This window comes from Chaetodon auriga, chromosome 15 (assembly GCF_051107435.1).
Source record: "Chaetodon auriga isolate fChaAug3 chromosome 15, fChaAug3.hap1, whole genome shotgun sequence".
Taxonomy (NCBI): Eukaryota; Metazoa; Chordata; class Actinopteri; order Chaetodontiformes; family Chaetodontidae; genus Chaetodon; species Chaetodon auriga.
In genome coordinates, this window is record NC_135088.1 from 13984532 (window position 1) to 14053272 (window position 68741).

At 42.1% G+C, this 68741-nt stretch overlaps 8 protein-coding genes across 12 annotated transcripts; 4 read left to right on the forward strand and 4 right to left on the reverse strand.

The window, feature by feature from the left end:
- Positions 1-2216: 2216 nt before the first annotated feature.
- Positions 2217-8139, forward strand: LOC143332951 (palmitoyltransferase ZDHHC23-A-like). 2 transcript variants are annotated; one of them, XM_076750833.1, is made up of 6 exons: positions 2217-2881; positions 4279-4364; positions 4492-4639; positions 5499-6134; positions 6849-7016; positions 7454-8139. In XM_076750833.1, the coding sequence occupies exons 3-6, from the start codon at positions 4521-4523 to the stop codon at positions 7725-7727; spliced, it is 1197 nt and encodes a 398-aa protein (XP_076606948.1). In that variant the 5' UTR covers positions 2217-2881; positions 4279-4364; positions 4492-4520; the 3' UTR covers positions 7728-8139. The 2 variants fall into 2 exon arrangements, with proteins under 2 accessions (XP_076606948.1, XP_076606949.1); XM_076750834.1 differs by having other exon boundaries at positions 2744-2881; positions 4279-4368; positions 7454-7876.
- A 3460-nt stretch (positions 8140-11599) lies between these two features.
- LOC143332853 (lipocalin-like) lies at positions 11600-13431 on the forward strand. Its single transcript, XM_076750667.1, has 6 exons — positions 11600-11754; positions 12333-12472; positions 12562-12641; positions 12751-12864; positions 12974-13075; positions 13170-13431. Exons 1-6 carry the CDS (start codon positions 11662-11664, stop codon positions 13187-13189), a joined length of 549 nt encoding a protein of 182 aa, XP_076606782.1. The 5' UTR covers positions 11600-11661; the 3' UTR covers positions 13190-13431.
- A 2345-nt stretch (positions 13432-15776) lies between these two features.
- Positions 15777-18431, forward strand: LOC143332940 (lipocalin-like). Its single transcript, XM_076750816.1, has 6 exons — positions 15777-15907; positions 17467-17606; positions 17696-17775; positions 17885-17998; positions 18108-18209; positions 18304-18431. The coding sequence occupies exons 1-6, from the start codon at positions 15815-15817 to the stop codon at positions 18321-18323; spliced, it is 549 nt and encodes a 182-aa protein (XP_076606931.1). The 5' UTR covers positions 15777-15814; the 3' UTR covers positions 18324-18431.
- A 639-nt stretch (positions 18432-19070) lies between these two features.
- LOC143332593 (zinc finger Y-chromosomal protein) lies at positions 19071-30820 on the reverse strand. Of its 4 annotated transcripts, XM_076750210.1 has the most exons (9): positions 30445-30820; positions 27790-27886; positions 27388-27453; positions 27139-27267; positions 25566-25715; positions 25128-25256; positions 24904-25038; positions 24614-24757; positions 19071-23145 (listed from the first exon to the last, which is right to left on the reverse strand). In XM_076750210.1, the coding sequence occupies exons 2-9, from the start codon at positions 27854-27856 to the stop codon at positions 21845-21847; spliced, it is 2121 nt and encodes a 706-aa protein (XP_076606325.1). In that variant the 5' UTR covers positions 27857-27886; positions 30445-30820; the 3' UTR covers positions 19071-21844. The 4 variants fall into 4 exon arrangements, with proteins under 4 accessions (XP_076606325.1, XP_076606327.1, XP_076606324.1 ...); XM_076750212.1 differs by lacking the exon at positions 27388-27453; XM_076750209.1 differs by having other exon boundaries at positions 27139-27453; positions 30445-30819.
- A 1319-nt stretch (positions 30821-32139) lies between these two features.
- On the reverse strand, positions 32140-33182 carry LOC143332905 (diamine acetyltransferase 1-like). The gene is made up of 6 exons (XM_076750751.1): positions 33117-33182; positions 32975-33026; positions 32807-32887; positions 32597-32698; positions 32413-32453; positions 32140-32307 (listed from the first exon to the last, which is right to left on the reverse strand). The coding sequence occupies exons 1-6, from the start codon at positions 33180-33182 to the stop codon at positions 32140-32142; spliced, it is 510 nt and encodes a 169-aa protein (XP_076606866.1).
- Positions 33183-34127: 945 nt separating this feature from the next.
- prdx4 (peroxiredoxin 4) lies at positions 34128-38022 on the reverse strand. The gene is made up of 7 exons (XM_076751208.1): positions 37715-38022; positions 36596-36713; positions 36382-36498; positions 36053-36175; positions 35608-35738; positions 34802-34836; positions 34128-34253 (listed from the first exon to the last, which is right to left on the reverse strand). The coding sequence occupies exons 1-7, from the start codon at positions 37923-37925 to the stop codon at positions 34203-34205; spliced, it is 786 nt and encodes a 261-aa protein (XP_076607323.1). The 5' UTR covers positions 37926-38022; the 3' UTR covers positions 34128-34202.
- Positions 38023-40251: 2229 nt separating this feature from the next.
- Positions 40252-48929, forward strand: kif20a (kinesin family member 20A). Its single transcript, XM_076750836.1, has 19 exons — positions 40252-40392; positions 41709-41879; positions 41987-42112; positions 42248-42367; positions 42680-42818; positions 42941-43116; positions 43648-43747; positions 44112-44321; positions 44669-44780; positions 44894-44968; positions 45064-45207; positions 45622-45790; positions 45913-46065; positions 46266-46405; positions 46651-46753; positions 46924-47119; positions 47215-47306; positions 47400-47537; positions 48226-48929. The coding sequence occupies exons 2-19, from the start codon at positions 41715-41717 to the stop codon at positions 48598-48600; spliced, it is 2733 nt and encodes a 910-aa protein (XP_076606951.1). The 5' UTR covers positions 40252-40392; positions 41709-41714; the 3' UTR covers positions 48601-48929.
- Positions 48930-49317: 388 nt separating this feature from the next.
- On the reverse strand, positions 49318-54980 carry cdc23 (CDC23 (cell division cycle 23, yeast, homolog)). Its single transcript, XM_076750583.1, has 16 exons — positions 54833-54980; positions 54287-54359; positions 53011-53148; positions 52846-52888; positions 52643-52748; positions 52421-52553; positions 52015-52192; positions 51818-51915; positions 51556-51637; positions 51171-51324; positions 50942-51061; positions 50729-50804; positions 50571-50632; positions 50320-50398; positions 50072-50191; positions 49318-49967 (listed from the first exon to the last, which is right to left on the reverse strand). The coding sequence occupies exons 1-16, from the start codon at positions 54943-54945 to the stop codon at positions 49815-49817; spliced, it is 1728 nt and encodes a 575-aa protein (XP_076606698.1). The 5' UTR covers positions 54946-54980; the 3' UTR covers positions 49318-49814.
- Positions 54981-68741: the final 13761 nt, after the last annotated feature.

Sequence of the window (68741 nt, forward strand, 5' to 3'; positions counted from 1 at the left end):
AATTTTTCCCACAAATGTAATTTTTAGTAGCTTTGAGGAAGTTCAGGAAAATCAGTTTACACACTACACTGAACACTGTAGGCCACCCTAGTATGTTGTTACTTAGACTAAGTGAGCCTGAAACACACGAAAAGTTTTCTCATGCCTGCACTGACACATCAAATGCAAATATTCTAAACATCATGTTTGTCATTTTATACTTAATTTCCTAAAATTCAACCTGACAAATTCTTAAAATAGCAGCCCAATAACCAGATCCAGCCCTTGAGACTCCCCTCATTTTTACAATTTATGGTTAAATCAGGCCCATAAGTTTTACAGTAATTTAATAATATAACCATTAAGTGTTTTAGAAGGCGCTATTTGAGTAGAAAAATTAGCTTTTTCGCATTTAACAAGCTGTGCCTATCTTCAAACTTGCAAACATACACAAAGCTCCTGATTGATGAACATTCAATATTCTTTGCTAAATGCACAACAATCAATTGAATACAACAATTTTATTACTTATGAAGCATTAAACACTCAAAACCTCAGCTCATCTGCTTCATCAGGACTGTTTTGATTGGTACACAGAAGTCACCCTTTTCCAACGGGTCCTGCCCACTTCAAATCAAACAGACAAACAAATCCAAATCCAAAAAAATATTCCAAAATATCATATGCAGCTACCCAATCTGTTTGAACTTTGTGCAGAAAGCTGGGTGTTCATATAAGACTTAATTACTAATAGTGAGAAGCTAATTGAGAGAATAAAGTGGATTTAAAGGGATGTGGAGGAATATGAAGCTTACAGGGAAGAGGAGAGGACAGCCAGTTTGATCAAGTTTCCCCCATTAACTACATCCAGGAAATGAAACTGGCACCTGCCAATATAGAGTAAATGTTGTGTGTGGACAGTCGCCTGCCACCACAGCAGATGGATTTTTCTTATATTGGTAAATGTTGATTTAAAAAGAAAATTCTTCAGAATAGTCAGGACAGAACAGTCACTGTGTTTATAAGTGTTGTACATAGATTTCAGAATTGGCTGAAATGTTCAGTGACCTGCTTCAGTGGCAGGTGAGGAATTAACCTAATTTCAGATCCCGACTGCGTTCACTCATGGTGCTTTGTTCGTTGCAAATAACAGCGTCGGTTGTAGTTTGCTGATGCGTGGTCTTCAGCATGTCCTGCTGGTCCAGCCCTGCGACTCACAGCATTAATTCCTCTAAAATAGATTAGAGCTGATATCTCAGGTTCCGGGCTCCATCAAGACTAATGGAAGCATAACCCACAGGAGCAAGAGCAGCATCTTTTTCTCTGCATTGATTCAGTCCATCCACACTCACACCGGTGCAGACCTTAAGAGGGTTCAGCGGTCTGAGAATATACCAGCCTAAAGCTTATAATGCTCCTGCCTCTCATTCTCTCATTCTTCGGCTTGTAATGACTGATGGGCAGTGTGTGTGTGTGTATGTGTGTAAAGATGTGAAAGTGGCAGATTCCATCACATCTACGGATATCATTTGTGAGGCCGTTTGCTAAAACTCTCCAGCCGTTCGTCCACTTCAGACAACAGAATAATAACGGACTCTTGTATGTAATCACTGACTATCTTGTCTCTAATGTCAGCAAAGAGATAACTTTTGGAATCGCTGCATGTCTCTAACTACTTCATGAATTTCAGGGTATTTGCTACCTGCTCATCCGTTCCCAGTTCTCTGAATGGTCACTTCTGATGGATAATGTTTAAAAAGCTGCATTTTACCTCTAGAGTCGCACGGTAACTGGCACAATTCTTCCATTTTGTGTCCATACTCACCTATCTGACATAGTGTAGCAGCAGGTTAAAGACTGGATTCAAGCTCTCATGTTGGAAAGCAAGCTCTCTGCTGTTTGTGAGCAGCTGAATCTGAATGCAAATTCCAAACACGTGCAGGAGCAGCTGATTTGTATTTGACCCTGTGCTGTAAAACCCTCTGCAAGGGGGCAAGAGAAAAGAAAACTTCCCTGCGAGGGTCACATTGTCACTGTTTGTATCCAGTGTTGTCCCAAACATCATATGTACATATGTAGAGTTTAAGTGGCTCATATTAAAAGCAACACAGACACACACACACACACACACACACTCTTCCAGAGTTTTCCAGGTTGCTTGTGGGAGGAAATATGATTCCAGAGGGTGGGGCTGCCCCGTGGATCATCGCTCACTCTCTCATCTATGAGTGCCTGTCATGCTTCTCATACAGCACGCGCTCTGTCCAGCTCAGAGTGGATTGTCGGGGCCGCCGGTGAACACCTCAACACGGCCTGTCAGCTGTGGATGGAGGCATGAAAGGCTCTTGGCTCCCTGGCTCCCTCGCACACTCGAGGTAGCGCCTCTATTTACCAAGCATGCCAGCATTAAAACTCGAAATGGTCACTGACAGAAGCCGTGAGGCAGAAGTAGGCTATGCAAGAGAACGACTTGTGAACTATTTAATGACATGTGAGGAAGATAGTCTTGGGGAAAGTGAGCAGGCAGATGCAACACAATATCAAACCACTTGTCAGGAGGAATTCCCAGTTGCCTTCTGTTGGGACACTTCCACCGTGGGAATCCAAGAACTGAAAACCATCTCGCTGCACTGATACAGTGTCGCCGCAGCACCGCCCGAGCAGAAACATGCCAATTTCCTTTTTCAACACAAATGACTGATGAGAAAGTAGGCTGCTGTTTTCATTTTTATCCCCCCCTCAGTCATCCACAGAAGAAGCTTGGTGACAAGGGGTCATCTTCTTAATCATTTTCCTCTTCATCAGTCACTGAAGATCGCATAACTTTTACCTGGACAGGCTCCATCTGGCATTTCAGACCACGTGTGTTGATGGCTTTGTATTTTTGCTTTGGCGACAAAAGGTAAGTTGACCATCAGTAGATAATGCAGTCTAATGTTAAAACTGTTACATTAGGAGGCAATTACAAGACTGAAATCTATATTCTATCTTATTTTCATTATTTCTTTTGAGGCTGTAACCCAAGTTTTAAATCAGACTAAAGTAATAAGTTACACTGACAATAACTCAAGTACATCTCTGAGTGTGGAGGACTTGGGCTTGCTGGCCCAGATAGTTTGTCCCCGTGGACACAGTGGCCTTGTTTCAACAAATTACATGAGGAGCTCTTGGGGACTGACAATCCTCTGATTTTGGAAATGATTAACTTTTCTAACAAACAGATCTTGTAGTGAGTTACAGTCCAGTATAAGTTGCTGTGACCTGTCTAACACTGCATTGTTATTCTGTGGCTTTGTAAATCTCAAGTGCTTGGTTTTTAGAGGATTAAAGAGGTTTTTACATCAGCAGTGAAAGTAGAAGCAGCTTTATCGCTGTCGACTGTTTCCATGTCTTGTTTATCTCAGACTCACCACTGCAATCATACTTGTGTGTTTCTGCCGTGTGAGTCAGGTCGCCTGTAATCATCCTCATTGTTCCTGTGCGCCCTCTTACAAACGTAGATCTGAACCTAGATTTACAGCAGGTTCTGGATTTCATGTTTGTCGTCATTATCATCGCTTCTCAAATATGGAAAAACAACTAAAAACAATTAACAATTAAAAAAATTAATGTACACAAGTATAATCAGGAAAATGCACTTCAAGTATTCAAAGTGCTCAATGTCAAAAATGTCTCCTGTGACTGCCGTACCATTATATATCATTAGATTATTATGAGTCATACATTAATGCAAAAGCAGGATTTTACTGTTGTAGTTTGCTGAGATGGAGCTGATTATTAACTATTCTGTGTAGGACTGCAGTTAATGATTATTCTCAATATGGATGAATCTCTGTCAATCAAGTGACACCTTCACATTGTGTGTTTTGTCCAACCAACACTCCAAACCTCAAAATGATTTTTTTTTTTGCATGAATAATTACTGAAATGTTTGCCAAAATGGTTACCAATTAACTTTATGTCAATAGGATAATTGATTAATAAAGTGTTTCAGCTGTACTCGTATATACTGTTGGGTACTTTATAACAAAGCATCACATTTTATAAGCTCTTCATGTGTTTTCTTTGTAAAATCTTCATAGCTAGAAACTATAGTATAAAAAATACAATATCTCACTGTGAAATGTAGCAGAGCAAATGTAGAAAATGTCAAGGAAAGACTTAAGTTAAGTGGAAGTATCTCACATTCGTACATGAGTAGAAGATGAGTAGTTTAAGGAAACTAGTTAACATAATACATATGTTGTGTGTGTGTGTGTGTGTGTGTGTGTTTGTGTGTGTGTGTGTGCTTGCATACAGGGAGTGCATGTTTAGATGCAATATTGCCTGGCGGCGTCCATGTAAGAAGACATAGAAATGACTTTAAAGGACTGTTGTTGGTTGTGGTAGGTAATACCTTTTTATGTCACGTTAAGTCACATATTGAACATTTTCCCCAACACCAATGTGCTGTAACTGTTCATGGTTGAGTGCAGCGTTTTAAACTGATGGCCTTTTGTGTTGAACTGACAGCTTGTAAACGACATCTTCAGCGAGTCATTATGAAATGGGAGAAGTTAAAGCCTCCAGAGCCTGATGATCCTATGTGTTGCTGTGAGTGTGATATCTACCAGTACGGATGTTGCTGTGACTGTGAAGATCTGGATGAGGCCTTTAACAGGTATGAAGGGCTTGAGGAGGAAGGTCAGTACTCAGTGCCATACTCAACTTCTGTACTGGAAATGTTATTCACATAGAAGTAGCATAGCATAAAGTAGTATTTGGTAATACTGTAGGCAGCACAAAAGCACAACATAAACTATAATGACCAGAGGAGAATACTTATTCACCTTCTGCTGGAAAGTTACTGACACCACTCTCACATCTATCTGTGAAATATGAAGCTACAGCCAGCAGCTGGCTAGCTAGCACCGCATAAAGACTGAAAACAGAGGGAAACAACTAGCCTGACCTCTCGGCTGGGAGCAGTAACACCTTGGGATCTCAGCTATAAAGTGGTATAAATCCTCTTGTCTTAAACTTTCAGAAAAAAAGCAATTATGCTAGTATCCCCATCTACAACCTTGAAGTCCTTGCAGAAGGTCAAATCTTGTTTTCAGGTCTTTATTTTTTCAGTTTTTGTTGCGCTTACATGTTGCGTATTCCTTAATAAATGTATGCTTTATCCAGTTACTGAAAAATAAGTACTAATTATGAGGTAATATATACATAAAGCACAGAGAGAAAGGAGGAGCTGCACAGATAGTTTTCCCCTTAAAGGACTGTTCCAGCCCTCTTTATAAGGAGAATTTTCCTAAAACTTCCTTATTATGCCGTTACAGCATCAAGCTACACTGTAAATCCTGAATATTGTAAAGCAGAGCACTTAATTAAAACTCTACTTATGTTAAAGCAGCATCACTGATTTTAGAGTGAGTTGAAAAATGTACGCCACACAAGCACATGACAAACAAATGACTTTGCACTCATGAAAAGAGCTGTGGTAGTCATATGGAAGGATGACTCACTGTTCTCTGCAGGTGGCTGAAAGACAGACCACCTAAAAGTGGATGTCAGTCTGCTGTGTTTGGGGCCATGATTGACAACCTGGAAATCTCCATGATCCCGGCCCTGGTGCTGCTGCCTCTCCTGCTCCGGGTCGCTGCGCTGCACTGCCTGCTGGGAATCATCATCCTGACCGCTCTGCCCTGCCTGGTGCTGTGGTACTACTACGCCACGCACCGAAAGAAGAGACGCACCCTCTTCTTCCTCACTCTTTCGCTCTATTCCCTGTTCTACATGTATTACCTGTTCATCACGGAGATTTTACCACGTGGGGATGTCAGCCAGCTGCAGGTGTGCACTGTGACCACTGGCATGATTCTCACCATCATCTTTCTTATTCACACCAAGAGGGGCCCAGGATTTGTGACCACCTCCCCCCATGAAGCCCACAGTCCCAGTCAGGAAGCCAACAAGGACTCCACACACCTTAATGCACCGATCCAATCAGCAGCCTCCTCCTCGGGGACTGCAGCCAAGTTGCAAACAACAAAAGAGGCCCTGACAGCAAAATGGAGCAGGTGTCCCGTGTGCAAAATAACGCGACCCCCGCGGGCCGGACACTGTCGAACCTGTGGATGCTGTGTCCAGCGTCTGGACCACCACTGCATCTGGTGGGTTGGATTCATATATTCCTTGTGTGGCCTGTGGATCACTTGTAAGTCTGGAAACAGAGGGAAACAACTAGCCTGGCTTCTTGGCTTTTTCTGTGTTGTCTAACACCAGGTCTAAACCTGTCGGTGGTCCTTAATGACTTGAATTTGTCTGAGCTTGAAATCGACAAACAGGCAGAAATATTAATATTGGTTAATAAAAAGCAAATTTCTCGTCATATTTGACATGTATCAGCCTTTTTTTTTTTGTTTCGTTTTGTTTTTGAAGTATCTGCTGCTGAGATTTCTGCTGCCACCTGGACTCAATCTAGATTAACTGAATTTAGCATGTGGCGCCCACAGCATTGTTCCAGTCAGTGAGGATAATCCACAGATCTTACTGTGAACAGTTTTAACAATTTGGGAACTATTTTCTTCCAAAGGTGACAAAAAAAACTACCTCAAATGTAAGCAGATGTAGCAGCATCCAAACACAGTGTGCAACCTCGAGTCTGCACTAAAACTGTTAGAAGAATACACAATATTATCATGAGCAGATGGACATGCGGTTATAAGTAATATAAGCAGGATTATACAAAATGCATTCATATGTAAACTCACATAACTGCCTTTAAATCTTGCTATTGCAATGGTACGAGACGGTGTGACGCTGCTTTGACCTGGTCTGACTGCCACGTTGTATGTGTCATGTCTGCATGTGTTGAGCGGCCGTAGGATAAACAGCTGTGTCGGACAGGCGAACCATCGCAGTTTCCTGCTGACCCTCTCTGTGTTCGTGCTGACCTCTCTGTATGGGATCAGTCTGGTGCTTAGCAGCCTCTGTCCTCGACAGTATCTAATGACGGCTCTCCTCTACTGCCCCGCCGTCTACAGCCAGTCAAGGTATGGCACTGTGTGTACTCTCTCCACCACAGGCTGCGGGTGACTATCAAACTAAATGTGAGAGCAGGGGGAAGTCAAATTTTTTCAGTGCTTCTGTGAAACAATTTAAAGATGATTTTATTTGGAATTTGTAATCTGGTTGCTCATTTGTTCTGGCATTATTCTGCTCAACACACAGTTGCATACAAATTTTAAGACTTGCAAATTTCCCTCTTTTTTTTGCCTTGCATTGTGTTCCTATAAATAAACACTGGTTATTTGATCGACTTAATCCATGGTCAAAGGTTTACAGTTACATGGTTGAAGTATTCCAAACACAGATAAAGTTATAAAGTTGCTGGGGGGAACTAAAAGGCCTTGTGTAATCTCTTAACAATGTTTGTGTCTAGCAATGAGCCATTAAAAGCCATTAAAATGCTGATCTCTTCCATTCACAGCACAGCGCTTTGCTTCACCTGTGCATGGTACAGCTGCATTGTCACGGCTGGATTGCTTTACCTGTTGGTGGTACAAGTCCTGAACATCAGCTTCAATGTGACAGAGCGGGAGTCTCAGCTGGCTCTGAGGAACAAAACGGGCCAGAGCCGCCTGTGGGGACTCGTCATCGACACGGGAGAGTATTCACGTGGCTTCTGTCAGAACTGGGTTGAGTTCCTCACCATGGCAGATGCCTCGGCGTCTCCGCGCTCCAGCCTCACTGACTTGGTCTAGTTTCACTTTAGACTCTGCAGTAACATCAGGATTAACAGACTGTTAATACAGCATGTGTGAAGAACTCCATCTCATGCATTTCTTAGGATATATCAGCTGATGACGTCCAGTGCTTATTGCATTTCGGCCTCTTAATATAATACATTAAAAGCTCTAAATTGCAGGGGAATATCAAGGTTCTATGTTGACTGATTAATAAACACACTGATTGTTTTGGGGTTGGAATTTGTTGCACATTTGTCTGTTCAAAGAAATAACCTACAAGGTGTTACGCTGCAAGCACTGCCATGTTACTGCGCACATTTTCTCTACCTGCAGAAGTGAACATTATTTAAGCCGTGTGACTGAAGTCAAAATATTTTTGACTGCATGTCAATTTAAAATGAAATAAAAGCTAAGCTAATGAAACTAATGAGGGGTGACTCTGTGGTGTTCATGTAAAGAAAGAGCAGCCACTCTGTAAGCTCTGCTAATGGTCATTACACACCTAGAAAACAAAACTAGAAGAGTCTTTCAGGAACACTTTTCTGTTCATGAATGGTAGGATGGAGCCAGCTGAGGTCGTCAAACTGGGAGAAATTCCAGGGACATGCAGGGGAGATTATATATCAAATGCTAGCACTTCTATAAAACCTCATTTTAGAGTGTTCAGTCAGCATTAGATATAACAAAGCAGGCATAAAACTGGCACAGACATCTGCCTGTGACCCCTGTGAGTCAGTGCTGGGTGTACAGTCAGAACTTCCGGCAGCAGCTTCAGTCATCTTTACTGTTATGACTGATGCAATCTTGTTTTTCCTGTATTTACTTCATATTCTTGTCTGCAGTGCTCCATTATTGATTTTGTAATCTAATGGTTTTTGTCCATTGCTGTCTCATAATGCCAGCAGTGCTCCTTTTACACTGTCCAGACCTTCACATTGTAAAACATGCAGGGAGCATTTCTGAAAAGACTCAATTACTGATATTATTTATTTATATGACGCTGAAGGCCACAGCCCTGTCCACCACTGTAATGTATAACATTTAATGTGTGTGTGTAAATCTATTCACCCCTATGCAGCATAAACAGTGAACAGTGCATGTACTCTCCTGTAATGTCTCACTCCATACACTTTCCATTATTCCCTATTATCAATTCTCATAATGCACATCTTGAGTGGAGCCATCGATGAAGCTGTTTAAATCAATACATTTCCTCTCTTTAAATTACTCTGTGCATCAGCTGATGGAACTGAACTGGTTTATTTGGCCTCTCTGTCCAGCTCATCTCCATGTCAGTGGCTCTGGAGCTGTTCAGCTGGTATGAATAGTCTTTCCTCTGATGCCACCCTCAGGCCAATCTGTGCATTACAGCCACATGTTATCAGTACACTGACAGCTTCAACCAGGCCTGAACACTCAATAATCAGATTTTGCAGCAGTTAAAAATAAGCTTCTCCATATATTTTTTCACACGACCATGTCTCATTTAACATTTATATCTCTTGGCCAACACATCTGTAAATGACAAGGTGTCTTGAAACCTACGGACAGATTTACTTTTCATTTGCTGCTGAATATTCATGTTTTTACTCTCTTATCCAGAAACATCATGATGAAATTTGACATATTCCTGCTGCTTCAGATTAGGCCCAGAGTCAAACTCTTTTCATTTTGGTCACTTGCACAAGCTTCCCTCTAGTGCCACCCTGAGGCCAAACTATGTTTGCAGTTTGAAAAATGAATGAATGTATCTGTTGTTGATTCTATCTGTCACTTTAATGTTTTAGTGTGTAATGAATTTGGGTGTTTGTGTGCCCTTGCATTACTTACATTGTGGGACATAAATCTGTTTACACAGTCACATTGTGGGGGCTTGCTCATCAAATTTTAGGCTGAAGACTAGGGTTAGGGTTAAGGTAAGGTTAGGTTTAGGTTAAGGTTGGGGTTAGGATGTGGAATTTTTATTCTGCTGTTCTGGTTGGGGTTAGGGTTAGGGTTAGGCAAATAGTGGTTGTGGTTATGGTGAGGGTAAGTCTCCAGGAAATGAATGTAAGTTTATGTAATGTCCCCAAAAGTGATGAACACCTAACACGTGTGTGTGAGTGTGTGAGTGTGCGTGCGTGCATGCGTGTGTGCCTTGGAGCTCATTGGCACAGTCAGCACAGAGGCTGTGAACAAAGTATCAGTCATATTTTCTCTGTAGTGATTTATAATCTCATTAAGAGTCAGAGCAGTTAAATGGGAGGTTTCAGTTATTCATCAAACTTTAGAAGTCAGATGAAGTCGAGCAGTTCATCGTGTCCTCTCCTTCAGTTTTCTGGGTGCCGTGCCAAAGTCACACTTTGGGAGATTAATGCTGCATTCAGATGATATCATTCAGACGGTAACTAAGAACAGGCAAATGGGAGAAAGTGTGTGGTGAAGCTGGGTGAAAAAAAACGACCAGAGCTGCCACAGACCGCTGGGAAAATGTCAACAAGCAACCATCGCAGGCAGTTACACTGAAAATAAATCCGACATTAACTGTAGCTCAACCAATTAAGTTCACCAAGAAAGTGTTACAAACACAGCTTGTCACTGCCTGGTTTGTACACTAGTGTAGTGGTACTGTAATACTGCCACATGCTACACACACAACCTCTGCACCAACAAAGTAACAAACACCTTGAAACAAAAGATCTAGATTTGTGATATAAAGATATTTAGCTCCTAGTTAATATGCAATAAGCAGTGGTTTTCACATCCACAGCTCTTGTATACGTTGCAGATAGTATGGAGATAATGGAGGCAACATTTAAACAACCCTCTTTGTTTTGAGAATAGAGTTGTTGCTCAGGGAGATCATCTGATAAATGTCTCATCTTTTAAATGTTCAATGTCTGAGGAAATGGGGCCTGTGAGGTGTGCAGGTCTTTGATATGTGGGGGAAGACTTACATTCTTGTGGTTGTGTCTTTGTCGTTTGGAGGTTTCTGCAGTGTCAAACACAGTGAGAGCAGTGGCAGGTGAGCGCAATCTTAATCTGCAGCAGCTGTTTTGGTGCTTTCAGCCAAGTTTGCCCTGCTGAGGAGAACTTGTTCATTAATAGTCGTTTTAAAAGAGCATCCTCGACTTTGGAAACAGCAGTTGATGAAGCAATCTCACCTCAGTGTCTGTTCAGTCAAATGATCTTTATCAGCAGTGGAAGTTAAATCATGCTCCATTTTCACTTCCTTTCTTCCAGACGGCAGACTGAGTGAGTTAATTATACTGCATCTGCTGATGAGGGTCGTGTGACATGATCACAGATTGCGAGATTGTTGACCTTGGAAACAGCAGGTCAACAAGCGTTTCAATTCACCAAATGTTGATGCACGCACGGGCAGTCCAATCTGCAAGGGCATTTGTGTTGTCTCTGTGTTTTCCTACAGCAACTGCTGACGGATGAATTTTATTCTGTGGTCTCTGCCACGGAAAGCACTGGAGGGCAGCCACGGCTTTGTTTACCACTCTTGGTTCCTGTGTTTTTACAGCTCATACTCTCGAATAGGAGGCTGCAACATGAAATTGCATTATCAAATCCTGTGCTTTCCAACTCTAGCTGTGTGACAGACAGGATATAATCCCCACCCATTTGTTATCATTTCAGGTTTTGTTTCTTGGCACGTTTTTCCCTGCGCCTGCTGTCCACTGCCATGCATTCACCTGTCACACGGTTGACTGCGTTCTGCCCTGACAGGGATGAAAGCTTCCCTTGTAGCTGTGGAACTGTATGTTTGTCTGCAGCTTCACGTGTTTGAACCCATCCCAGCTCTGGGGTTTGTGTGGGCATTGGTGTATGTGTGGGTGTGTGCTGGTGGGGGAGGGAAATCTCTCTCCACTATATAAAGGGTTGTCAGGCAAAACCTCAACAACAGATCTCCTGATCTTCATCCACGCTCTTCTCCATCATTGTCTCTGTGCCTGTAGCTATGACTTTGCCGCTGAGGGTGCTGGGAGCCTTGCTCTGCTCCTTGGTGGTTTCTGCTGAAGTCGTACCACCGGCAGATTTCAATGTAGAGGCGGTAAGACTCTGGGTGAACTGTCATCAATTTTACTTTGGGAACAATATTGATTCATGAGTCCTGTTTGCATTTTGTTAATCCCTCCTCACTACAGCGGCAGCCTTTGGTATGAGAGAGGATTTGCTGTGTGATGGCATGTGTAAAATTTGCTAAAATAAGAAAGACAAGGAGTATGTGGATTTGAGCGTTCATTAAAATGCATTTAAATGGCCATGCACTTTAATTCACTGTGTATTCGCCATATTTTTGCAAGTATTAAGGAGGCATTTTGGGGAAAAATAAGTGAGGAATCAACTTTTCTAAACCTACAGTCACGTTCTTTTACACTAATGGACAGCTGTGTGCCAAAATCGTATGGATGACCTCACTTCAGTGTCCCACCACACAGAAATATGAAGACTGAGTTGACTACACATTACATGCCTTGCAGTGTAGTTAAGGTCTCTTTCTTCCACAGTGCTTGCACCTGGTTATGTCTTAAAACTGTTTCAATGCAGGCCACAGACAGGCAGGCCACTGTAAGTATGTGCTGTGTTTTTGCTTTACCTCTGCTATGTCTGCCTTGCGTGTGTCCACAGATGGCAGGCAAGTGGTACCTGATTGGATTTGCCACCAATGCGCAGTGGTTTGTCAGCCGCAGAGCCAGCATGAAAGTGGGCACAGCCATGTTGACCCCAACTGCAGATGGGGACCTGGACCTCTCATACTCCAGCCTGAAGTGAGCGTGAGAGGACAGAAAGGGAGAGATGAGCTTTTTTAAAGATCCATGGAGACGTTATTGATCATCTTTCCTTGGTTTCTTTGCAGCTCTGATGGCTCCTGTTGGAGAATGAACAACCTGGCCAAGAAGACTGACATGCCTGGGAAGTTCACCTACACAAGCGAGCGTGAGTGCTTGCACACACACATAAATACACACAGAGGCATTCGACATTCACAATGAATCCATCAACAGCATTTCTGCTGTGACATGATCCGCTCTTGTCCCTTCATCAGGCTGGGGGAATGAGAACGACATGCGCGTGGTTGATGTGAAGTATGACGAATACGCCCTGATTCACACCATCAAGACCAAGGGGGGTGTCCCCACCGTTGTCAACAAGCTATACGGTAACATCATCATTAGCCATGCTGTGTTCTGTCCTGTGAAGCTGAATGTGTTCAGCAGCTCTGTAGAGTCTCGCACACTGTAGCAGGTTACTCTCCTGTGGTTCGACAGGCCGAGGCATGGACCTCAGCGCCGATCTGCGGGAGAAGTTCAGGCAGTTCTCCTTGGAGAGTGGTGTGCAGCCTGACAACATTGCTTTCCTCCCCAAAAATGGTACTTTTTATATCAATGGAGAGGTTTTATCTAACAATAATATGAATGATGTTATGCACTAATCACCTCGTTCTTTTCTGTTTTCCTTCTTCAGAGGAGTGCCCTGCTCCCTAGATTTCCAGTCATCATGTCAGTGATGGCGTCTGAAGACCTTAACTTTTGTTGCAAATATTCTACATCCATCGAGGTCACTGCCACGAGCCAAGACACTAAAAAAAAAGATTGTTTTTTTCTGCTCTGCTCTTTCAGATGTTGCATTAACAACAGCTCCTAACGCAACTAAACATGGCCTGGTCTTTGAGGATCCCCTTCAGACGTGTCCTGAGACATATAAAATGCTCTGCTTTCAACAATAATGTGTCTCATGTGGTCTTTCCATTAAGTTCAATTACCATGTTTGAAATTCTCTGGAGGAACATGATTGGCTTCTTCATACTCCTCTTCAAAGTTCCCTGTTAAGTTTTGAGACCTCTAGTTGTGCTATGGCTATATGACACACATGCACGTCAGTGTGGGTAACACAATACATACTTCAGCCATTGGATTCACACTCAACTTGTCTACAGATGGTGGTAACACACCAGGAAATGCAGTAAAATTAATCAACAAGGCAGAGAAGACTGCAAGCTGGAGAACATGCATGTAAACAATGCAGATTTCAAACGTAATGCAGGTAAGAAATGTGGTTTTTGAGGAAAGAATTGACATGTTTGTCAGCCTCAGGACACAATGTGTTTTGATGAGTAACACTGAAGGTAAAAAATGTTTTACAAAAACATTCTGCAGGACACCTTTAAACTCAGATTCAAGTTGAGCGCAGAGAAACCTTACCTCCGGAGCAGACGAATGTGGAAACAAACTGCACATGCATCATTTCTGCAGAGTAAATAGAACTAGACAATTTCCCCTGGGGAAATTTTGAAAGGGCCACGGGGTCTACTGCCCGACTGTGTACATATACATTACATTATATGCCCATATGTCTGTTTGTGTGTGTGGGAGCGTGAGAGAGGAGTGCTCACAGAGGTACTGAGCCTCAGAGGTTCCCACGGCAACTTGAGGGGCCCTCCCAATCATGCTCTGTGAGACACAGCTGCGCACACACACACACACACACACACACACACGCCCACTCTCAGCACTTCAGGCACACATGCACTCAGAGAGAGAAAAAGAGCCATTTTCTGCCTCTGCGCTGGTCTCACGTTCGGGCTTCTGCTGACCAAACCGTAGCTCTTATCAGAATAACACACACACCGTGAGCGCCTTGAGGACTTTCTGAACGCTTCGGTGTAATTTTTATGTTTCTACAGCAAATATTGTGGACACAGTCGTGAGTTGAAAACAGGGCTCCTTTCTGCTTCTGTCAGAAAACTATTTGTATTGGAGTCAATGGGGAGCAGAGACAGACATGGCCGTGCTTAGAGGCTGCTAATTCAAATTCTGTAAGTCTCACAGATTTTTTGAGCAAATTGTGAGAGAGGGGAAGAGTTTGTCTACAACTGTGGAAAAAATCTTGCCTGTAGAGTATAAACTGAGGCCGGGAGGAGCGTGGAAAGAGCAAAAATCTAGACGTTTTTATCGGCTCTCTCCCCACTCTAGCGGTGATGTCACCCACTCTAGCCTCTAACAGTCCACGCAATACACACCCATTGAAATCTGAGAATTTCTCCAAAAACGCTCATGGTCATTGATGAGGGATTACTCAAAAACTACATGAGTTATCAAAACGTGGCTTAATACATCAATAGACAAGACTTGTGTCTACAATTTAAAGTTTAAATGGAGTCTTTAGGTGAAAGTATGCCGGAGCAGTAGCCAGTAGAAAAAGTTCAATAATTTTTTAGTTTTTCGACCTCCTCCCATTCATTTCTTATGGGAAATTAATACGCGTTTTCGCGACGTAAGTATTCTGTAGTGAAAAATAATAGCATAGCGATCCCGAACAAGATGCACGTTTTGATATATCATTTGCGTGGGTGCTCCCAAAACTGTAGGAGGAATAGCGAATCGAAATTTGACACGGAAGAGGAAGAATAATCATAAGAAGAAGAAGAAGAAAAAACACGCAGGATAACAATAGTGCTCCCTCGAGGCTTGCCCCGTGGTCCTAACAAGAAGAACAAGCAAAACGGAGCAGAAATAGACTTCAACAATGAGGGCAAATGAAAGACAAATGGCTAAAATACTTCGCTTTTATTACCTTTTTTTTTTTAACTAATACGATGAAGTACATCCATAACAACACAGTTCAGATTTTCTTTTTATCAAGTGTTTACATCTACACGCTTTGTACAGATTGTATACAAAACAATAATTTACGTCCCATAGAAGTCTAGTTACACTTAACTATACAACCACTTGTAAATGAAATAAATATAAAAACAGAAATAATCACAGGTGATAACAAAAATGCAGGTTTTGTTTCTTGGCACGTTTATCCCGGCGCCTGCTGTCCACTGCCATGCATTCACCTGTCACACGGTTGACTGCGTTCTGCCCTGACAGGGATGAAAGCTTCCCTTGTAGCTATGGAACTGTATGTTTGTCTGCAGCTTCACGTGTTTGAACCCATCCCAGCCCTTGGGTTTGTGTGGGCATTGGTGTATGTGTGGGTATGTTCTGGCCGGGAGGGAAATCTCTCTCCACTATATAAAGGGTTGTCAGGCAAAACCTCAACAACAGATCTCCTGATCTTCATCCACGCTCTTCTCCATCATTGTCTCTGCGCCTGTAGCTATGACTTTGCCGCTGAGAGTGCTGGGAGCCTTGCTCTGCTCCTTGGTGGTTTCTGCTGAAGTCGTACCACCGGCAGACTTCAATGTAGAGGCGGTAAGACTCTGGGTGAACTGTCATCAATTTTACTTTGGGAACAACCTTACAAAAAGAAGTTTATTTAAGTATACTATTAGCATACTGCTTTTAAACTAAAAATAAGAGAGCATACTTTCAGTTTACTTTTGATGTACTTATCAGAGATATACTTAACAAAGTTATACTTAAGTGTACTTGTCTTATACTGAAAAGTATACAGAAAAGTCTAAGTATATTTGGCTTATACTTGTACTTGAACTTTTGATCGAGATAGGAAAAGTAAAATAATGTTCAAGTATATTTGGATCACAGTTGTGATTATTCTTTTGATAGTAACCTATTAAAATATTTTTCCCATACATATTAGCTTCTTTGAAGTACACTGAAGTATGTTTTACATACTATCTCATGAACTTACATATTCCACAAGCAAATTTGCAATAACAAGTCAGCTTTGGGGTGGAGTAGTACATGGGTGGAACTGAACTTCATCTTTTATGTAGTGTTATTAACCCACACAGAAACAGATAAACATTTGTCTGATTTTATTTGAGAAAAAAAACTGACATTTCTTCCAAGGTCTCAGTATTGTGACAGACTTGATACATACTGGCTGCTATTATGAGCCATTAGATATTAAGTATAACTAAATTGTAAACTACTTGCGTACTCAAAGTTTACTACTCTTAACCTAAAAAAATACTTGAAGTATACTTTTATAAACTAAAAAGTGTGCTAGAAATATATAACTAGTAAACTACGAGTATATCTGGAAGTTTACTTGTAGTATACGTGCAGTCCAAAATAAAACTTAAATGTAAACTAATTGTGTTCTCAAAGTTTACTTCTCTTAAACTTAAAGTATACTTTTTCTAAACTAAAATTGGACCAATTTAGTCCCAAGAAGTATTGAAAAAGTACACTTAGAAGTATACTACAAGTACATTGATATTAGTATACTTGCTGCATAAAGTATAGTTGGAAAAATATACTTAAGCTTTACTTAAGTATACTTAATAAAATGAACTTGAAGTATACTTCTTTTTCGTAAGGGCAATATTGACTCATGGCTCCTGTTTGCATTTTGTTAATCCCTCCTCACTACAGCGGCAGCCTTTAGCTAAAATTTGCTAAAATAAGAAAGACAAGGAGTATTTGGATTTGAGCGTTCATTAAAATGCATTTAAATGGCCATGCACTTTAATTCACTGTGTGTTTGCCATATTTTTGCAAGTATTAAGGAGGCATTTTGGGGAAAAATATGTGAGGAATCAACTTTTCTAAACCTACAGTCACGTTCTTTTACACTAATGGACAACTGTGTGCAAAAATCGTATGGATGACCTCACTTCAGTGTCCCACCACACAGAAATATGAAGGCTGAGTTGACTGTTTAAAGTCCATTGACTACACATTACATGCCTTGCAGTGTAGTTAAGGTCTCTTTCTTCCACAGTGCTTGCACCTGGTTATGTCTTAAAACTGTTTCAATGCAGGCCACAGACAGGCAGGCCACTGTAAGTATGTGCTGTGTTTTTGCTTTACCTCTGCTATGTCTGCCTTGCGTGTGTCCACAGATGGCAGGCAAGTGGTACCTGATTGGATTTGCCACCAATGCGCAGTGGTTTGTCATCAGCAAGGCCACCATGAAAGTGGGCACAGCCGCGATGACCCCAACTGCAGACGGGGACCTGGACCTCGCATTCGCCACCCTGAGGTGAGCGTGAGAGGACAGAAAGGGAGAGATGAGCTTTTTTAAAGATCCGTGGAGACGTTGTTGATCATCTTTCCTTGGTTTCTTTGCAGTTCTGATGGCTCCTGTGATAGAAGGGACAACCTGGCCAAGAAGACTGACATGCCTGGGAAGTTCACCTACATAAGCAAGCGTGAGTGCTTGCACACACACATAAATACACACAGAGGCATTCGACATTCACAATGAATCCATCAACAGCATTTCTGCTGTGACATGATCCGCTCTTGTCCCTTCATCAGGCTGGGGGGATGAGAACGACGTGCGTGTGTTCGATGTGAAGTATGACGAATACGCCATGTTTCAAACCGTCAAAACCAAGGGGGGTGTCCCCACCGTTGTCAACACGCTATACGGTAACATCATCATTAGCCATGCTGTGTTCTGTCCTGTGAATCTGAATGTGTTGAGCAGCTCTGTAGAGTCTCGGATGCTGTAGCAGGTTACTCTCCTGTGGTTTGACAGCCCGAGGCATGGACCTCAGCGCCGATCTGCAGCAGAAGTTCAGGCAGTTCTCCTTGGAGAGTGGTGTGCAGCCTGACAACATTGCTTTCCTCCCCAAAAATGGTACTTTTTACATCTATGGAGAGGTTTTATCTAAAAATAATACGAGTGATGTTACGCACTAATCACCTTGTTCCTTTCTGTTTTCCTTCTCCAGAGGAGTGCCCTGCTCCCTAGATTTCCAGTCATCATGTCAGTGATAGCGATGATCTGCTCTTTCAGATGTTGTATTAACAACATCTCCTAACGCAACTAAACATGGCCTGGTCTTTGAGGATCTCCTTCAGACGTGTCCTGAGACATATAAAATGCTCTGCTTTCAACAATAATGTGTCTCATGTGGTCTTTCCATTAAGTTCAATTACCGTGTTTGAAATTCTCTGGAGGAACATGATTGGCTTCTTCATACTCCTCTTCAAAGTTCCCTGTTAAGTTTTGAGACCTCTAGTTGTGCTATGGCTATATGACACACATGCACGTCAGTGTGGGTAACACAATACATACTTCAGCCATTGCATTCACACTCGACTTATCTACAGATGGTGGTAACACACCAGGAAATGCAGTAAAATTAATCAACAAGGCAGAGAAGACTGAAAGCTGGAGAACATGCATGTAAACAATGCAGATTTCAAACTTAATGCAGGTAAGAAATGTGGTTTTTGAGGAAAGAATTGACATGTTTGTCAGCCTCAGGACACAATGTGTTTCGATGAGTAACACTGAAGGTAAAAAACGTTTTACAAAAACATTCTGCAGGACACCTTTAAACTCAGATTCAAGGTGAGCGCAGAGAAACCTTACCTCCAGAGCAGACGAATGTGGAAACAAACTGCACATGCATTATTTCTGCAGAGTGAGTAGAACAAGCAAAACGGAGCAGAAATAGACTTCAACAATGAGGGCAAATAACACACAAACGGCTAAAATACTTCGCTTTTATTACCTTTTTTAACAAATACGCTGAAGTACATCCATAACAACACAGTTCAGATTTTCTTTTTATCAAGTGTTTACATCTACACGCTTTGTACAGATTGTATACAAAACAATAATTTACGTCCCATAGAAGTCTAGTTACACTTAACTATACAACAACTTGTAAATGAAATAAATATAAAAACAGAAATAATCACAGGTGATAACAAAAATGTAAAAAGCCATAGTACAAGTACACCACCAGCACCTGTCTTCTGAAGTTGCATTAAAAAGATATACATCTTCCCTTTCTACTGGTAAAAGTACATCTGTGTGGGGGGGGCAAAACAAAACAAAGAGTTCAGTCCATAGATTCATACCAGCAGCACCAGATACACTGATGGGATTTCATTCTTTAAAAAGGTGCAACATGTAAGGATTGGCCATTTCTCAAAGGTCACTCCACACAAACAGGGCACACAAATCAGTAACTGTAAACTGCTGCTCATGTTACCGCAGCGATGATTGGCTGTCGTGAACTAGTTAGCTCAGTTAGCCGCACAGCTAACGACCCCATCAAGTCTGCTCAGACTGGGAGCTCGGAGCAACGGGGCGTTCTTGGTGTTTACACTGTGGGCAATGGAACTGGCACAGGCTTCGACTCCGTCCAGAACTCTGACCCTGGGGACAACGAAGACAAGGCAGGGGTGGACAGGAGAGGCTTGAGAGTGAAAGAGTGCTCTGGCAACAGCAGCGTGTAAAGCCAGAATGTTCTCACATCTAACTTGGTAAATTTAAGGTTATTTTTTGACATTGGGTTGATAATTTTGTAATGTTTTTACACCAAAATCCTTACATATTGCACCTTTAACCCAGCCTAATATCGGTACCACACTGATACTTGTAAATTATGCATCTTCAATGATTTAACAGATATCAGGTCAATTCATATGAAAAACAAACCATCTGTACGAACAGCTCGCCATCAGTTGTAATGTTGAACACGTACATTTTCCTCTTCACAAAAATGAGCTTTTTCAAATTGTTGGGATTCCACTACCCAGCTAGCATCAACGGACTGAAAATACTGTCCGTCAGGGCTTCATCTCTCCTGTTTTGGGACTGGTTCTGAACAACTTACAGTACACTTACTGACTTGAAACTGAAATATCGGACAGGTGTGTGTGATAATCAAGTGATGGGGTAATGATCGCATGATGATATAGGTGCATATGTGAACTCTTATTCACTACCATGACACATCCACTATTTCACTGTGTATTCTGTGTTAACTCTATGATCGCAGACCCCTGTGTACAAAGCTAAGAATGATTAGCCGCATTTCCACCAGGCAGTCCAGTTCACTCTGTTACACACTAGAACGATTATTTTTGCGTTTCCATTGGCAAAAGATGTGGAAGTGAGCGATAGAATTACTCCATTACCCCTCTTGACATTCCAAGCGAGCTGATCCGATACTAAAAGGAGTTAAAACTGCAGACCACTGACTGGTAAGAGAGAATTGGAGCAGCCAGTCATCTCCCATCTGTACTCTGATGTAGGACTTCCATCTCTCGTTTTGTTTTCCAGCAGTCTCTTGTCTTTTCTCAAAGCTCATCTCCTTGTTGTCGTAAACAACCACATACAGAGAAGAACATGAAACATTCAATGTCCTCCATTGAGTTCTTGTTATCAGAGAAGCGTAGCTCAGTGCGTTATGAATGTGTGTGTGTGTGTGTGTGTGTGTAATGAGCGGCTAAAATGTGGCGGTGAATGCAAGCGGGGCAGAGGAAAAGGTTAACAGGAAGTTGCAGTACAGGTTACAGTGTGTCAGTTCATACAAGCTGCAGCTTCTCAAGACCAACAAAAGTCTTGTCTGTTGTTTCCCAACGGCTGGAAAAGGGAAGGCGGTTAACCCCGAAGCCCCACTGGTCTACATGATACAGTCCTGTCTGCAGTGGAACGCACAACACATCTAGGGTTAAGGTACATGTAGGCACGGGTTAGGTACGGGTTTCAAGGGTACGATACCAAACGTGTTTGGTGGAAACACGGCTATTGTCTCTCTTCTCTGGGTGCTGTACACAGCCAGCCTTGTTTCTGTTAACACAACAAAAAGCACTATGTTACAGGGTGGTGGGTCAGAGCACCAGGAAGCACAACAGATGCTTTTGTTTGTCATTCACTCTTCCCCTATCTCTCTCTCTCTCTCTCACACACACACACACACACACATGCACGCACGCACTCACACGCACACAACTTGCATTACTGCGTTCATTGTGATCTTTACCAGGATGGCAAGTGCTACTGGGAACAGGTTGCTAATCCATACTGCTGTGTTTAGTACATTTTAACAAAATGACGCAAACATTTTGCAAATTACACTTCAGTTTTGAGACAAATAATTAGGACCATTGTGATTGACAACTGATTGCTGCCTGCAAAATTAAAAATGTATATCTACAAAGAGACATCTGCACAATCTGCCATGCACACTGTCACCAGCGAGGGACATGCAGTTAAAAGTGCAAGTCTACAGAGGGGTTCTGTTGCTATCTCTGACAGAGCATTACGTTATGTACATGTGTTTACATTTCTGAACTAACAGTAGGCTGAGGATCGAAAAAGAGCAAAACAACAGAACGGACTAAGTGCAGCACGCGCACACCACGTCATTTCAACGTGAATGGTGTCGTGCTGAGGGCGCAGTGATCTGGGTGCGATGGTTGCTTCAACATTGTTCTTTTGTCGTGGCACAGTATTTGGCTCGGTCAGAGTCACTCTGCCTGCACCACGTCCTTGTGGTGGCGCATGATATGCTGGTTCTTCTCTGAGGGTCGTCGGAAGCCTTTCGAACAGATCTCGCAGCGGTGCGGATAGTCTTTCGTGTGAATGGAAATCACGTGTCGCTTGAAACCCGAAGCGTCTCCGGTGCTGTAGTCACAGTACTGGCACTGGTAAATTCTCCTTTCTTTTTGTCCTTTGCCAATAACTACAGTCACACTGCTGGCTAAGCTGGCAGCACTGACTCTGCCGGGCGGGCCAGAGCTGCTGGACCCGCTAGGCGCAGACTTTTTAGGTGTCGCAACAGGAGTGTGTGTCTCTGTCCTCTTGGCCTCACTCTTTTCAGGAGAGGCCTGTTGGTCCTTTGTGTGGACAGACAAGATATGACGACTGAGAACAAAAGGGTCTGCAATTTTAAAATTGCAGTGCCGGCACTGATGGAGTTTCTTGGTGCGGTGGGATACCGAATGCTTCTTCAGTTCAGATGGCCGGTGGAAGCCTTTACCACAGATGGCACATTTGTGTGGGTAGTCCTTGGTGTGAACAGATATGATATGGCGTTTCAGGTCACTGGAGTTGGAACTTTTGTGATCACAGTGGGCACAATGGTGGGTCTTATTCTCTTCGTGCGTTAGTCCGTGCTGCATTAACTCCTCCTCCTCTGCAAAGGTCTGGAAACAGCGCTCGCATTTGTATGGCATCTCTTTGCTATGCTTAGTCTTGATGTGTGTCTTCAGGTTAGAGGAATCGGCTGACTTGTAGTCGCAGTACAGGCAGGAGTAAGGCTTCTCGCCCGTGTGCGTGCGCATGTGTTTCTTCAACTCTGACGGGTGTCGGAAACCTTTTCCGCATTCCACACAGATGTGGGGGAAGCTTTTGCTGTGAACAGCCAACAAGTGCCGATTGAGCAGTCCTTGCTCAGCAGTTTCATAGTCACAGAACTTGCATTTATGCATCTTGGTGGGTGTTGGAGGCGGCTGACTCTTGGGCTCTCTGTGGTGGTGCTGCAGTCTGTGAGAGAACAGCGCCGCCTGCTGGTGGAACTCCTTGCCACACATTTCACACTCAAAGGGGGCCTTGCTGCTCAGAGCGTGCACCTCCATGTGGTTGTGGAGGCTGGCTTTCTTGTTGGTGGTGAAGTCACAGTCTGTACATTGGTACTTCTTCCTCGTCAGTACATCCTGGTGATGATTCTTTGTGTGACGTTTGAGGAAACCTCGTGACTTGAACTTTTTACCACAAAGCATGCAGGGGTAAACTGTGAGAGGCTGACCGTATGGACCAATGATGATGGCTGGAGAGAAAAATGACAAGAGCGAGACGGAGATGACAACATGGCCATAATCTCAGTTAACTTTTTGTCACCTTAGCTTTCATTTTGGTGTTTAAATCCTTCAAACAACCATTTACATATTTAACAAAGCCATGGGTACGATATATTTTTACCGATAACGCCAATAAAAACGATTAATATCACTGACATTTTGTCCTAGGTGTATATATATTGATAAAAATATATGTATCAATAAAGAAAATAAGCAGCCACACATTATCAATTTTCCCCTCATCAATCTACACACAATATTCCAAGATGACTTTCTGCAGTGTTTTGTAAACTGATCATAGATAAACGACTGAAATATCCCGTTTACATAAGTATTCAGACGCTTCACTGAATACTTAAAGCATCTTTGGCAGCAATGACAGTCTCAAGTCTTCTTGGAGATCATACCACAAGTCTGGCACACCTTTTTCAAGTTTCTCCTATTCTTCTTGGCAGAATCGTTCAAGCTCAGCTCAGTTGGATAGGGATTGTGGACACACAGCCATGTTCAGATCTCTCCAGAGATGCTCTAGTGGGCTCAGGCCCAGGCTCTGGCTGGGCCATTCAGGACTTTCACAGAGATTTCCTGAAGTCCCTCCTGTGTTTCCTGCTGGTACGCTTTGGGTTGTTGTCTTGTTGAAATGTAAACATTCACCTCAGCCTGAGATCCTGAGAACTCTGGAAGAGCTTTTCACTCAGGATTGCTCTACATTTACCTGTATCTGTCTTTCCCTCTATTCGGACTTGTTTCCTGTCTATATCACTGAAAACACATCCACAGCATGATGCTGCCACAACCGTGTTGGACTGTAGGGATGGTATTTAAGCTCTTTTGGTACTTTCAATGCTGCAGAAATTTTCTTGTAACCTTCCACAGATCGGTGTCTTACCACAATCCTGTTGCAGGTCTGCAGACACTTCTCTTGGCCTCACCTTACTTTTCACTTAGACTTACACCATCAACTGTGAGACCTTCTATAGACAGGTGTGTGCCTTTCCTAATTATGTCCGATGAATTTAGTTTGGCACAGGTGGACTCCAATCAAGTTGTTGAAGCATCTCAAACACCAGTGATGGAGGAAGGATGCACCACGACTGTCATGAGAAACGCTCTGAATACTTATGTAAATTGAATATTTCAGTCTTTTCCTATTAATAAAATAACAAAACACTCTAAAAAAGCTGTTTTTGCTTTGTCTTTGTGAAGTATTGTGTGTTTATGGATGAGGAAAAAATTAACCTAATCCATTATAATGAGGCAACGCGGATTCAGCTTTCATCCTTAAAGCATCCTTTCTGCAATTACTGAGCACTGCACAGCTCCACTATAGCAGTTATGATCTACAGGCTTTTTTTTTTTAGTGGCGCATTTACCTTTCAGATTCAAAGCTGGCCTATGAAGCAACTTCAGTATCCACAGACTTTGTGTTGCTCTTACCTGTCTGTACCTGGCGAGGCTCTGACCGTCTCTTGCTCTTGTTGCGCTGCCGATTGATTTCATCGACCCCTTCGGATTCATCGATGTGCAGCAGCGCGCTGGCTGCGCCGTTTCGGTTTTCACAACTCTCGCTGTCCTCTGCACCTGTCAAGACCAGGAGATGGTCTTTAACACAAAAATTAACAAAAACGGCTCGGTGTAAAAGCTTAAGCCAAAACACTCAGAGACGTGGTTGATACACAGTCTTCCAGTGTTGTTTTAAAAGCAATTTAATAGACAGGGGTGCTGACCATAAGCAGCTGCCCAGGCCACAGGCATGAAGTCCTTGCTTAGAGACACGCTGTCATACGAGCGGTCGTGAGTTACTGGCTCTTCACCTCCTACCACCACCTCCATATAAACCTCATCAGTCACCTTGGACCCACCTGTAGATGAGCCCAACATGTACAAAACCAAAAAACTAGTGACGTTTAGTTTCATGACAGTCATCCCCACCCTGATCCAAATGACTCACCATGGTTTCCTTGGTTGTGATGAGAATCCCCAACAGACATGTAAACCATCTTCTCTCTGAGTGCCTGGCCTGAAGACTCAGTTAACGCCACGCTCTCCGTGTCTCCATCACTGATGTCAACCGATTCTCCTGCAGAATGAAGACGCCCATTTAATCTTCACATTTTCGCAAATGCGCAATAAACTATCTGTCAATCGGTGGGAATCTGAGCCCGCAACCATCTTTCTCATGACAGCCCACAATCCAGTATAAAAATATTTTAGAACTAACATAACAGTCTTCAGCAAGAGGAAATATTCAAGTTTTTTAACATGACATTTAAGACTTTTCTATACCTTCTCAGGCTTTAATAGACGTTTTGCAGTGATCACTAGCACTCAGGAGTAACGAAGGGTCAAATTACAGCCAAACAGCAGCTGGGGCTTAACTGTGACTCACCCATGTCATCCTCCCCAGAATCAGCCTTGAAGATGTACACCTTTATCACCTCCTGCCCATCCTCATCCTTCTCCACTTCCTGGTCCTCCACAGCTCCTTCCACAGTTACCTCTGTTCCATCCTCAGACACCATTTTACCAGCTTCGTCCACTGGTGAGGAGACACACGCATCACATTTTATTAATGACATGCAAATGTGTAGGCTCTGCCAGACATGAGCTAGTGACAGTGTTAATTTTGACACCATGAATGCTTAATAACTCACCACCATTTATGTATTGGTGAGGATGCAGCTTGGATTTAATTTTAGCACTTCGGGATGCCTATAAAATCTATCAAATTGATAACAGGTAACACCATTGCACAAGCTACTCCAAGTGCTCAATAAATGTTTTGAGATTTAGTACCATTAATTATATTCAAAAAAATTGGTTTCGGAATAATTCTGGTTTATCACCACTACAGCAAATGAAAACTTAGTTTCATTACAGTCTTTTATCTCAAACACTCCATAGCCTTTCATGTGCTGTTAGGAACCCTTCTGTACCTAAAGACAATCTCAAAACATTTACAAAACGTTGTGCGTCCACTACCACACACAGTTCAGATCAAATTCTCACACTACATGTTAATGACTCTGCTTCATACCTTTCTTCAGACTGAGCCAAGTACCACTTTGGGTGGCTTGACAGGCAAAATGAACAGTGGTGCAGTCAGCACTGTGTGATTGCTGCAATTTTTGCAGAATTAAAGGAAATTGGCTGCTTGTGCTAATTATGTGGCTATGTACCACCGAGGTTGAACTTTGACATTTGTTACAGTTCAAAAACTCAGGTGTCAGGAAGTTCGTCTTCTTTAGACTAACAAAAACCATAAGAACAGATAGATACTGAACATTAACCTGGAACGGGAAATGCAGACAAAAACAATCCTTTTGGCTAAATTTGGCACATTTACATGACATTGATTAATGAGGACTGCCCCTGATAAATACAGAATAAACACATGATGTGAATCCTGTATGAAAACAAAAATCACTGTTCTGTATTTTCAGTCAGCCTAAATTCTGTCATGTAAGTAAACACTGTCTAGTTTTATTCAGATTTAAGCATATAAAGGCCCCATCTACACTTAGTGTCTGGTCATTTACATTTAGCCACATATATGCGTCTTTGCTGGCCAGATCACAAGTCTGACTCCAAGCCCTCTTTGTTTTCCTGACTACATGCAAATTAGAGTTGGCTCTCTTCCAGTTCAGAGGGAGGTGGTACAGCACCTGAAGCTGCTTGGTAACTGACAGAAACGGAAAAAAACAGGAAAAAAAAAAAGAAGAACTTCAGCACTGGAGCGACATGCATTTACACCATTTCAATATGTGGCCACCACCTCTGGAGGTGGTTTGGAGCAATTGTATTTCAATCTGTGGATTGACTGGATATATCTAAACAGTTTTTTTAAACATCAAATAGCTCTCCCATCTGCCCCAGACACACAGAGTGAGTAAGTGTAAACGGGGACCATATGCTTTCCAGAGTGAACGATGGCACATTTGAATGCAGAAGTGTACACTTACAGGATATCATCAGATAATCTCCACAGCCATCTTGGTCATCCTCCTGCTGCTCTGGGTCCAGCCCATCTTCAGGGATGTCTCCCATGGCAACACCTTCCTCCTCGCCCTCCAGAGCCATCACACAGGTTTCTACAGCGACATCTTCATCTTCATCGCAGTGCACATACTCAGAAACCACATCCTCAACAGCATCCTGGATGACTAGCTCATCTGGGGCAAACCTGTGCACTGCCATGCCTTCCCCCTCACCTTCTGACACCAACACAGTCTCTTGAAGCTCCACAACAAACTCCTGCCCGCCGGCACCACCCTCATCTGGAAGAAGCAGGATTACCCAGTTAACCAGATAGGTGTCAAGAGCAACGGTTTAATATGTGTGGATGTTTTAAATGGTGCATTCAATGTCGTAACTGATTTCTTACTGAGATCATGCAACCATAATATGAACTTTCAATGAACGGCCATCTCATCTCGATCCAGACAACACTTTTACATAAATCATTCAAATATCTCAGGTTATCTGGCTAACCAGAGTCCTGCTTCTTAAAATATCCCAACACTACCATATCCATCAGAACTCACACACACCCACACTCCATTCTTTACACTTTGTGTAACTAAAAACACACATTAATAAGCATGGCTAATTACCCGATCCGTGTAATATTATTTTAGGCTCTTCAGAATGTATTGCAAGCCTGGTGACATCCTCATCCATTGTCCTCGCACTGCATTTGTTACTGGAGAGCTGAAAGCAAATGACAGAAAACTGGTGAATGATGATGGGAGAAAAATAAATAAATAGAAAGGAAAAAGCCAAACAAACCCCAACAATCTCGACCACTGATAAGGTTAGTTGTTCATTATTAAACTCACCAAAGTAACTTAAATTAGACATCCTCACACATTATTTCATACATGCACAGTAATCATTTTCAGTATGATACATAGCAGACTGGATCAATTCACTGCACGTCACTCAAGCCTATTTTCTCACAAGATGCAATAACAACGTAAGAGAGAATATGTACTGACACCTCTCTTTAAAAATTCCTTGTGCTGTGTGTGCTAAAACTGTAAATCTCAAGCAACTGAATCTACATCCACTCAAGCAATAATCATTCTTGCATTAATGTCATTAATGTGATTTGAAACATTTGAATTATATAACAGAAAACCAGATGATGCAGACCATAAAATGTGATTCTAAGATTGTGTGCCAAACAAAACAGAAGTAATTTCTTTCCCAGATGCACCCACGGAGAGCCACAATGCCCTTGTCACCCTTCGCTTGCTGGATACAAACATGGCGTGTGTGCTTTGTTAATTTGACATTATAATGTGATTCACATGATAGAGAAGTGACTGGCCTGGTGTTGCACAACTGCTGCAGCCTGACCATCGCCCTAACTGCTGATGCATATCTGTCCCTAAAAGACTACTGCAGCAATAAATACTGTATGAGCTGATTTGTGCTGATAACGTTTTGCACACTTGACTTTTTTATTCTTTTTTTTTTTTTTTTTTTAAACCAGAAGTAGGGCTAGGTTTCACTAATTGGTATTTTTTTGGGTGGGTGGGGGTGGGGTGGGGGTCTAAATTGTCTGATACCAGCTTCTTCAATATGATGATTGGCTGATTTCTTCACTCTTTTATGACAGTAAACTGAATATCTTTGGGTTATGGACAAAACAAGACATTTGAGGCTGTCGTCTTGGGCTTTGGGAAACACTGATCAAAGTTTTTCACACTTTCCTGATATTTTATACCCAAAACAACTCGTTGATTGATAACCAACAGATCAATCAACATTGAAAACAGTCGCTAGTCGCAGCCTGACTAAAAAGTGGCATCAAAGGTTTATTAATTTAGAATTAACAGCACTTGTTCATTGAATCAGCAGAAACTTTTCACAGATTACACTGCCTTAAAAAGCCATATTCATGTAATAAATCATTTTTTTTTTTATAACTGTCAGTTATTCTTGAAGCCATACTAGCTGCTCTGTTTTATATCCCCGTGTGCTGCATCCTGCTGAAATGTTTTAATATCTTATTTACAAGCCAACAACAGCATAAAGTCACCTGATACAAAAGACACGGCCTCACTTTTCTTGTTTTCTTTTTTTTTTTTAGGGGGACACTCAATCAATAATCGATTTAATTCCTATTAAGACGACAGGTTTTAGCAGCATCGGCTTGGGTCTGCGACAAATGACAGCAAGTGATGTGACCAGTGATATAATTGCTTTGGCTGCATCACAACTTCAGATACCGATTTTTAACAAATATTTCTGCCCGACTGGCACTTCCTTCCCCGCTGACATGAAGGTGAGACAATATGCGACAAAAACGCCTTCCTGTCACCCACCCACACACACACTCGACCGCGCACACACACACAGACACGGGGGGATGCGGAGATGTAAACAGTGGCGTGGACGATGCAGCCGGGGTGCCGTTTTATCTCCACTCAATGTCCCATCCCCCACCTCCAGGTGGAAAATCATGACAACGGTGTGTGGAGATGTGGTGACCAACACAGCGCATCAGTGTGCTGAAAGATGCCGCCGACACATTAAAACCTACTCGGCTGATCAGACTAACTCAGCTCCTCGCTCATGCGAGCCAAAGACAGAGACCGGAGACGGTTCGCGGTAATATCTTCAGCTGACCACTGGAGTATCGTTAGCACTGATTACACACAAGTCCGACTGTCACGGCCAAAACACATATATTGCAAGACCTGGTTGCAGCGACACACATGCAGTATGATAAAGGCACATAATAAAGGAGGGTGGTTACGTGAGGTCCACACTGGCGCGGCTCTGTAGCAGCCAGCTAGCTGGAGGAGGCTAAACACACACTCATTTTCTAAAACCGATTTCCATCATACTAGCGTCCGCCATTTTGTTAGCTTGGTGTCTGGACAAATGCTAATTTTAACATTAATTGAAAATACCCCCGGCAATGAGAAAATGTTACTTGCGCCTCTGTCGAAGTATATAACATACATTGACTGTTCTAATCGATAACAAACGATATTAGCCAACGACAGCCGGCGACTGCAAAACCCCGCTCCTTTCAGCAGGCTGGCTAGCTAACCGGATAGGCCACAATTGCCAATTACGGCCTCTATAGAGGCCTGGGCCCGAGAAGAAAAGGCCCACCCTTTGCGGCCTCTCAGTGAGAATAAAGAAATAAATTAAAATATCACATGCATGCAAAAACAAAGACACGCGGACACGCACCAAAGCAAACGTAGCTCTACAAACGGGCGCCCCATGAGCAAAAATGACCCGCGTACCAGATTTATGCTGCAGGGATGGCCTCCGTCCGCTCCTCGGCTTCCCAGGCCGCCTGGTTCCCCCAGACTCGGGCAGGATTCAGTCGGGAATTTTGTGTTATTTGGGCGGGCCGGAGAGGAGCAGAGGAGGAGGGGTTAGGGGTTGTTTCTGGAGCTCCGCTGAAAGCAAAGCAGGACGTCTGGAGCCAGATCTTGTCATGCTACAGCCCCCCGCTCCTCCAGCTCCGAGGCCGCCGTCAGCACGACACGTCACAGCCCGAGAGCAGCAGGAAAATGCGGAAGGGTTGTGGTGGAAATCACACCGGCAGGCACCAAACAGGCCAGAGTCTGAGGACCGCCGTGCAAACGGGTCATGTCAAAACGTGCACTGTAGTGTTAATTTTAATTAGTTTATGCCCTCAGGTTGGTGTAGCTAGTAATGGGCTGAGGACTGCTTCAGTTCCGCATACAGCAGACTGGTGTGTGGCGGTGAGGTGGACAATAAAAGGTGATTAAACTATGACCTCCAGACAGAGCATCCGACATTTAAACAAACCGCTGCCTAGTTTCAGACACCCGAACACAGAGTGTCAGCCCCATGATGTGACTCGATTGTTTGGGTCCATCCATTTTTCCAGCTGATCAGAGGCGAGAATTAGATTTTGATATATATTTTAAAGCCAATAAATGACAAGTTAATTACTGGAAAAGAAAACAAATAGGCATATAAAAGTTGTAATGTTAGCAGTAAAACCTTCTTTTTTTTCTGCAGGCAGATGTGGAAAGCAAGAGAATATGTTTACCCATATACATTTACCCATCAGATGTATTTGAAGTACGATTTTAAGCAGTGGTAGATTTACTCAAATACTGCAGCTACTTAAGTAAAGCTGTAATCTGCTAACATTTGTTCTACATTTCAGAGGAAACCACTGATTTTTACTTAAATACGTTTATCTGACAGTTAATTTACAAATTGATATATTACATACAAAGTTATTATCAGCCTCACACACAATACATGGTATTGTACAGGTACAATGTACAACAGGTGAAATGAGTTCCAGTTAAAAATCCTACTACTGTTAATGCATCAGTAATAATAATATAACACTGATGGGGATGATTCTGCTGCACATGGGTAGTTTTAATATGTTGTCTTGCTACTTTTTGCTTCATTAAAGAGTCTTCAGACTTCCACCACTGATTCTAAGATACTGGCACATGAAGATTAACATGGTCGTATAACTTGGTAATTGTAATACTACAAGCAAAGATTAATTCCTGGCTGCATGTGAATAATTAAATTCAGATGTTACTTCAAAATGTATAGATTTATTGTAATGGCAGTAAAAACAAATATAAATGCAAAACAAAGATGCTCCATCTGCAAATGATTGTTTCCAACCTGGGGTTCAGTTCCCGATAGAGGTTTATGAGTTGAAAGTTTGGAAAAAACAAAACAAAACAAAACAAAACAAAACATAAATTTGTGTTAAGATATAGCAAAAACTATTCAGTACTCAGCATTGTTGTTCCCAAACTTCAGTGTTCAATCCACAGTGTCTTTCTAAATGTCAGATTAACTAGAATTGGCTCATTATCAAAGATAACAGTTGATCTTTAAATGCATTTATTAAGTCTGTGCCTAATCACTGACCAAAAAACAAAACAAAACAGGATTATTGCCATCACCAGCACATGTTACAGTAAGCTCTATTTGGCACTCATTTTCAGCAGGTCCTCCTTTTCGATCTCAAACAGGCGCCAGCCCTCCTCAGAGGAGAGATCGGCTGCTCCTCTTCGCTTGTAGAACTCAATCGACTTGGTGTTGTTTTCTGCTACTATGAAGTGCATGCCGCTACAGCGAGACTTCACCGCCGTCTAGGGGAAGAAAAGAGCAATAAAATATAAAACTCAAGAACATATAATGAGATTAGATTAGACTGAGAGTCCAGTCAAGGTCCAAATGTACACTGGCAACTGTACCTCACTCAGGACCTTCAGGATTTGTGAACCTATGCCAAGACCTGGTGAAAGATTAAATATAGAGTGTAATTAAAACAGTTAGCACATAGGACTGTGCCTGTAAAAATGTCCTTAAAACTTTTCCTCTGTAACTGATTAACCTTTACCATCATGCATTATACATAACACCTTTTAGCAACCTTACCACGAAACTCCTGCATGACATAGAAGTCTTCCAGGTAGAGAAGCTTTCCGATCCAAGGGTCATATGTGAAGTAGTACATGGCAAAAGCAATCACAGTGTAGTCTAGAGGAAAACACCAGAGGGTCACGGTTGAGTTTAAAGGCTAAACCTTTAATTTCTTAACATGACTATTACATTTGTGATGAGTTTTGGTTAGAAATATGTTTTTACCTTCTGAACTCTGACCTTTCGGGACTTCAGCAACCAGGCAGTGGTAGAATGGATGATCCCCAAAGCCATCTTCAAGCAGATCTACAAGTGACACATTGCTTTAATGAGAATGCATGAAGAAAAGTAAATGTAAAACGTTTGCTTGTAGTTCAACATAAACTAAAGCACCTTTCTCGCTTAGCAAGACCTTCTCCTCCATCTCCTCAAATTTAGCAAGTTCCTAAAAGACAGAAAGATAATAGATCTGATATCAAATGACCCAACTGTCTCATTGGTTGTTAAAATATCAGGCACTGAACATTTTGCTTACCTTTATTAGCCGCAGGATGTCAGACACGTCATTGGGTTCAGCTTTCCGTAATATATAACTGGCCATTTTCTCTTTTTACTCTTTTTTCCTTTGCTCAATACTCCCCTGAATGTGAATAAAAGCAAAATTTGTTTCTTCATTCGCGCCTCAGGAGTTCATCCCCGGCAATGAATTCAGAAAACCATCAAATAGTGAATTGTAGTTGATGTGTCGCACAGAGTGGTACAGCAGCTTCAGCCACTTCCCTTTTATGTATCCCTGGAGGAGGTAAACCTGTTCAATAATCCATATTTGGTCAAACAGCCCTTTACATCCTATTGTTTTCTTCTTCGGTGGACTCCTTATCTAAGTGGGGATTATTACTTAATTTGAAAGCTGTAACAGTAATTATTAACCAGACCTGGAAAAAGACATGACCGAGTGCACACAATGTCTGCACAGCTGAGTGAAGATTAACCCATGTGTGAAAACGAAAACTAAATTTAGCAATAATCCAACTGTTCTTCAGTGGGTCACTCCTGTCATTTGCATTGCAGAGATCGGAAAATCTTCCATTTCCCTGTGTCTTTGTTGTTTAGGAAAAAGCAGCAATGCCACGACTCAGTTTCTTCTGAGACGATGTTAAAGTTTAGAACACGCAGTTTACTCACCTTTTTATTGCGTAATTGTTGTGCATATGACAATGAAAAACTTGAAATTTGAATTTGGCGGGTTTTTCTCTCTCTCATAATCCCAATGCAAACATAATTCATATTCTGAGTGAATGCCTCAGGAATGTGGTCTTTACTGACTGTGCAGAGCCTGGTGCTAGTTTCCAAGGCAAGATGTGTAAAACACCATAACACCATAATATGTCTGATGGTACTTATAAACTTCCTCTCTTGACTTTCACATCAATGACAACTGTTCTTTCTGTCTGTGATGCAGGCTTTTAAACCTTCTGCACCTAACAAAGCTGCCATTTCATTCTGACCCTGGGTCTGATGAATGCATAAGACCAGACAGACGACATTTTAGGAAAACACAATTTTATTTGTACTTTCTGTAACTGGTGGATTTCACAGACTGGGACGACAGAAACGAAGATCAGTTCAGCTTATCAAAATACTTCAGCTTGCCTGAAGGGTCTGGAATGATCTGTGGGGAAGAATTCATTAAATTAGTGCACGCTAAATATTTCTTATGATAATAAGAATTAAATACAGACAATAGAAATATACTAGAATATGCTATAAACCAGGCTGTGACTAATGTAGATCCCTGACAATGAACTAGTCTGCTAGTACCCCAATTATTTATTAGTTTCCATTTCACAATTAAAAATGTGGCTTATGTTTAAAGAGCTGCATTTTCTTTCCCAAAATACATTGAGGTGTGATCCTAAGTCCCACATTACCAGTTTGGACCAAGCTGAATAAGTACATTTTGCACAAACATCAGGAGCAGCTTATTCTGAAACCACCTATTTTGTGAAATGTAACTTGTTTGTGAAATGTTAATGCTTTTATTTTTTAAAAAAACAGATGCCATTGAAACAGACACAATATTTGTTATTGTGCAGGCTGGAGGCAGACAGACTGATTTGCAAGTACATGAGCACTCTATCTGAGATCTTCCACCTATTATTGAACAACACTAGTTAGTCACAAAGTATCCAAATAAGTTACAGCCCCGATGATACTCACTGTGTCACTGCCTGGCTTCCATCCTGCGGGACACACTGTAAAAAATGACATAGCTCCAGTCAGCACGACTAAAACAACTGTTAGTTTCCAGGTATTGCTGCATTACTCCATTATTGCTATGAAAAAAAAAGACTGTATAAAAGAAGCGGACGTAGGCCACAGGTCTGAAATGTGAAGCCAATGTTGCCCCCTGATGGCCAGCAGGGGGAGACTGCATTGGTTGCATAAGGAAGTATGATTGTACAGAAGTCTAAGAGATTATTATCATACTCCTCACTTGATTTATTACCTCAGTGAACAGTTTCCTGATGAGTTTATATCTATATTTAGGTCTCAATCGCTAGTTTCAAGTCTTCTTCAATACTGCATGATATTCATTTTAAAATTACAGTCCCACTTGTGTACAATAGGCTATAAAGCAGGGTATGTTTTGGGACATGGATACCTTATGATTTACAAGTCACACCCGGCAAGCTGACAGTCGACCTGTCAGTCAGGATAGAGGTGTAGTAATGTGTGCCCGTGGCATTGTGTACATTTAAATACATTTGTCTTAAGCCTGTGATTTGGTAGCCAAAATTAGCATAAACATAAACCTCAGCTCCACCCTCTTGGCCAAGCACAGTCACTTCTGGTTCCGAAAAAAAAACAAGCTTGGCAATGGCCAAATTGCCAAACTGGAGGTTTCAAAACGGCAGTCCACAAACCACTGGGTGACGTCACTGTGACTACGTCCACTTCTTTTAAAGTCTATGAAAATAAATTAACTTTCCAGTTGTCATTTGCTTTAAATGAGCTTCCCGTACCTTCTCCGTGTTTGTCAGTGTACTGGAAGGCCTGCACCAGCCGCAGAGTCTCATCCACAGATCTTCCCACCGGAAGATCGTTCATGGTGATCTGCCTCAGGATGCCCTTGTCATCGATGATGAAGAGTCCCCTGAGAGAGATTCAAGCATGACTCACTGATAGTTGTTTAATGTTTACTCCTACGTGGTGGTGAAGCACATTCGTCCACATTACAGAAGCATCCAATGTGATTTGTACACTGTAATTTTAAAGTGCTACAGGTTGGCACATTGATGACACCCAAACCACAGTTTCTTTCATACCTGCTCGTATAACTTATTGCCTTTTATTTGCTCCCAAAGCACCTCAGAGTGGTGCAACAGTGTCATATAAGAAGCCCCTCTCTTTAAGTTGATCGCCTATAAACCTTTGACAATGGCCATAAATGTAATTGTGAAACTGCACCTCAGTGTGTGTCCCTGGTCCTCCAGGTAGACTCCATAGTCTTTGGAAATCTGGTGAGTGAGGTCTGACAACAGAGGGATTTTCATTGGTCCAAGTCCACCCTGCTTCCTGGCTGTATTGATCCTGAAAATGACAAGAAATGACTGTACGGTTTATGATTTGCATCCTGAAACATTAAAAAAGCACCCACTCCCCTTCAGGAAAAATGCAACACTACTTAAACCCCTAAAATGAATTTCAGAAAATTCTAAAGTATCTTTACTACACTTCAGTGGACTATAACCTCTATTAGTGGTCATCTGTGAGAATAATGGGTACAACAAACCTACCAGGCCAGGTGGGTGAACTGGGAGTCCACAGAGCAGGCGACCACCTCTGTATTGATGGCAAGGAACTCATGCACCCTATCGCTGAAAGCAATGATCTCAGTGGGGCAGACAAATGTGCTGCAAAAGACAGAACAAACACATTTACATAAGAATATACTCTGCGTGCACCGCGATCCCAGCAACACAAACCAAGTGATGATGTAATGTCACTCACAAGTCCAGGGGATAGAAGAAAAAGACAATGTATTTGCCTTTGTAGTCTGACAGCTTCAGCTCCTTGAATTCACCATTAATGACGGCTGTTCCCTCCCAGTGTGGTGCAGGCTTTGAAACTGAAGCAGGAGGAATACATGGATTGATAAAAGCAGAAATTTTGTTGCTGACCAAATGTCACATGTGTATTTCAGGAAAAATGTGCACAGATAAAAAGATGACAGTAAAGCTTTTAGATGGCACATCGTGACTATTTTCACACTTTTAGAGGTGCTCGTTGTACTCCAATACATGCTTTGAAGCCATAACGTTAAGTGTATCTAAACTGAAGTGTACAGTATCTTCCTTAGAGGCACTTTCAATTTGATTTTTTCACTTTAGCTCCAAGTCTAATATTTGTATTCTTTATAATAGCTGTATTCACATTTTGTTCTGTACTCCTGTGTATCATATCCACTGTTTAATTACTTAGTGGTATTCTATTTACTACACAGTATTGCTCTTATCTGTCTGTTTATATTCAAAAAAGAAAAATCCCAGCAGTGTGTGGTTGTGGTTGTGAAAAATCAATATTTACATCTTTATTGCGACACATGACAAACAGAGAAAAACTGCTTCAGTGAAGAGGCACAGAGGCCACATAATTATATGACTAACTTTATATTTATTTACAAGACTGCATGTTATAGGGCCTCATGCATGATCACATGAGTTTAATGGATGACTCTGATAGTTTCCAAGTGTTTCTGTTATTCTGACTGTCCCTCCAGAGTTATCATGAGCAGTCTTGGCGCTGGGCCATACGCCGTCATCTGTCGAAGGGGCGGAGGGGAGGAACTCACTCCAATGGATTTCATCGAATGACGTGTCCTACAAAAACCTGAATCTGATTAAAAGTTTAAAAACCTTTTCCGCTGTTCACCGAGAACGAAAGCATAAGGCAATCAAACAAGACGGCAGGCTGCGGGCAGACGCTGCCAGTTTGTTTCTATTGTCCTGACAGCAGGAGCACCACGCAGAGGCTGAAGCAGCAGCTGTTTGTCATGCAAGCAAACCTGTGCGCGCTTCCATTACGCAAAAAGCAACTGCGCCTACGGCTGAAATCAGGCGAGAAACTCACTCTTGGCTTTGCTGAGGTGCAGGGAATGGTCAGACACAGGCACTCGGAAAGCCTCTCCAGGATAGACGTGTCCTCCCGCGTAGTTGTGACACTGGGAGTTTTTCACGTGAGCGCCTTCCTCTGCAGAAGTGACCGTGGTGAGGAAGAGGAGAGCGGCACAGAGCGCGCAGAAGAGCTCTGTCTTTACATTAGTGAGGAAGAGAAACTCCATGGTGCCGTCGCTTGGAGAGCTCGTAGCCACCTCAAGGCGATGTGTTTGACTCCGTTGGCAGGATTTGAAGAGACCTTCTTCCTTCTCCTCTTCTTCTTCACTCGGGCTTTGCAGCAGCGGGCCTCCTTATTGTTGCATTACTGCCATCTTCTGGATTTAATTAGCTCATTTTGCCCGCTTCATTCGCCACATTCTTTCTCCTTTAATCCAACTCAATGAATGCATAAAAATGAATACATACATAAATAAATACCAGCCCCGTGTTCATATATGTTTTCCTCTGATACCTGCGCTCCATGTCCCCCTGCTACATATATCCTGCACACTGTCTCTACATGAGCAGACAGCTGGTTTCTCTCAGACTGCCGCCCTATTTTTGATATTATGTTGCAGTTACAATCACAAATACTTTTTCTGCATTTTCTTGGTAATTTCAAACCTAGCATAGTCTGAAATGTTGTTTGTTTTTTAAGTGCTAAACTCACTTAAACAGTTTCATAAATAATGAAAAATCAACCACTCCGACATTGTTTGCCACTTCCTCTGAACAGCTGAAATGTTTTCTTTTTCTTTGGTTCTTTATGTTGCTGATTGTGCTCTCATCCTCGCAGATTCACGTATTCAATAATTTTTGACTACAATGAAGGTGTATCACCTGGCAGATTTATTCTGGACAACAACATGATTTTTATTTGAATCACTCCTATTTTCAAAAGATGCTCAAGGATAAGAAGAAAGGATGGTGCTTCTTGATAATAATGAAGCAAAGATGAACATGATCAAGCTAAAGAAATGTGAATTTGAAAGTTACATTTAGAAGTGTGAAAAATTTATTTATTTATTTATAAAAAGAATACAATAACAAATGTACTCCAACACTGCAGCTCTCCTCCACTTCACTTTGCCTTCTGCAAAATCTTTGTCAGAGCGTGTCTTTCTTTGTCCGGGACGATCTTTGTCCACAGCTTCAGAAAGTCTTTGTGGAGGGCGAGTTGGTGGAGCATGATATGTCCGTGGTGCCTGCGGAGAGTAAAAAACTTCTAATTTAAGACAATGTTCAAAAAATATAATGCAGATTTTGAAAACACTCAGCTAAGAACAAACAACCAACAGCCACAGATCACAACACTGCGCCAAGTCACACACTGCTTTTCTCACTAACTTTCTAGATCTTGATATGGTATGAGCACAGTTTTAAGGGGGAGAAAAACCTAAAACTTCTCTGATTCCAGCTTCTTAAATGTGAATATTTTCGAATTTCTTTACTTCTCTATGACAATAAACTGAATGTATCTGGGTTGTGAACAAACGACCGTCAAAACATATAGCCTACACGTGATAGGAACTCATGACAGGTGTCCTCATCATGGAGTTCTTACGTCAGTCAAGTGTATTTCTTTGCTTTGTTTGAACAGGTTCCTTTTGTGCCATTGCTTCCCATTTTAGCACCTTTGTCAATGTCTCTCTAATGGTTCAACTAGGATCAGACACACGGATCCTAGCTACAAAAAAAAAAAAAAAAAAAGCATCACAGTCACAACCTCTGACCTCTATTTTGTTCTTGTTTTCTGTCAAACAAAATGAAACAATTTTTTGTGACATGCACATGAAATAAACATGGCATTTAGTTTTGGATAAGCAAGATTTCCTTTCTACTTTATCCATACATTCGTACGTACGTTGAAAATAATAACTGTCACTCTCATTGGACACAGTTTGTCTCCTCCCCATCGTTTTCTTTCTGTTTTGTCGTTTTTATTTCTTTCAGGTATTTGTTATGTATTTAAATCCCTTGTGAGAACCTTGTTACCCCACACATATGTTTTACTAAAAAATAAAAATAATAAAAATAATACCACATTTGTTTTCAAAACGTAATAGGAACTTCTGAAAGGTGTCTTTGTCTAAGAGGGACCCGTTTAACTAGCGCACTGTGTGTACCCATGAATCAGAGGGCGGGCAACTGGGGCGTTTGCTGTTGATGGGAGAAACGACTTTTTTAAAAAAACTTCAAAAATCACCGAAGCAATTGTGCTCAAATTTGCTCACTGTTTTAAAGCATTTCTTTTTGGACCCTGCTGAAAACGAGAATACTCATTTCAAAAGGCTTATCCTGAAAGAATGAATTTGTTTCATTCAGTAGTTCAAACGGCGACATCTTCTGGTCCTATCCCCCGTACTGCATTTGAGTGCCGCGTCACTGTAAACAATGATTGCGTCACTACCTTTAGCCAATCAGTGACTCGCTCTAGAGAGGCGGCGCATTGTTCAAAAACGAAACGCAGTCCGGTAAAAATATATCAGGTCGGGATCGGGGTGCTTAGAAATTCAGGAGAAGCAATAGGTTAGCGTTAGCTGGTTCCGGGTTGCTCTGACACAATTTCAACTAAAATTTCCCGTTTTAATCAAGTAGTTGAGTTTTGGAGATTTCCTAATCGGCGCACTCATCGCACTGTCGATATTCGAGGTAAGTTAAATTAACCTTTGCTGTTAGCTGGGTCATTCGATGCTGAACAACAAACAGCTTGTTGTGATACAGCTGTAATTATAAATGCTGACTGAACTGACAGAAAGCTTTTTAGCCAACAACAACGACCTCGGCATTGTGCTAGTTTGGTGAACCTGACCACTAGATTTTCTAAATGTCAGACAATGGACGGCGCTTCTCGTGCACGTTCAAACAGGCCCTCACGTTAACGTATGGACGCACGCACTCAACTCATACTGCAACAGGTTTTGATTAAATTAAAGATCAGGTTCGCTAACATGAACGAGAATGTAAAAAGAAAGAGACATTGACTGTCTCTGTAAAGTTGACTTAAGCTGTTAAACATCTTTAACGCTACGCTAACATTATCTGCTCGGACAGCTGAGCCGTGTTTCTCTGAGTAAAAGTTGCCATTGTTAGTGTTACATTGAAAGTAACGTCCTACATCATTTGTTAAAACGTTTAAGGTCTAATAACTTCTTCTGATCGTTCAGTGTCAGCTGAGCTTCAGTCACGCACTGTTACTCTTGTCCAAAATTTGTTTAAAGGCTAAGTAATCAAGTCAAGTCAAGTGATCGTATTTAAAAAAAATGAAGAACCGGAGGAGGTGTGGCCTCAGGACTGAGCACTGTGTCCTGCAGAGGGCCAGAGGACACCGAGGACACTGACCACAGCACAGTGTGACTGCCCTGTGAAGCTCCTGTCAGGAGACGGGGAGTCAGGTGGAGCTTTCACAGTCACTTGTGGCCCTTTGAGATTTCCAGAGAATTAATCTGCCCCAACCTAAGCAGACACAGAGAGTCTAACTTTGAGCAGGAAAAGCACTTTTAGTACCTTACCCATCATTTGACATTTTCAGGCCCGCTTAAACATTATTTCACTGTGTCCTTGCGATTCAATGACGTCGTTCTGCTGCACCTATATACCTGTACTAAACTTGTCAGGACAGGTGATGGTTTGAAATCACTTTCCTGTTTGACTTGTTTCTGTGTGGCTTTGAAGGTCAGAGCAGGCTTCATCCAGTTTCTGTGCATTTCTCACCTTTTCTCACAGCTCACCCTTATTTTAACTAATCCTCTCAAAACGTGCGCTGCTGCCTGAAGACTGCACGATTTCAAATGTATTTATCTGTTTATATTGAATGCAGGTAAATTCTGATCCTGAGCTTATATGCAAAGGGACATTACAAGGTGGTGTTTCCATGCATTTCTTGGCTCACGGCCACATTTGAAGTTTGTTGCAATTACATCATATACTTTATTTCATACTCATGACGTCTTGTCCTCTTTCAACAGGTAAGCATGGCGCTGTCTTTGTCCTCCCCGTGTGCAGGCTATGATGAGGATGAGGAAATGGCTGTGTTTGAGTCTACGGCAGCAGAGCATGGAGGGATGGCCAGACCACGTCTGACTGAGATCTCTGTCATTTCACCTGGCCTAGACACCCGGCCATTCGCCACAGACCTGGTGAGAGTCAGAGGTTTTAGCTACTTGGCTTGTTTGATGGTTCATGAGTTCAATTCTTCTATGTCACCAACAAAGCAATAAAGATGTTTTTCAATCTATGTTTCTAGAAACGAGCAGTGAAACCTGCAGTGGCGAAACAAGGAAGCTGTGATGAAGGGAACTCCGAGAAGGTGAAGGTTTTTCTGCGCATCCGGCCACTGACGGAGACCGAGAGAAGCAGAGGAGAAGAACAGGTGCGACTATGAAGTCAACATTACAGCCACTGGCTTTTCTGGGTGTTTCTTTTCTTTTTTTTCTTGTTTGGTACACATGCATATATTTCTTTTAGTACACTTGTACTCTGTGCTCAAGGTTCACTCTTCCTTTAGGGCTGTGTGGTTGTCCAAGATGAAGAGACTCTGCTGCTTAAAGCTCCAAAAGAATCTCAAAACATGAGGACAGCAGAGAGGGGCATCACCCAGAGCATGCACAAGTTCAGCTTCTCGAAGGTAAGATAGTCACATCACCTGCTGCACATATACACGCTCACGATTGGTTGTCAACCTGAAACTATGTTGACTTTGCTTTTTTAAAAGCAGTGGTGTTGGTTGCAGGCTGACCTGAGTGAAGGTGAATTATAACTCTAAACAACTCTTCATTTCTAGGGCTGCAAGTAGTGCTGGTAAATATGGGCTAATGGGTGTGCGTACAGTAGCAACCAATGCTTTTAATAAACAATGATGATGCTGAGGTAAAACACCAACTCCTTAATATTTCTAAAAAATGGCCACTGATGGTTTTTCATTACCCATCCTTCATAGATATTTGGAGCAGAGACCACACAGCAGCAGTTTTATGAGTGCACAATGAAGAAGATGGTGAAAGATGTGCTTCAAGGAGAAAACAGACTCCTCTACACTTACGGTGTCACCAATTCTGGAAAGACTTACACTATTCAGGGTGAGATTTTTTTTTTACTTGTGCTCATATTTCTCCAGTATAAAACCCAAATTTGATTGTGATGTTGATGTTTGCAGCTCCATAAATCTTAAATGACTTTGACCTTTGACTTTGACCCGCAGGCAGTGGTCGAGAGGCAGGCCTCCTGCCCCGGGCTTTAGTGTCTCTGTTCAGGAAACTGCAGGGTCGTCTCTATGGTGCCATGGACCTGAAGCCTGTCATGTATCAGGATGTGAGGCGTCTTGAAGCCCATGAGGTCAGGGTGGAGGAAATCCGCAGGAACTCACTCCTCAAAGAGGTAAACAGAAGAACAACTTTTAGAGGTCCTAGAAAAAAAATGCAAGTTCGTTGTTACATTGTGCTCCAGTGTCTACGGCTGCCAGATGTATGTCAGTGATATACTTTTGTACATTTCTTTTACTGCAGTGTGTCAGTTTCAGTAACTCACTCATTCTAAACTCAGACAAGAATTCCATCTAGTTCAGTGCCAACCAACCTGTAACAGGCTGAGTTTTTCCTTTGTTTTAAGAATGAAAAATATTCAACTGCAGTCGATGATATGGCTGATGTTTTGTCAAGTTTCCTGCATCTCTCCCACATGTTTTTAAGAAAGTGCCAAAAAACTAAAATTCTATCTCCAAATGTCCCTGAAGATGAAAATCTCAAAGCTGTTGCTTGGCCATTTCATTTTAATCACAAGTCTCAAGTGTAAGCTTTTATATCGGTTTGTTTCATATTCATTTGGCTGGTCTGAGTGGCCACACGGCTCAAAGGAATTCAGTATCTTCTTGTACACAAATACGAGGTGATGCGCTCTCGTTTGTTACAGGACGACATTCCAAGTTCCCGTCAAGGTGGTACCACTACAATCTGGGACAGTGGAATCGGAGGACTCTCCTCTACAAGTAACATCGCCAACCAGCTTGAAGGTGAGGAGGACTTTATGAGTCCTGCATTGGACAGCAATATATTCCAAAATGGAGACAAATATGGCAAAAACAGGCAGGCCATCAAAGACCTATTGATTATGCTCCTGAGCAAATTCCCACACCACATATTTTAGAGGAGAATTAGTGCCGTCTGAGGGGTGGATAGTGTGGAGACCAGTGACAGATGAGGGCACAGTATAAGCTCGTGTTAACATACCAAATTAAATTCCACGTGTAGAACACATCCACTTTCATTCATACATACTAAACTGAATCCTGCCTCCATTACATTTATATCGTTGCCGCCTTTGTAAAAGCCCTCAAAAAAAGTCACACATAGATTTCCAACTGTCTCTCTCTGCAGACACTGACAGCGTTTGTCTGGAGCCGGACAGCCTTTCACACAGTGGAGACGATCTGGAGGACGGGGTGCAGTTTTCCATCTGGGTGTCCTTCTATGAGATCTACAATGAGTTCCTGTATGACCTGCTGGATGCTTCACCCTCACTGCAGCCCAGAAAAAGAGTCACTCTGCGCCTCAGTGATGACAAGCAAGGCAACCCCTACGTGAAAGGTAACCCAGAAGTAATGTCCACAGAACATTAACCTGTTTAATTAGCGTGTATCAGTCTGAATCTCCTGAAGTTTAACCCCAGTATACAGCGTGTCTCATCTGATGTTACGCATCATTAAGCAGGAAATGATGTCAGAGGCTGTTGACTGCTTCTTTTGCATCATACCTGCAGTGTTTCCAGGTTCTATTTTGGTGCGAATGCTTCACCACTTCATGAGAAACGCTGCAATAAATGATAAAAAACACTTGAAAATCTGCATAGTGGCACAGAAAACATGTTTTGTTTTTTTCTGCCACTGCTTCTCCTGTTAGTGCCATTTTTTAGCTTCTTCCTCTTGTTCTGTCAGACCTCACTTGGATCCAGGTCCGCAGTGCTGAGGAAGCTTGGAGGATTATGAGGGCTGGACGTCGTAACCAGAGCTTTGCCAGCACTCACCTCAACCAAAACTCCAGCCGCAGGTAGAAGCACGTTCAACTTTTGCCTTTCAAGGCCTTATTTTGATTTAGTTGATTTTGTGTTTGTTTGACTCAGATTTATTGTACCTCTGATCATAAATTCATCACCCACGCAGCCACAGCATTTTCTCTGTCCGCGTCCTGCACGTCCGCCCAGAGGCAGAGTCATCCCCGGCCATGCACATCAGCGAGTAAGTTAACATTGTTTGGTCCATTCAGATTTTGTATATCGCGAGTTTGTGATAAAAGTGGTAAAACAGGGTTGTGCTTTGCGTCTTCTTTTTAGACTGACTGTGTGTGATCTGGCTGGGTCTGAACGCTGCAAGGAGCAGCGTAATGGTGAGAGGATGAAGGAGGCCAACAACATCAACACCTCCCTTTTAACACTGGGACGCTGCATTGCTACTCTGAGGCACAACCAGAACAACAAGTGCGTGTTTGAGCTGATAGTTTGGATTATTTTAAGTGGGGCTGTAAGGGGTGCTTATCAACAGTCAGTGTATTACCTACACATGATCGAAGCGGCAGTAAACCAGCAACTGCTGTGTTCTATCAGGCAAAAGAAGGGGCAGTTTGATGGCACGGTGACAATGTTCTACATAAAGCATACACTTTGGGCCACTGGCCGTTATGTTTTCAGGTGTTCTCTCTGAATTATTTTCATGTTGACTTCTGCAATAATTTTATTATTGTTCCACATCAAAGCAAGTGTATTGATATCGCACATTTCATACACTGAGGCAAGTGCTTCACTCAGAGGACATATTTTCTTATTATAAGATGCTGGAATGAGATGTTGGAGAAAGAGCTGCATTTAAAAAAAGACTTTCGAAAAAATCCACAGATCACGACCTCCTCAAGTGGTGCCCTTCAGGGACAGCAAACTGACCCGAGTCCTGCAGGGTTTCTTTTGTGGCCGAGGAACCTCCAGCATGGTGGTCAACATCAATCTATGTGCCTCCATCTATGACGAAACCCTCCAGGCCCTCAAATTCTCAGCGATTGCTACTCAGGTGTGAAACAAGCTCTTTTACTCTACCAACTCATGAGTTTTGGTGGAACGGATTTATTCTTGCATGTAGGTATAAGAGAAACAAAGAAATGATTAAAAAAAAAATCCCTTGTGTGGTTTCAGCTGGTCCATGGCCCGTCCACAAAGACCCGAGTGGCCTACATCCTGTCTTTACTGCGTGAGCCAGCAGCCAATGGTAATGAAAGCACAGTGATTGAAGAAGAGGAGGATGAGAGTGATGTTGAAGACGGAGATATCACCTTGTTAAATACTGAGGTAACGCCCTCCATATGAGATCTTTTCTGTTTCAATTAAGGCTTCCATTGGGGGTGTTTTGCACATTTAGATATGTGGCCATATCACCTAGATGATGCATTTTAAGAAGCAATAAAACCAGTTGAAGGTTACTGGAAGCACTTTTTTTAACCAGCATTTCAAATGTCCAGTGTCTTAACAGCTGACTGTGCTTTATTAAGACTCTGCTGCAGGCCATCGATATCCTGAAGAAAGAGGTGCTGCGCCAGCGGGAAGAGAAAGAGGCTCTTGAGGCAAATGTGAGAGAGCAGGTGGTCTCTGAGATGATGGAGGTCATCTCTGAGATGCAAGATGGCTTCAGGTGTGTGAGTGTGCTTTGTTTAGATCAAACGTTTTGAGTGTTTTTAATACAAACTAGGCTGCATTTCGGATGGATAGAATTTGCTCACAATTGTTAAGATAAATGAACAAATCATTTCCATTCCTTTCCGTATTTTTATTTTCTCAGAGAAGTTCCATTAATCAGGGGAGTTTCAACATTATATTGATAAGAAAATGCTGGACTTTGATTGCGCGCAGAGTCTGAGTTGCTTTCTTGCCCTGCAGTGAGACCATGGAGGCAGAGAGGACTCGAATTGAAGAGAGGTACGAAGACAAGATAACTAACTTACAAAAACATTTGAAGAAGTTCTACAGCCAGGAGCTAAAGGTGAGCGTGACATCAGCCTTCAGTCTGCGTTGATTTCAGGCAGTGTTTGTTCATCCCCGTACTTTGTGAGGATGAGATCGTCATTTGACATCTTATGCATCAAGTGTCCAGAATGAAGTCGTATTTCAATTTCAATGCTATGATTTTCACTCAAGCATTTTTTCCTTTAGGAGCGAGATCAGGAAATTGAAGCTCTGTCTGCTGCCCTTGAAAAAAGGAAGGAATCTGAATTGGCCCCCATGTCGGTGCCACAGGGAGACGCTGAGGGGCCTCGGCGGTCCCAGCGCCTCACTGTGCAAACAGAAACTGGCAGACTGCACGCTGATCTCAACCAGTGTCGCACTGAGCTGTTCACCAAGACGCAGGGTAAGTCACAGGGCGACTGAAACGCTGCTGATCACATGTTGATGGTAAAATATTGTTCATGGCAGTTGACCGTCTTGTTCTGCTTCCCTGCGCAGAGCTGACAAAGCTGAAGCTGCAGCTGGAGGTCCCAGGGTCGTCTGGCACCCTTACCAGTGCTGCTGACCGCAAGCTGGAGGAGGGTCAGCGGGTCAGTTACTGCTGCACCATATGACGTACACCGAGGCTTTGCTGCGCGTGATTCTCCTCATCCTCAGACTAAAATTGTGACTTTTTCTATCAGAACCTGCGTCAGCTGCGCCTGGATCTGCAGCGGCTCGGGGTGGACCTGCAGTCTGCTGGACGAGCCTGCTGCCACAACACAGGAGGGGAGAAGCTGCGCCAGACATTAGCAGCTGCAGATGAGACACTAGCCAAACAGGTACAACCAAGTAGAGCATGATATGATGTAATTTATAGATGAGCTTTTCTATGAACTATTTAAAAGGGTGTCTACTGAGACAATTTGTATAAAATGCTGCACAAACAATAAATATCATGGTATGGGAAAGCTCGCTCATTTGAATAATGCAACTCTCAAGTTAAGCCTAATTATTTTGTCGGTGAAAGTTTTTGTCAATTTATGTAATTAAGGTACGTCAGACTTCAGCTAAGTTCATTCATTCGTCATTATTAGGTGGATAAGACCCTTTTTTAATTGCTAATAAAAAAAAAAGTCTACTGCAGAGGGGAAGTGGCATTAACTGAAGCTCAGCTAAAAAAGTACTGAACTAAATCAAGATCCCGGCAAACAGATACGCCTGCAAGCATCTCTACAAACAGTTCAGTTAGGGCACAGTTCTGACAGTAACTGTATATCCTCTCACTGTGATGCTGATTACAGATGCTCTAACATGTGAGAAGCATCTGGTTGTAGTGCGATTCTCACCTTTCTTTTTCTCTCTTCACTAACAATCTTGACGCACAGCTGGGTTTTAAACTAAATATAGGATTCTAATATCTGCACCAGGTTTCATTTGGCCTCACTTTTCTCTTTTACCCAACCTCCCACCTTCACCTTCACTCCCCTCTGTGGCGTCATCTAACCCCTCTGACTGACTTCTCCTTAGGACCAGATCCTGGTGGAGCTCCAGAATGGCCTGATGCTTGTAAAAGCTGACTTAAGGCGGAAAGCAGAGACCCTGGCCCAGATAGAGGCTGCCCAGCCACAGCCGCCCACCTCAGGTCCTCATACCTCCACCACAACAGGTTCCTGCAAGAAGAGGGGCTGTGGGGCCGCTGCACCAAGTGACACTGAGAACCGGCCTCCGCAGAAACGTCCCTTTTTCCAGTCTGTGTTCTCAACACGTACCCCAACCCGTAAATACAACGTGTGCGCTGATGAATCAAACATTACCCCTTACTCGCGGATCTTGCGCTCTCGCCAGCAGTCTCCACCTTGCAGCCCTGCCCCCACCCCTCGTAGTCTGAGGGGGAAGTATTGAGGTCCTCAGAGCTGCAGTGGGAGTGTGTTCTTTTTGATATTATGCAAAAACAGTTCTATTTGCTGGTAACTTTATAGAATTTTCTATCATTTTTTTATATACTCTTTGCAGTGCAGTTAAGTCACTGTTATTCATACCAAATTCTTGTGACGTTAATGCCAGTAAAACAGTTGTGCTTTAATAGGGTCGCAGTATACCGCTAAGAGAACTGAGGTGTTCTTGTAAAGCTTCTCAGTGGCTGATAGTTAAGGAATGTACGTTAAGAGTGGTGCATGTGTGTACAGTAATTAACCTTTTCTCTTCCACGTCTTTGCTTCCAGATTTGCACAATAAAACCCATTGAAATTTGTTAAGGCCCGCCTCTGAGACTTAATCACATTCTGAGGTGACTCTGCGTCTCTCCGTTGGCCCCTGCATGGTATGACCAAAGGAAATCAAAGAAATCCAAAGTGCCAGGTGCCGGGGGAGAGGGGGCCACCAAACAACCAGGATGAGGCAGGTGTTATGAAACCTGGAGCCAGCAGCCTACAGTTCCTTGTTGGCCTTCAGCATCAACCAACCAGGAACCAGCAACACTAAAACAACACCGAGGCCCTGGGCCGTCACAGAGCAGTCTAGTTACCAAAGCTGAAAAAAGTATTTTATTCATATGCCAAAACATTTTTTCACTGCAGTGTTTTCACATCCATGAAACCAAAGTAGAAAGAGAACAAGTCCTTGCGGAGCAGATATGCTTTATTTAAACTAATCACATATCAGCGATGATGAGGCACGACTCATGGCTGCAAGTCAAAACACGGTGTGTTTGTGTGCTGTCGTTCTACATGTTTGTATGTAAATAGATCCAAGGTGTCCCTTTTTCTTTTTACACTGCTGAGCGAGCACTGAGATATACAAAAGCTGCATGTGTATTTAAAAAGCTATTCAAAAACCTTACTCGATTCACTGTGGTGTGTAAATCAGCCGAACCCCAGCACTTGCTGCTTTACTTGTTTTCACATTTGCAGCACAGAACTTGTCTGATCCCGGACAAAAATGATCAGGACTGCACATTTTACAAACAAATTCAGTTTTAATGGTATTACCAAGTCTATGGGTTGGAAGCAGTAAATCCTTCCAACGCTGTCTTTGTCAAAGACAAACCCCCCAAGCAGTGTCATGTCACAGGACACACAAATTGTCCGTTTTGAAGGCAGTGAATAGAGGGGTGGCTGTCAGGGTGTAAAGGAGATGAGGTTCAGCGGAGAGACCCTCCTGACGGGGGTGTTGTTGTTGGAGAGCGGAGCGAACAGATCAGCTGACGGCGTCTCAATCTGATCTCTGACCTGTGAGATCTGCCTCAACAGAGCCTTTCCCTCTTCACGAGCCTGCGAGCAGAGTGACCACGACACCAGTTAGCGTGTTACAACAACTGTTTACACTCTGCTACAGCAACTAGTACACGGCGCTCAGACTATGCGGGTACACTTACGTCATTGTAGTCACAACAGCGCTGAGCACAGAGGGACGCCTCGTCATAGAGCTTGTTCTTGAAATAGTACTGACCCAGGTACCGCAGGGCTGTGCTCACCTCAGCGTGCTCCAGCTGTTCCTGTGATGACGAGGTTTTATTTGAAATAGGTCTCTTCTGAACAAATGGCCAAAATTGTATGCTTGTTGTGTTAACATTTGTCTTAACTGTGGCCTTGCTCCAAACCACAGATCCATTAAAATGCTTACCCCACAAGAAAAAATGTCTTGGATGTAAAGCATGTAACACTGAGCCGCATCATCAGACTCATTCAGCTGTTCATGCAGCCTGACAAAGGAATAAGCAGAATTCACATTTAGCCCCGATTTCTGGGTGATACAAGCAACATGTTGACGTATGACAACGGAAAAAGGCTGCAGATCTGAGCTTTTATTTTATTATTAAATGCTATTTGATATTTGGAATTGCACTTCCTCTGTTGACAGTGTTAGACACTTACTTTGCCAGTTTGAGAAGAGCCATTTTCTCCACATCTCCAACAGAGTATGCCCTCCAATAACACTAGACAAAAACAGAATGTCAAGTCAAGAATAAGCCAGAAACCTTTGTGAATTCATGACACAAAACAGCCTTCACTGACAGTTTTAACAAACGTACCTTTTTGGCTTCCACTTGCTGTGACAGTTTTTCATAGCTTTCACCCAGCGCGACCAACATGCGCGAGTCATTGGGCCTGCAAAAATGCATGTATGTCAAACCGCATGACAGACATTTGGTGTCTGAGCTTTGCATATTTTAATGCAGAGCTGCTTCAGAATAATTTTTACTCCAAAAGAACACTTGCATAAATCGCCTTATTTTCCTCCATACCTGAGCTGGTGAGCCTTTCGGTAATAGTACAAACAGTAAAAGGGCATCTTGAGGATCTCATACGTTTGACCGAGGCCATACCAGGCACGGTAGTCCCGCTTGTTCACTTCAATAGCATGTCTGATACAAAGAAGAACAAAAAAGCCATATAACAAGGACACAACACTGGCAACAACAAAACAAGCTGCTATAAATCATCCACCCTGCTGTCAAAGGTCTAGAAATAAACCTGTAGGCCTGGATGGCAGCTGAGGTGTTCTTCATCTCCATGTATTCATGGCCCATGAGGGTCCAAGCGCCGAGGCAGCGAGGGTTCAGTTTTAGGGCCCGCTGGAAGTACAGAGCTGCCTTCTCATGCTGAGAGCGTAAACTGTAATAGTTACCTGTGGATGAGACACAGACCGTATTTTACACATTACTGTAATTCAAAATAATGGCTCAAAAATGTCAGACCAGCTGACAAGCTATATTTTGTACTTTTATTGATGAATTGCAAACAATTTATGAAGCGCAATGATACATTTTATATATTCATCAACTAACTGTTGATGAAACCCGGGGAGGCGTCTGTATTTAATGAACATTAACGTTGATCAGGTCGGCTCAACACTCACCGATAACGCAGCACGTCTCCACTCTGTACTTGTCGATCTCCACCAGGTTGTGTGCCAAGTAGCTCAACTCTGGCTTCATGCTCTGTGGAAGCGTTCATTAGCATCAGCAGGAGAACTAAAAATGTTTTCCATATTTTGGATTCAATAATGGCTTTATTGTTATTTAGACTTCTAACCTCCCTGTGAAGGGTTAGGGAACAAGCAAAAACACAGATCTAGGTGAGGCATCAATGAGGCATCAGATCACTTGTGGAGAACTCACTTTGACATAGAGCAGGTTGGAGAATGTGTCCATGTTGTCGATGCGATACGGATCCTGCTCCCTCAACTCATTGAACAGAGCCAAGGCTTGGTCGATATCTGAAATGAAAACAGGCAGAGTGTTGTAACACCAAACCTGTCCCTGTTACATTCTTCAGGCAGGCAAAATCTGTACCGAAGGATGGTAAAAAAACAAACCTCTGATGTTGTGGTAAGCTACGGCAATCTGTGAGATGATGTAGGTGCTCTTAGAGAAGCCGGCCTCGATCAGGTTCTGGTATTTCTGCAACGCTTCTTTGATCATCTGCAGCTCTGTGTACATGTGGGCCATGAAGAAGTCTTTAATCCAGCAGTCTGGCAGAGACAGTGACTTCAGCTGCGGAGAAAGACCAAGAGACCAAGACAGAATCATTTCAGTGCCTAGAGTTATCTCAGGTGGAGTTTTTCTTCCTCAAGTTTCTTTGCATTTATTGAATATAAGAAAGTTCACGTTTTGTTTTCTGAGGCATCAAGAAGTTTAAAAGTCAACCGGCTGTCCTACGAGTACTGACTTTGGGTGTAAATGGTAACTGATCTGTCTGCGTGTACAAACAAAGGTAGTTACCATTTCAATGTTAGTAACAAGGTTACTGAGCTCCAGCCAGGCTCCCCAGTGAAGAGGAAGTGCGTGAATTGCCTCAACAAACACCTCCACCGCCTCCTTCAGCAGATCCAGCTTTCGTAGCACCACCCCATACCTGTGCTCACACACACACAGACAGAGTTTGTGATCAGTCAACTGCAGAATCTGAGGAAAGTGTGTCCACTTCAGAGGAAAAGTTCTTACAGGTACAGGGTGAACCCATCCAGCTCTCCTGCAATGTGTTTCTTGCTGAGCTCCACCCTCAGTTCTCGCAACGCTTCATTGCGCACCTGACCCTTCTCCAGAGGACCTGGAACCACAGAAAAGCACCACAAAGTTCAGTGTTAAAAGGGCAGTTCAAGTCACATCAGTACTAAAAAAAACAAAAAAAAAACAAGACTCCTCACCCAGACTGTCCACTGTCTCATCGTCCTTCTTTTTCTCGCCTGACTGAAGACAAAGAAGCAAACTTTCACAATGGTTCACAAGCATTAAAGTGAAAGTAGTCTTGTCACGAAACTAAAATCAAGGATCAAAGGATGTGGGCCGGCCACATGTCTACAGAATCTTACCAGATAACGAGAATACATGTAGAGGAAATAAGCCTTCAGACTGCAGCAGCCTTTCAGAAAGTAAGCCGCACGGTCATACTCTTTCAGGTCAAAGTAGGATTTAGCCAGTGTGAGTGCATCCAGGTCTTGTGCATCTTCCTGTGTTTGGCACAGACACACAGACAATTACAAAGTCATCCTAATTATCTTCATCAAGTCAACTCCATTACTGAAAAACAGATAAATCTTGGTGAAAAACACAAACGGGTTTTCATAAGGTAATAACTGTGTGAGTCACCTCTGAACTCATGGTTAACAGGCAGTTTTGCACGCTACATACAAACTGCCAGCAGGGGGCAGTATAACGTTTCCCTTCGTGAGAGAAGGACACAGTTGATTAACATTAAACGCCACACACCACACTTCAGATGAAAGGACAATGTGCTGCAACTTTGCACCTCATATCATTGATTTCTTCCTTGTGTCGGACAGTTGACTCTCAATAACTTCTGCTAAAGCCTACAGTCACCAGCTGTTTTAGAACATTTCTGAAAAATGAACCTAGACATTTTTTTCCCCTATTTTTAAAGATGTACACTGTCACTAGGAACCAATGGGACTGGTTATTAGGCTGAATTTTAGGTAAATTTATATGAAAATGATGCACAGCACATCTAGAATATTCAGCTGGATGGATTGATAATGCAGCCATGAAGACACAGTTTGTTAGCTTTGAATATTTCACTCAGGAAACATCATTCAGCTTCAATGAAGAGCTGGAACAAGCTCATAAATGATATTCTGTATATTAAAGCTGCACTGATTAGATGTCAACTGTTAAATCAATCACCAAATATTTTGACAATCAATTAATTGGTTTGAGTGAAAAGTCAAAATGCTCTGATTCCAGCTTCTTAAATGTGACTGTTTCCTGGTTTCTTTACCTCTTTAAGACAGTAAACTAAATATCTTTGGGTTGTGGACAAAACAAGACGTTTGAGGACATCATCTTGGGCTTCGGGAAACACTGATGGGCGTCTTCAACCTTTCATAGACCAAACAACTAACCGATAAATCGAGAAATTGATCTACACATTAAAACACAATGAAAATAATGGGTAGTTGCAGCCCAACTGTACATATGTGATACTGACAGACATGTACGAAATAAAGTGATTTTAGGACCTAAAAATACTTAAAGGAGAAACGGAGAGACACCGGGTGGGTTGGCAGTTAAAAACTATGTAATGAAAACAAACTCAAGTCAGGAGAGCCTCGGGCCTGGCGGTGTACAGACCTCTGTAAAAGGAGGTGACGAGGGTAGTTCATCCTTGGGAAGCGGGTCCAAAGCAAACGCCAGTTCAGAAGCCCTAAAAGGTAAACACAGAAAGCATGTGACATAAACGTGCCATTGATAAGAGTTGTAGGATTAGTTTTGTCAGATTTCTTCTTGCAGAAAACAACAACAACACAACAAATATGTTTGTTTTTTTAATCCAACATTGTCCATTATAGACTTTTGTTCATCGACAGGAACTGACAGTAACTACAAATTGAGTCCAGTAATGGTTAAGAAATAAACATAAGCGTTGCACCGCAAATACTTTGACAATGTAAAGTGAAGTAACCATCTAACGACGCTTTTAGCTGAAATATAACATTAATGGTGTTACATATTTAATGTTTTCAGTGAACGGCTTTAGCTAAATATACATAATAAGACTTGTCAAAAAGCACTGCTAACGTAGCTAACGGACCGACAGCTGGTGTTAACACTCAGTTATCGTGGAAAAAGAGCAGAAAGACAGGAAGTTAATGGCACATTAGTCACGGTCAATCTCACCACTTTGCGCTGTGTAAAAGTCCTCTTTCTTTACAAAGCGATATCACTGATATTAGCTGTTTCTTGATCTGTACCAGGTCCCCAAACTCACTACAGAGAGCCGCCATTTTCATATTTTACCGAGCAAGTACGCTATTGGTGCTAGTTCTGAAGGGGTAGTCCCGCCTATCAACAATGACATCACTTCCTCTTCTTTCTTACTTCCAAAATAAAAGAATAATTTTGTCTTGTCATAAACATACATTGTTCGTAATGTTCACCAGATCTTGTCATCCCTGGTACATATCGCCTTTACATACTACACTGCTTTGTATCACAGCCACATGTTTGTAGCCTGATAACACTCAATTTAAGTTGTAAGTGTATTTTTAATTGTACTTTATATTAACTACCATTAAACAATGTTATCAAGCAAAGGCTGTAATGAAGAACAAAGTCAACAAATCCAAATAAATCATAAAAGAAATCATAATATCAGAATATAGATTGTGTCCTACAAATTAATTAGGTATGCACCAGTTTATATATCTATCTTCAGGGCCTAACAACAAATTTGTTTTGTAATAATAATGTTATATACAATAACTTAGTATGCACACCAGTCTTGGAATCCAATATAATAACAGCAGTAGCAGCAGTACTAATGTGTTTTCTTTACCTGCAATCATGTACTGGATAAAGACATCATCAGGACTGTTCATTCTATATTTAGCCTTTGTCTGAGACCTACATTAGCCCAGGGCTTACGGCTCTGTTAGCCCTGAGCTTACAGTCCTTTCTCACTCAAAACTTCAAATGTGTGATATCCTCACCATTAGCCCACAGCTTTACCCTGCTATGAAGTGGGGTTAAGCCCTGATTTATAAAGGTCATAGCCAAAAGTTACTGATGTGAACTGAAGTTTGAGCAAGGCAATGGGGTGTTCCTGGCCCAATCAAATCACTGTGATGTTGCTACAGTGAGTCAAAGCAAAGTGATCTGAGTATTGTGAAGATGTGGACCTGGACATTGTGGATACATAACCTTGAGATTAAGCTCTAGGCTCTCTGAACACTAGGGTTCAGGTTAGTGTGAAAAGTCTTTGTTTGGATGTTGTTTTGGAGCTGGTATTACAAATAAACCAACACCCTTTTCTTTCCCAATGCAGTTCATTCCAGTATATTCATGTCACCATGTCCATATATGGCATTTGTGCAGCAACAGCCTGGCTTCTAGTCTTTAAATGCTTGTTGGTGACCCCTATAATGTCCCTGCTGCTATTTACAGTAACACAAATCCTTAGCCTATTTCCAGACCTGTCTTTGTTGAGCTTGTGCTGCTGAATAGTTAGACTACAAAACCTGCCCGCACGGCTCTTTGAAGGATAGGGTGAGGCGATCTACTGTACAGATGAGAAGAAGTTTAAAAGACAAAGCGTCCACATCCACTGCCATTCAAATCTGAGCCTTTGTCATTTAAAAGGCTTTAAAAGCACTGCCACTAAATATCATGTAATCACTGTACATTTCTTAGGTATACCAGAATACACCTTGCTGGTGCAAGTATTTCATAACTATCCAGTCTTCTTAAGGACTATTAATGACAAAAGCCATTAAGCCATTATGCACTATGGTTGAATAGTTCAGATAAAAAGATGTCACATAGCTGTAACAGAGGATTCGATCATCATCTACGTCTTCAGAAAGGCAGTCATTTTCCGCATTTGCTTTCATGGAAACAGCAGTTATGCATTCAATCAATATCTAACTCACTGGTGAGTTTTTAAAGAGCAGGAACATTATGATTGTTTCTTGTGCCACAGTCGATTGCCTGCACAGCTCCTGTCACTGTTCTCTGCGCTCGATCCTGCTTCACTGGTGCAGAGCTGACATGACTCATCATGTTCTTGTCCATCAAAATCAGCAGCACCACTGGCTTTGGGATTTCCACCACACTGCACTGAAGTACACGCACAGCTTCTTTATGTGTTAATACTTTTTTCCCCCCTGCTTGGTATAATATAATATTAACAACTATCATTAAATGAATATGGAGCGAGGTTCACTTCGGAGTGTTCATCCAGAACTTCAGTGACACTAAGACAGATTGGACCAGCCATGAAGGGACATCTAATATCTTCAGCTGATGCAAAAGTTCAGCTGTTGTAAGTAAGAGAAACTCTAAATCCACCCCTTCCAAAGGGTTAAATGCATGTAATGACAATGCTTCAGGACCAGCATGCACTGTTGAAACAGTAGACAAACAGGTGTTCACACACTGTGATAGCACTTAAACCCACATGACAACTGCCAAATGCAACTTTGATCATGGGGAGGCTCATTCTTCAAGTATTGTTTGTCTAAGATGTTTGTCTTGTTAAGTTTGGACCAGACATGCATCATGTCTTTCATATGCACGGGGACCACAGAGAGCACAAAGCATCCTTTGATCATGCACTTCATACAGGCTGGTGTCCACTGTTTCCTTACCCATCAACAGAGAGGAGTAAAATGACTGCAAGTGGGCAATGCAGGATCGATAAGCTCATGCTCTCCTCTTCATTATTATGTATCAAGCCTGATGAGGTAAAAAAAAATTGGGTTTGGTATTTATATGAGAATAAAAAACATGCAAAACTTCCTCAGCCCATTCATGAGAGGAAACTATGTCTACTTGTCTACTATGTCTATATTGATGAATGTTCTTCAGCCGCTTTCTTGGTTTACAAGTTCCACAGCTTGGTTCCTTACCAGTTTCCATCCATCCACCAGATGTCCTCAGACTGTCCACACCTGTTCCCACCTCACCTGCTCTGCAGTAACCTGGCCATCCCCGCCCACCTCCTCACCTGCATCTCATTTCCTCACCAGCCCTGCAGACACTCAACCAGCCCATTTGCACTCACACTCTGCCACTTCAGCCTTGTGGCATTTTTGCTTTGTGCTTTTGTGGTCAAGCAGCTGTTGTCTGCCTGCCTGCAAACCATTCTTTCAATAAATCACTGAAGTCATCCTGCTGCCTCCTCTGCCTGCGTTTGGGTCCTTGTTGCCTTGCATAATCTCCAATGCAGCAGAAACAGATTTTAAAACCCTGATATGTTTTTGAGGTTAAACAAAGTGAGCAGAGACTTTATGCGGTGAACAGACGTTTGACAAAGGGGTTCAGATTGTATGAAGAACTCAGTACCTATATTTTGCCAAGGGGTGGCACTGTCTAGCTGGTTTCACCTGAGATAGGAAGAAGAAAATACTCAACCAAGCTATAATTGTGGAAGAGATAAAAAAAAAAAAACTTTTAAACATTGTGTAGATTGAATGCATAAGAAAAAAACAAAGCTTCATTTTGATGATCTGTTTTCGTTGAAAGTGCAGGGCTTCTTTCGACCTCCTTGAAAGGTATCTTAGGAATAGTGTGTTTAGAAATGTCACTTGTAATTACTTGAATTTTATCCAAAGAACTGAACTGGGAATTTGTTCTGAGAAATTAATTGACTCTAGTCCTTCAGCTTTCCTGAAGATGACAGACAATGTTTTTTAACAACGTGCACAGCAGAGAGAGAACAGGTCCTCTGCAGAAGTACTGCATTATACTGAGCGTCTGGTTGTTTGATTTGATATGACACATAAAATCCAGCGCTTCAGGAAACTTGACGTGGCTCGTGATACTCCATTATTCACTCACAAGACAGCAGAAAATAATTTCCCTTCATTTGGATGCAGCGGCTCCACTCACCTCCCTGCACCTCCTGCTCTGAGTGGGACATCCTCTGTCGGACATCTCTTCCTATTTTCCCCACAGAGCAGAAGCCAGTTCAGAAGACTGACAAAGTAATCAAGTAGCACTGCAGTTTACAAGGCCGAGCACATGGCTCACTGAGCAGGTTGAAAGAGGTGCAGAGACAGGCCATATAGTCCATCCCTCTCACCCAGCCTTTCCTCATTTCCCTGTTTTCATCAAATCTCTCTCTCTCTCTCTCTCTCTCTCTCTCTCTCACTCTCTCTTATTCTCTTACACATACACAGTCACAGTCACACGCACATGCACACACACACACACACACACACACACACACACACGTTTCTGATGTTTTTATTTCTCCTTGCCTCTATAGTAACTTCACTTAAACATCCCACACACACATATCCTGCAGGTATGGGGCAGTGAAGTGCATGGTGGAGCTGCTGAGACCGAATTTTGAGACAGCTGTGTAATTGAAAGGGAGAATATGTCAACAATGTGCTTGATTGTTTGTGTGTGTGTGTTTGTGTGTGTGTGTGTGTGTGTGTGTGTGTGTGTGTGCTTACTTGTAATTGTAGTACTACATAGTAAGGAACAATTTTATGACCAACAGAATCAGCACATTTTTGGACCGTGAGGACATTTTGGCTGGGCGGTTTGAAGGTCAAGACTTGGTTTTAAGCTTTAGGTTAGATTAGGTTTAGGTTACGGTTAGGATTTGGGATAGGCAGTTGTGATGGTTAAGGTTAGGGCAAAGGGTTAGGGAATGCATTATGTCAATGAGTGTCCTCACAAAGATTAATTGAAGTGTGTGAGGACAGAACGCAAGTCTCCATAAGTTGTTTGTAAAAATCCATATAATGCATAATTATATGTCCTTGTGTTTTGCTGTTTTGTTTTCTTATCTCTTTTTAGACCAGACCACACAATCAAAATAATGTGTGTGCATGAGAAGCTGGCGATGAGCACAGATTTTTAATGTGCGTAAATAATAAAAGCGAGTACAACTCAATTTATCTCTTCAAAAGGTAGAGATCAAACATTCAAATGAGCTTAATGTGGAAGAGTTTTTATCTGTTCCAAACCAGAAAACACATAGTTATCCTCAAAAAGAAGTCTGGATGCTGTTACTCTCTGCTCTTCTGTTCTTATTTCTCTTTGCAGCTGTGTATCAAAGCAGCATTAGATGGAGTAGATTTCCACTGGCATGGCTAAGGCAGATAGTGACTAGAAAATAATATCAGCCAAAATGTCTGAGGCAGTAAACATATTAATGACATAAAAAACAGCAATATTTTCCCCTTAAAGTGAAATATTCATGTGCATCTGTTACATTTGTGTAAGTAAGCGTGAAAAAGCGATTTTACAGGCATGTCTCGTCCCTGTGGTTTTGATCTTCAGGGTCCAGTGACAGACCCTGTGATTGGCTGCTGATGATGTTGTTTAGTTGGCCTGAGAGCAGCCAACAGCCATGTCTCATCAGGGCAGCCACCACCTGAGCACTGGGCACTGAACCACACTGCCTTCACAGGGACACAGTCACGCAGTGGTCGGCACTGGACCCAATTTGTTGGCCTTCGTGGGATTTTTTTATGTAATCGTGAAATAGTAAAAATATCAGGGGCACAAGAATGTTTCAGATTATTTATGTAAGTAAAAACATCAATGCAACAATGTAAAAATGCTTTAATTCAAGTAAAAGACCTTCATTCAAAATCCCACTTAAAGCAGCTACAAGGATTTTTAAACTGGTTAACAAACACTCTCAATTTAACACCCATGCCTCTATCTGACCTGGACAAGCCAATGCGACCATCAGCGAGAAGACTGGCTAGTTGTATATTGTTATTCTTAAACCCAGTCCCACCCCCGAGCCAGATTCTGAGAAATCAGAAGAAACTATGTAAAGCATGCAGACTGGAAGAGCCCATTTTCACATTTTCCCTCCAGCAAAGTTTCACAATGAGTAGTCCGTTAAAAGGTTAAAAGTAAGTTAAAAGGAAGCAGGGAGAGATGTTATTTTTGATGTTACATTTTGTGGTTATGGCTGACACTGTTTCCTAACCTCATGTGTGGAAATACTCAAGTAAAGTACTGGAGTAAATTTACTTACTTTCTTACCACTGAATATTACATAAATGCTCCTGAGAGACAGGGGAGCAGGCTATTCAGTGCATGTTATTACGCTATTCCTTTCCACCTCATGCTTGGGTTAAAAGTGCACAGATGCTTGTTTGCAGCAGGCTACGCTAACAACTGTCTATTCTTTACCATGAAGAAAGTGTTTTGATGGAGGTTGTTTGAGGAGAGCGTGAAGAAGAAAAAACCCACTTCATGTTTAAGTCTCTCTGTCAGTCAGTCAGCCAGAGCGCTCCACTAACCACATCCTTCATGTCAGGGTGGCATGTGATACGTCCCAGAAACATGTCAGGCCGTGGATAATGGCTGAGACAGATGTGCCATGTCTGTGCACAGAGGAGGAGAAAGGGATATGTTTTTTGGTATGGGATTAATTTGACTTTTAGGGCAGGTGCTGAGAGGAGCGAGAGCAGACACAATAAATCTAATGTTACATGCAACACCCTGCATCCAGCTTCACAGGGCACTGGGAACATGTGACTGACTAATTCATATGGAAAATCTCTGTCAGCGATATGCTTTTACACCAGTGGTACTATTTCCTGTAATGCGATACCCTTCACGCTGCTGGTCCTCTTTGAGAAATAGGGATTTTGGCTGGTAGCACTTGTGTAGTCAGCTGGCGACAACAAATTATACCAAGTCAATCTCAGTTACTCTTGATTTAAACCAGACATTACATCATATTTTAACCGAAACAGGGAAAAAAATCATCCTCCAGGTCTAATGATTTCATATCACAGGGTCCCTGGTCAACTGCAGGAGTTATAGTGCACGGATGAATTTAGACATGTAATAAGCCAGTCAAACATAATTATCAAGAGATGTATTTCAGGTCAGAAATGGCAGCACAGACGTGGATGGGGATGATGGGTTGCTGCACCCAAGGCTATGTAAATATATTATTTAATATTTTATGATTCATGACTTTATACATGAATTCTGATATCAATTCTCTTTCCTCCATGAAGCCCAGGAGAGATATTACAAATTTATAGCAGGGCTACATGTTCTCTGTTCTCTCCACCACGTGCAATGCTCTCAGGTAATTAATAAAAGAGGGCGAAAAAAAATCAACAATGTTTATAGCTATTACTCCTTTTCCGGCTCTTCTACTATTGTAAGTTTGCTCGTTTTTCATGGGATAGCCATAAAAAAATTAATGGACAAAAATATTTGATCAATATTGGAGAGCAAAGTATTTCTTGGCCACTGCTGGAACAAGACTGATGATGATGATGGCATCCAAGATCAATGTAAATGTAATGTACCAACCGACCTCTCAAAACAGGCTTTTTGGAGGTCCTAAACATCTGTGACAAGGTACATAGGCAGTTTTAGGACCACGGCCCTCCTTGGATGCCCACAACTCCAGAAATCAAAACTGAGGTTAAAGAGTTGACCTTTCTCGTGTTGGCAGCTGGCACTGCTGCTCTGACCTCTCGAACCTCCCCGAGGACTCAAGCTCACACTGTGGAGCCGAACATTGTCCAAACTCACAAAACAGTACTTTAAATTCTGGTGGAGATCCGAAAGTCTCCAAAAATACCAAATATGTCTGGCTGGCCATGGAGGAATTGTGTTTGATATGATGAACAAAAAAAAAAAAAAAGTAGAATAGTTTCATTTGGTGGAACAGTGTAGCCATTAAAGCATAGAGAGTAAAGTGGAGTAAACATTACAAAGCTTCACTGAAGAGCGAGAACAAGCTGATGCAGAGTGTATACGTCAGACAGTATGGAATAAGTTGATTTTCCCCTTAAACCTGCAATAATTGATTTTTCTGGCCATTGTGGGGCAGCAGAAGCAAGCAGGGGACACAAAATTGACATATCATCACCTTTTAAGTTGATATAGTGACCTTGTTTGCAAAAATGCTTCATGGTTATGCTTTCCTGGTGCGGTGCCACATCTCCACATAGCATTCAACATTTCGTTCACCTCACTGAAAACTCACAGAGCCAATTCTCCCTTTTCTTCATTTCCATTGTTGTATCCGATGTTTACATCCAGCTAGAAGCCACTGCCTTCTTTTGTGAACAGGCTCACTTCTCGTCCTCCACGGAAGGTTCCCACGCTCAGCGCTGTTATCGTGTTTGGTAACATTAACCACACCAATCTGTGTTTTGAGCTCCCTAACGACAAGCAACAGATGACATGCCCCTGTGGACAAAACACAACACTGGAGCAGAGTTGCATGTCAAACACTGATGCTTGCCGCCTGCTTCTCCGGGCCCTGCTGGGATTGTCTGACCGTGTCACGCTGCTCCTCTCAGGGACTGTTTCCAAGTGCACAAACTGGGTTGCGTTCGCTGCAGCTTGCTTGGGACACTTTTGATGAACGCACTGACACGAAGACATCACAAAGCACATCGTTGTGTGTGAAGATATGTGCACCATCGCAGCCGCTGACAGTGAACTGCTCTTTTTTGAGATCAAGGCCCCGAAGAAGCAGCATGTTGAAGACCTCATCAAGGCGTGAAGAGAGCTGAAACATCACTGAGTTCCCATTATGCCTTTACTTTATCCCTCCGATTCAGACTGGTTTTTGCGTTATTCATGCTTGTACATGGCGAAACACTTTGAGCTTTTAAAAGCTGAGGAAGCTGTATCAATTTGGGAACCAGAAAAACATCCCTTCCCCTCTCCCTCTCTCTCTCTCTGTCTTGCTCTTTGTTGGCCTTGAAACAAAATTAATTAAAAACTAAGCAGAATAATTAAAAACTGGTGTGAATAAGGACAAAAGAATCATTCAGATGACTAGACAGCTGATTTCAAAAAAGAGTCACCACTTTGTGTTTTTTGATTTTCAGAAAGAGTCTGATCTACTGCATATCAAGTCAAAATTTAATTTTGAGTGACACTTTTTAGATATACAAAGCAAATCTGACAGCTAATTTCCTCATAATTATGGGGTTTTACACACAGCATATTTTACTTTACAAGATACTTAAACTTCACAGAGGGAAAATATCTCTTCTCCTGTTTCTATTTTATGTGGTTGCGATGTGTTTTTGTTAATCAAGCTCAATTGACAGCATGTGACTGAGCTTTTGTTTTAAACTCTGATTTAATTATTGTACATTAATGTCTTACAGGCTCTGGTGGTGTGCAGAGAGAGAGAGGCGGCAAATTTAATAGTAACATTATTTATACAGCAGCTGTCATTCAAATGAGCGACCCATCAAAAAAAGATGCCACAACAAAAGGAAGTGGTACATCCCACCAGACGCATCCCTCAAGTCAAATCTATATAACGTGAAATCATGTATAAGAACAGGAGTCCTCTTTTAAAAATGTGCCAAGTTTGCATCATAAAAACAAATGTCAAATGACAGAAATAGCTAAAAAGTTGTGATGAATTAATCAAAGATATCCAGTAAAAGTGGAGTATTAAGAATAAAATCATGACTTGGAAGTGTTACTAAAAAGCATCGGCGTGTCAGTCAAGAGCATTGTTACAAGAACATACACAGCTACGATAAACAGCATCTTTAATGAGGTCTCTGAAAGTGTTTAGACACCAGAGATCTGAGAGTCTTTTAGTCATGCATCATAATTTCCTCTAGAGGAAAATGAAAAGCGTCTTCCCAACTTTTTCCCATTCGATGGAGGTCGTATATACAATAACTTCCACGTGTGAGAAAAAGGCCAAATCCACAGATCAGTAACTCTGCCCCATATGTTATTTAAAGCTTGAGTGCCTTTTGTGTCTTGACTCTTACATCAGAACATTACATGGCATTATGCTTAATTAATAAGATCTCTGAATAACTTTATTGCCCCTACATATGCATTAACACACACACATGCACACACACTCTCACACAAAGAGATAGATGGAGGGAGAGGAGAAGGACAAGACATTAATTTTTCATGTGTCAACACTGGGAAGTGGGTGCACGCTTTATGGTGTTCTGACAATTCAATTTTTGGTTTTACAATGCAGCAAAAAGAAAATACACTTGAATATCACATCAGTGTATGAAATTACATCAGAGTTGAACCCGTCATCATCCAAGGGAAGCTCTTCACCTGACGTGTCGAGCGACGGCCATGACTGGCCAGATTGTACTGTAACGGGTAAGTTCAGGACCCAATTGCAGTACCACCAGTACATGGAAGTCGCTTTCACTGACTTCGATCTCAAGCGTGACAGAGACAGATAAGCCGTAGTACAGATCAATGCTCCATTCGGAACCATTGAGAGTCTCTTGAAATGTTTGGCAAGCCAAAGTCAGGCAGAGATCCAGGAAGTGCAGACATCGCAACACAACATTGTTTTGGATCTTAAGCTGGTGGGAGTCGTTTGCATTATTAGAGCTAACTGACATTTATCCTTCTCACTCCCCTCTAGAAAGAATTTCATTTAATCTGACACTGAACGACTGTGGGAGGGCAGCTTAAATAGACTGATCCGGAATCAATTTCAGGTGTGTGATCAGGTGAGTGGACAGGTAGGCGTGGCTGGCAAAGGGAGTGAGAGTGGAAAAGTACTGGCTGAGCAGGTGAGCAGATGACAAGGAAATGGCAGCAGGACAGAGGCTGAATGCACTGTGACATACATAACCTCCAGTGATAAATGCATTCATCTTCTTAAAAGCCTTGAACCGTACTCACTTATAACAGCCCCATAAAGCTTTTATCATGTGATGTAATTGTGATTTAATTAAGATTTTTAGGATCAAGTATGATATTGCAAACAATTCAAGATGATTCTTACCATCATCTCTGAAAAGAAAGGACAGAAAGACTACTGAGGCAGGCCTCAGAGGGTTTCAGAGGATGTGTTTGGTCTGTTCATGACACGGTAATGCTGAATCCTTAGAAACCTGCTGAGAGAGGCAGAGGCCTCTGCTCCGAGTGTCAAAAATGTAAAATGTAAAACGTAGCATCCCATTTTTTATTTCGGTCTTGTCTGCAGTCAAAGGTATTCTAAAGGACAGCTCTTGAGTCAGCTCTTGATTAAATAGATCTATGGATCAATTTTTCATCCTCAAAACCCTTTTTTAAATGACTCGAGGCAATTACTGCAGAGTTTGCCAAAGGTCTCCGCTCTGTCTTCCCTCTCTCTCTCTCTCTCTCTCTCCCTCTCTCTCTCTCTCTCTCTCTCTCTCTCTCTCTCTCTCTCTCTCTCTCTCTGTATCCCCCTCTTTTGCTTTCCCTTTGCTTGCATCACTCACATCTGCCTTTGTAGAGTGAATTAGTAAAAGAGCGCACTAATAAAAAAGCAGCCAGCCGGAGCTGACTGATTGAATTAATAAGCAACATAATCATAGCTGATCTGTAAAGTTATCTACAAGCCAAAGCATTAGGAGCACTGGGTGTAGCACGCTGGAGAGCGTCTGGCTGCCTGTCACATCTCTGCATCTGCTCTCTGCTGCTGTCAATCCCATCTTCACCTAATTGCTTGAGATAGAGGGTTGCAAATTGCCTTAAAGAGCTCCCCCTCTATTTGATTTTGCTCAAATAAAAACTTGGAGATGCTTGGTTCGCTTCTGGCTGCCTCTTTTGAATGTTTACTGCAGTCGAATCAAAATAAACTGAGACATTTAGAGTCCCTTCAATTTCACACACCCAAAACACCTGCAGTCGTAGTTTGAGAGGGATTTGATTTGGATATCGTGGCATAACAGACTACAGTGCTTAACTGTTGGTACATGCTGCTTAAATTTTACAGAAACACTTCCTCAGCCAGCACAAGAATCAGTTCAGGATTCCCAAATGTGCCATGTGGCTGTTACATAGTTCTCCAGCTTTACACAAGATCACACATTGTTCGTGTGTTAGCTGTGAGGCGTCGAAACCAAAAGAATGCTACATTTCATCAGTGAATTAAAATTCATGGCATCAAGGCTTTGGGTTAAAAGCGCCTTACAGGACGTCTTCACCGTAATGTCATCGGAATGCATCGCACTAAATCGCTCTCATTGTCTGCAGAATAGAGCAAAGGATCTTGGGAGATGTTTGGGGGAGTTGTTCAGCTTGGATGACTCAAAAAAGCTGAATGACTTCAAACTGAGCACTTCCCGGGTGAGGCTAGCAGCACCTCAGATACTGGGATTAAGAGGGCATACTTGATTTTTTCAGCCATTCTAGGTGCAACGCTCCTGGGATGACAATGTTTGTGAGTCGGTCGGTCCGTCGCTTTGGTCCAGACTGAGGTGTTGGATGAACTTCTATGAAATTCTAGGCAGATATTCACGGTTCCCAGACGATGTATCCTACTGGCGTTGGTGATCTGGGCTAATTGGCTGACATTTGTGGTTTGAAGTTAAATGTCTTGGCAATGATTGAATGAATTGCCAGCAGATATTTATATTCCCTTCAGGATCGATTTCAATAGTTTAGTGATCTGCTGGCTTTTCATTTAGCGCCACCATCAGGTCAAAATGTCCATCACTTTGGTTTATGACCAAACAGGAATTTCCACTCTGTGGATAATAAAGTTTTCGTATTCGTATACCTGCAAAATTAATTACATTCCCACCAGCCTCAACTGGACTTTGTGCTTATTACTAATCAGCAAAAGCATGCTAACATCCTAAACTAAGTCTTCTAAACATCGGCATGGTCACTGGGAGTGTTTGCATGTTGACTTTAGCATTAAACTCAAAGCACTGCTGTGTCAAGTACAACCCACGGACTCAAACCTGTCTCTTAGACTGCATTTATAGTAACATTGTGCTGACAATGTAATCGCTGTCTGGATTATGTTCAGAGACCCTGATTCTTTGAGTGTTGCAGCACTGAATGATGCTGTGGTCACTATGAGGGGAGAGTGCGTTGGAAGATTTACCTGTTACAGCAGAAAGCAAATGAAATACATTGTTAGTGATTATTTTACTGATGACTTGCCAGGTATGTTAATTAACAACATTTCCTCATTATGTTAATTGAAAACCTCAGTCCGTCTGCATTATGTTTCCCTGAAAACAAATATGCTGTTGCAGATTAGTTGAATATAAATTTAATTTCTCGCTCCATATGAAGATATTTACACCTTATGGAGCGCGGCTGTGGACTGCCTTGTGTATTGCAGATGATGTTTTTGTAAAAGAGGGAAACCTAATTCTTACGGTATCATTGAGGGTGAATGTGTAAAGGTTACAATACTAAATGAATGACGAGATCCCGCACAGATTTTGAAAGGATACTCAATAAATACAGTCCTTGGCAATTTTATGTTGCCAGGGAAAACAAATTGGCCAGTGCTCTTGTGTAGTGTAGGTTTTTTTTTTTTTTCCATGTGTTGGATTGTTTGTCACTGCCCTACAATTTATTGCACAACACACTGACTGTTTAGAATGCTGGTACAAAAAAGTAAAGCAGAGCAGTGCCTCAACGAACCTTATAAGAAATGTAAAAATGACTTACTCACCATGTTTCATGTTTTTTTTTTGTTTACAGCTAATCTATATCTCATTATATCTACCTATTTTATGTCAAATCAAATTGTTTTCACAGTGTAAACAGTGAGTTTCAGATCGGATCTCATGCTGTACCAGTGACCAGACAAAACCAGACAAGCAGACAGATCTTTGACAGCTCCCGCTTCACACCCTCCCATCAAATAAACCGGCCTCTCTCTCACTACATGACACCCCGCTGATTTTCATTTTTCAATAATCACACCCTACATGCTGTCCAATTCCGACGTCCTCTATCAAAAGAAAATGACATAGGATTATGGATCAAGGTAACAGCCATGTTATATTTTTTATATCATGCTTCACACTGAGCCTCACAAATTTTTGTCCCGTGTTCAGATTTCCTGTCCATTTAAAACAAAAGAGCTGCAACATCCACAGCTGACACGTCTCTACCTGAGTCTCTCCCCAACATGGAAATACCATTAAACACGGCCAGCATGTGCAGCGTCAACACACTCCACACGGCAATCAGCAATGCCACATACTCACTAATGCTCACGCCCTTGGCTTTACCTCAGGCTGCGGCCGCGTTATTAATTCCCATGTAGACGTATAGATGTTTATTTATCCACAAGATTCCTGTAAATAATTGGTGTTTGTGGTGGAGAGCGGCACTGTGA

Coding starts and splice junctions, on each gene's coding strand:
- LOC143332951 (XM_076750833.1), top strand. CDS start 4,521: ATGAAATGGGAGAAGTTAAAGCCTCCAGAGCCTGATGATCCTATGTGT. Junction 4,640..5,498: donor CTGGATGAGGCCTTTAACAG/GTATGAAGGGCT, acceptor TGTTCTCTGCAG/GTGGCTGAAAGACAGACCAC. Junction 6,135..6,848: donor CTGGACCACCACTGCATCTG/GTGGGTTGGATT, acceptor GAGCGGCCGTAG/GATAAACAGCTGTGTCGGAC.
- LOC143332853 (XM_076750667.1), top strand. CDS start 11,662: ATGACTTTGCCGCTGAGGGTGCTGGGAGCCTTGCTCTGCTCCTTGGTG. Junction 12,473..12,561: donor CTCTCATACTCCAGCCTGAA/GTGAGCGTGAGA, acceptor GTTTCTTTGCAG/CTCTGATGGCTCCTGTTGGA. Junction 13,076..13,169: donor TGCTTTCCTCCCCAAAAATG/GTACTTTTTATA, acceptor TTCCTTCTTCAG/AGGAGTGCCCTGCTCCCTAG.
- LOC143332940 (XM_076750816.1), top strand. CDS start 15,815: ATGACTTTGCCGCTGAGAGTGCTGGGAGCCTTGCTCTGCTCCTTGGTG. Junction 17,607..17,695: donor CTCGCATTCGCCACCCTGAG/GTGAGCGTGAGA, acceptor GTTTCTTTGCAG/TTCTGATGGCTCCTGTGATA. Junction 17,999..18,107: donor CGTTGTCAACACGCTATACG/GTAACATCATCA, acceptor GTGGTTTGACAG/CCCGAGGCATGGACCTCAGC.
- LOC143332593 (XM_076750209.1), bottom strand. CDS start 27,856: ATGGATGAGGATGTCACCAGGCTTGCAATACATTCTGAAGAGCCTAAA. Junction 25,257..25,565: donor TTCTGGGGAGGATGACATGG/GTGAGTCACAGT, acceptor TTCATTCTGCAG/GAGAATCGGTTGACATCAGT. Junction 24,758..24,903: donor GGCCTGGGCAGCTGCTTATG/GTCAGCACCCCT, acceptor TGGTCTTGACAG/GTGCAGAGGACAGCGAGAGT.
- LOC143332905 (XM_076750751.1), bottom strand. CDS start 33,182: ATGGCCAGTTATATATTACGGAAAGCTGAACCCAATGACGTGTCTGAC. Junction 32,888..32,974: donor GGTCTTGCTAAGCGAGAAAG/GTGCTTTAGTTT, acceptor TGTCACTTGTAG/ATCTGCTTGAAGATGGCTTT. Junction 32,699..32,806: donor GAAAGGTCAGAGTTCAGAAG/GTAAAAACATAT, acceptor GTTTTCCTCTAG/ACTACACTGTGATTGCTTTT.
- prdx4 (XM_076751208.1), bottom strand. CDS start 37,925: ATGGAGTTTCTCTTCCTCACTAATGTAAAGACAGAGCTCTTCTGCGCG. Junction 35,739..36,052: donor GACCAGGGACACACACTGAG/GTGCAGTTTCAC, acceptor AATCTCTCTCAG/GGGACTCTTCATCATCGATG. Junction 34,837..35,607: donor CACTGACAAACACGGAGAAG/GTACGGGAAGCT, acceptor CATTTTTTACAG/TGTGTCCCGCAGGATGGAAG.
- kif20a (XM_076750836.1), top strand. CDS start 41,715: ATGGCGCTGTCTTTGTCCTCCCCGTGTGCAGGCTATGATGAGGATGAG. Junction 44,781..44,893: donor AACCAAAACTCCAGCCGCAG/GTAGAAGCACGT, acceptor TCACCCACGCAG/CCACAGCATTTTCTCTGTCC. Junction 45,208..45,621: donor AGGCACAACCAGAACAACAA/GTGCGTGTTTGA, acceptor AAAAATCCACAG/ATCACGACCTCCTCAAGTGG.
- cdc23 (XM_076750583.1), bottom strand. CDS start 54,945: ATGAAAATGGCGGCTCTCTGTAGTGAGTTTGGGGACCTGGTACAGATC. Junction 54,360..54,832: donor CTTTTACACAGCGCAAAGTG/GTGAGATTGACC, acceptor TTTACCTTTTAG/GGCTTCTGAACTGGCGTTTG. Junction 51,638..51,817: donor CCAACCTGCTCTATGTCAAA/GTGAGTTCTCCA, acceptor ACGCTTCCACAG/AGCATGAAGCCAGAGTTGAG.